Raw genomic sequence first — 64227 nt, forward strand, 5'->3', positions numbered from 1 at the left:
GCGTGCGCCACCACATTCAGCTTCATGTCCTTATTACTCAGTGGGTCTTACCCCTTTTCTTTGTATTTCCTCCTTTCTCATCGGGTTTATCCTTTTCCCCTTCAAACTTCTTTCTTTTCTCTGTCCCTCTAGCTTTCTTTCTGTGTTTATTGACCCACGTTGGATCCTAAATAAGATGCCAAATGGATGTGATAGGTCCTCCATGTTGCTCCCTAGTGTAGAGGAGAGACTTTTAATATCTTTAAACTTCTATTTAATTAGAACCCCTCTCTCTCCTCTCTCTCCTTCTCTATGTATATGCACACATAGACACACACACACACACACACGTATATGGCTTCTTAAATTGTCACATTCTTACTTTTAACTACAATTTTTATTTGTGTGTATGTGCACATGCATGTGTGAGGGTGCCAGGGCCAGGAGAAGGTGCTGGGGATCCCCTGGAGCAGGAGTTGCAGGCAGTCGTGAGCCTTCTAACATGGGTCCTGGGAACCAGGCTCTGAGCTCTGCAGGAGTAGCGAATGCCCTCTGAAATCGGCGCTCCACATTTCCCAGCATGCAGCGCGGCGCTGTGGCTGTGAGCTCACCCCTAACTCTGGATTTGCCCATTCTACAGATCTATAATCTAAACCGTTTGCTTCATGTTCCCCCACTTCCTCTCACTCCACCCTAACCTCACCACAACCATATTGTTCTCTGCCACACTCTTTCTTGTGCCTATCCCACACCTAAGGGTTAGCCGGCAGTTTCTTTCTCTGCCCATTTCCTTTGCCGTGGCGGACTCCAAGCTGCCACTCATTCTTCCTTTCCTCTCAGGGATTCAAAAGGAATTTCCCGGTCAATTTATTTATCTTGAATTTGAACGTTTGAAATAGACAAAGTTTGCTACCTACCATCGAGGCAAAACTCGTCTCTTGCTCCAAAGGGAATTACGAGCCGGTTTCATTGTGATTCAGCTGTGAGTCACATGGCTTCGAGTTACCCCGATGACAAGGCTTCACTGTGGAGACGTTACATGAACTTTTGATAGTCACAGAACAAAAGGCAGTTTAAATGAAGGCATTTTCAAACACATTGCCGGGGACATCAGATAGATGGGTTACAGGAAAGTGGGCATATCTCTTCTGTGAGTCTCAGGCGCCATCCGATGCTGTGCTTAGCTATGGGGCTGGTTACTGGTCTGCTGAATTAATGCATTCCAAAGGTTTGACTTGTTAGTTGAAGGGATGTTAGTCAGATAAAGAGGTGAGTGACAAATGACCATGACAGGGATAAAAGATGGCCCAAGATGATTTGAATCTTGATCTGCAACATTCTGGCATGTGCAAGCATGTGAGTGTACTTGTGTGCATGTTCGCGCGTGCGCGCGCGCACACACACACACACACAAATATACACACAAACATACACATACACACAATACACGCACACACATACAGGCACACATACACACACATGCACATGCATGCACACAATACACACATACACGCACATACACATACACATACACATACACACTTGCACATGTGTGCACACACACATGCACACACACACACACACACACACACACACACACACACCATACCTCATAAGTTATAGTCCGTCTATAAAAATCTTCATCACAGGAGAGGTTTTGTGAGGTGTGTGTGGACAGGGGCTTCATTCCACCTTACCCTAAGGAGAAACAAGTAAATACGAGGTCTGATAAATAGCTCCATTCAAATATGGGTTTTCTCTCCCAGATAATAATTTTTGAGCAGGCACATTTATATCCACAATATATTGAAATATGATAGGTTTTGACTCATTTCTCTGTTCACCTAGAACTTGAAACCAGGGTAGCAGAATGGTGAGTTTGAGGCTAGTCTGGGCTACACATTGAGATGACTCATAAAACGGAAGGAAGGAAGGAAGGAAGGAAGGAAGGAGAGGGGAAGAGGGAAGAGGGAAGAGAAAGCTCATTCATATCAGCCAGGAAACCCTCTAGCTGATTTATTCCTCTCCTCATACCTTAAGAAAGCTGTCTTTCCGGTCAGGCACAGGAAAGAAACTGGTTCATCTACAAAACTCACTGGAGAGAAGAGACTTATCTTGCCAGTGCTGCTGAGGGGGCGGGACCCGTCTGACCTTCAACCTGCATCCTGTCGGTTCTCAGTTAGCGATGTGTTTATTCAATACCGTTTGAACACTTATGTTCACAATCAGCTCTTCCTGGTCCAGGTCACTGTGGGGGCCATGACAGAACATTCTAGATGATCGTCTAAGATGTTCCTCCAATCCACGGAAAGAGAAGAGAGCTTCAAGAGCTAAGTCTGCTGCCATGGTCTCAAGAAATATTCATCTTGGGATGGGGAGTATAGTCAGAGATAAGAAAGGACCTGCAAACATGGGGGATTTCCAGTGAATTCAGACATTAAAGGGTGGGTAGGTGGAGGCAGGCAGGAAAATGGTGACTTATTTGAACCCCTCCCCCCTCAAGTCTCACTACTCCCGGATTGATCTAGAACCTATTCTGCAGCCCATTGGCCTCCAATGCATGATCCTCCTGCCTCAGCGCCTGGAGAAAGCACACCACTTGCAAATACCTCTTCAGCCGTGGCCAACAAACCTCTGAGCAATCAGCACAGAGTGTAGCCATTGAGGCTCTGGCCTGCTGCAGCCTGCTCAGACCCCGTGTGTCTGTCCAGCCCTCACCCAGAACCTAACGCGTTTGTTCCGCTGAGCTCGCTCTCCATTGTCTAGCACACAGGAAGCAAACTGGAATCCTTTCTGACACTGCAGGTTCTCTGAGCTACACATCAGAATCCCTTGCCTCCTCTGGCTCTAGGCGTGGGGTTTTCCCCAGGGTGCACCCTCTCTCCTGGCTTTGAAGCCACGGTCGCCTACTATGAGCAACATAACCCTTATTTTGCAAGGCTAATGCTATCCTGTTCTGAGGTCTCTACACCACCAGCACTTCGTATGGCCCAAGGCCACATAGTCGAACACAGATTCACAGAGCACATAGAGAGACCCTTGCACTCCAGAGACCTCGGAGCCTCTGCTCAGTGGGTGGCATCCTCCAGTCTCCCTCTTTTGTCCTCGGGGCAGCTGTAGGACTCAACCAAGGCTCAGTCACCTGGGTGGATGGCGGTGCCCAACAGAAAGTGCTGACCTGCCCTTCTGTGGGGCTGTCTGCTTGGCGCTGGGTATAGCCCGTTGTTCGCCTTTGAGCAAAAGGGATGTCCTTGGGGCCTACGTTCTTCTGCGACGCTCCTATAATTCTGGCTTTGCTCATTTACAAGCTGTTCTGTCTCTGCGCCCATACTACCAGGGCTACCTGATAGTCACGTTCGGATTGAATTACAGAGGCGCCACGGTGATGCCGCTGGCCTCGGTGACGGAGTCAGCAAGGCTGAGTGACTTGGTAGAAATATCTCCCTACTGGACTCCCCTTTGGCCAGCTGCTTACCCTCCTGCTTGTTTTTATAATGAAAAAGGAAATTATTCCTGCTTCCAAGGATGGCGGCTCCAGAAACGGTAAGTAAGGGATCCAGGGGAGGCGGTGCTCTGAGGAGCTTCCCAGCTTCCCCACAGGGACCTGCCAACCCTGACCTGCTTGGGAGGCGATGTGCCCCCAAAGCATATTCTCCGGAAGCTTAGCATTTACTAATATTGTACTTAAAAAAATAAAAACAAGGTTAGTTTTTAATGGTGAGCGGCTCCATGTGGAATGTGAGTAAACACAACAGGTAGCCAGGAACGAGGCAGACATAGGCTCACTGTTGACGCTCACCAGCCTTGGTGGGGAGGGCTCTGTGGACCTCAGCCTTGGAGGAAGCAGATTCCTAGAGCACCCTGGTTGTGCACTTGGGACGATGACCTGGGGCTCACCTGGGAGCACCTTTTGTTAACTGCGCTCGCTCAGCCCTCTCCAGAAGGTCTCTATCTTACGAAGCAGAGCCCTGTGTGGGTTTGGCCCAAGACGGAGGGTTTGGCCCTCGTGGAGGCTGCCAGCCACTCCTCACTTGGCTGGGTGGCCCGGGTCCCCAGGGCTTGGATACTTTCATTTTCAATTAGGTCACGCTTGATGAGTCAGGGAAGGGCTGTGTCTGTGGGTCGCTACTAACTGAGTGCCGGCGCCCATTCCCAGGTGCTGCCTACATTTTAGGACACAGAAATTGAGTATCGGAAGGCCTTATGTCTATGACAGGTAAATCCTATGGCTAGAAAGAAATATCAAAACGTTGGACAGAGGACGGCCGTCTCATTCTCACGGCCATGGTTTTCTAAGGGGCAACACACGGTGACTTCTGTGTGACAAAAGGGCTTATCTCTAAAAGTGCCACTTGATTGGCTACAGAGAGGCCACCGACACCGCTGATACTTGAAAGGAATTAAAAATTCCGATTCCTGTCAGCTCTGGAAGCCACTCTGCTATTTACCGTGGTCTTGAGAAAGTTGTATTCTCGGTAGACAGATATTTGCGACAAACCCACAGGGGGTGGGCTTCGTGTCCCACTGAAAGGATTTAAAATGGGACAGAGGCACCCCTGGTGCCCACACTCTCCACAGGGGCCAACCCTGCTCACCCCTGGCTAAGCAGGTGGAGGTGGAACCGGAACCCAACATCAGAGGCCCTGAGATAGTCACCATGGGGGAAAACGACCCTCCAGCAGCCGAAGCCCCCTTCTCCTTCCGGTCACTCTTCGGCTTGGACGATTTGAAAATAAGTTCTGTGGCACCAGGTAAGTGGGCCTTTGGGATGCAGGCCCTTTGCAGAAAGGGCGAGTGTGGCCAAGCGTCTGGGTCTGGGGGGATCCCCTTGCAGTCTCTCACTCTCCTACTCAGTCTCTTTCTCTCTTCCCCTCTACTTTCTCTACAGTACTGGGGATCGAACTGGGCCTTGCACATACTAGATAGGCACTCAGTGATTTTGCTATGACCCTCACCCTTCTTGGGCATCTTTCCATCACTAGCTGGACACCTCTCTTTCCTTATCTCGAAGAACTATGTAGTTAGAGGGTACTAAGGAGGAACCTCTTTGGTTCAGGCACTTGCTACGTCTCAGCAGGCAGTGTGTGAGCGTACGGATGCGTTTGTGTTTAAGCTCTCTTCTTGGGGAGGTCCTCAGGAGTTCTGGTTCACTCAGAAGAAGGTCAAATCCTGGCCAGGAAAACTCTGAGCCCTCTAGAAGTCCTTACAAACAGTGGCCACGGCCCTTCCAGAAAATTCAGGCACGCTGTACATCACCAAAGATTAAATGCCTGGCTAGAACGAGTGGTCCAGCTACCCAAAGAAGAAAAGCTGATTTTATGAGTCACATCTATTCAGTAAGCGTTCCCCGCCTGACGTATTTTGCTATGTGCTCTTTGTGCTGAGAGCTATCTGTCGCTTGCTGGTCCTGAGAGCAGGGCTCAGGAGCAATGGGAAGAATGACCCCTGTGTCTGGGTGAGGGTGGGAACTTGGAAGAGTTCAGGCTGTAGTTCTCTTCTGCGTATCCCGGATCCCTGAAGGATTCTTTTGAAGCTATCTGGGCTGCTGATAGAGTTTGAAGGACAAGGAAGAGGGAGTGAGTTTAGGAATTGAAAAGACGGGGTTGGGGATTTAGCTCAGTGGTAGAGTGCTTGCCTAGCAAGCGCAAGGCCCTGGGCTCGGTCCCCAGCTCCGGGAAAAAAAAAAAAAGAAAAGACCCCCCCCCCTGGGTCTAGCCCATGTGTGCTGCGGGAATGTTCTTTCGTTGGCTGTTCAGACTCCTTCCTGTTTGCCACGTTCGCCCATGTCATCCTCCACAGGGTGTGTGGAGACAGGACTCTGTGTGCAACCATGACAACATTTAGGATACATTTCTGGAAGCGACATTCCTGGGTCGAGAAATGTATCTGCTTTTGAGCTGTGTAGATACATCTCCGACCTCACACAAACAGGAAGCAAACAAGACCGGCTCCCCATCAGGTGCTGTGGAAGGAGCCGGCCATCCCTTCCACGGCGAGCACCACTGGCTGTGGTGATAGCAAAGTCATGGTGATGTTAGGATGAACTTAAGTCCATTTTTGTTTGTTTGTTCGTTTCCAGGGGGGCTGGGAGGTTTTCCTGCTTGTCAGTCCTTTGTGGAGCCTCTCTAGAGAGATACATTTTACACAACACCCCAAGTGTCCTAGCTCAGCTTCTACTGCTATGGCCAACACCATGGCCAGAAGCAACCTGGAGAGGAAAGGGTTAGATCAGCTTCGAAGCTTACAGTCTGTCCTCCGGTGGAAGTCAGGGCAGGAACTAAAGCACAGGCCATGGAGGAGCGAGGCTCCCTGGCTTGTTTAGCCAACGTTCTTATGCCATTCAGGGCCAACTGCCCTGGAGTGACACTACCCACAGTGAACTGGACCCTCCAATGTCCATCAAGGACAGGGATTTGTCACTCCCTGAACAGCAGGTGACCTCATCACCCTTGTCACTGCCACCCCCCTCCCCAGCGGGCATTGCCCCTAGTAGGCGGTTCCCACTAGAGCTGAAGAACCCAGAGTCTGGGGACCCCAGTCCTTGAGAGTGGCAAGCAGAGGTGTGGTTTGGAAGCAGACATTTACTGATCTGGGCATTGTGCTACTGGACAACCCCATACTGGGGCAGGGGGGAAGGCGGACAAGCCACCTATACGGCGGCCTCTGCTCACATGTGGCTAATGGTATGGAACAAAGACTAAGGGTGGCCCTCTAGGAGAGAGCTAGCTTGGGATGGTTTGAGAGAGCCCAGTGCCCTCCTTGTTTCAAGCACACAGTATGAAATCTCCACGTCCTCTTCCCCTTGGGACCTGGGACTTCCTTCAATTGTTCTCCCAGGGCTGCTGGGACAACATGACACAGTTGGGTGGCTCAGTCAACAGTCTTCTTGTCTTCCATTTTGGGAGCCAGAAGTCTGAGAGCCCCGATGTCCATAAGGTCCCACTGCCATGGATGTACACAGGAAATTCCATGACTGTGCAGATACAGGCCTTTGGCCAATAGCCTTTGGGGTTCCTTGAATTGAGGACACATCACTCTGCTCTCTGCCTTCATTTTCCCATGGATGTATGTTCCCTTTGTCTCTTATCTTTCTTCTATGCATGTCTGTGTTAAAACTTCCCCCTCCCCGAGGACACCGTCCTACAAGATTAACAGCCGCCCTACGGACCTCATCTTAACTTCTCTTCTCTGTGGTCTCCAAGTAAGATCCCATTCTTGGTTGTTGAGGGTTAGGGTGTCAAGGGCTCCCGGTCAGGATACTTTTCAGCCCACAGCAAGGGGACAGAGAGCTGGGTGAGAGAGACTGACCTAGACAACATGGTCATTCACCGAATAAAGTAAGCTGTCTTTGGGCCAGCATTTTCTGGGCACAGAGGGAACGCAGCACACAAGGCTAGACTTTAAGTTTTCCACCACTCAGAATGGACGCTCCCCAGCTCCCCCACACCCCTATCCCTTTGGTTTGCAGATGGAGATGCAGTGGCCGCCCAGATCTTGTCCCTTCTGCCCTTGAAGTTTTTTCCGATCATCGTCATTGGGATCATAGCCTTGATACTGGCGTTGGCCATCGGCCTGGGCAGTGAGTACCATCTATTATTTAGTAGGCGCTCGATTACCTGGTCTGGCATTTAAACATGCATGAGACCTCCCCCTGCCCCCACGCCCTTGTTGGTACTTGTTGCTGCCTGGCCTTAATTACTGGTGGCCGGTGTCCTTTTGGTTTGATGGCTATGGGATTTATCATCCTGCATGAATGTCAACCCAGTGTGGGAATAGGCAGGGGCCGCTGGCTGTGCTCCAGGCTCTGCCACCCGGGTACCCGGCTGGTTAGAATTACTCAAAGGTAGCAGGTGAAACAGGACTCTGGGATGGGAAGGGGGAGGCTTGGGTGGAGCAGACAAAGCCTTCCATTCAAGTCGTACCACACGCATTGGCTATTTTTACAGGGAGGTATGTAGGGCTTTGGAGAAAGTGGGTCATGGGGAGGAAGGGGCTCTCTCAAGAGCCCATAGTTTCTCGTTTTCTCCTTCAAATAACTGCAGCACAGGGCAGCTTATTTTGCCTTCTGCTCAGCTGTGTGTTCCACAGTTCATTGGCTCCAGATCCAGAGTGAACAGAAGCGAGATGGTTGAGCGGTTGAGCGGTTGAGCGGTTGAACGGTTGAGCAGTCTCATTTGGAGCTCCTGCTGATCCAGCTTAAGGCACTGACTCCAGCCGTGCAGTTTCATTCCCATCTTTGAATCCCTGAGAGTCCGAATGGCCCCTGTCTTGTGATTCCTGGAGGTAGCGATACTGTGGTTGTGGCAGCCCTGCCTCTCGGAGTTCAGGATAGGTGCTAGGCTGAAGGAAACAGGCTGCTGTCTGGGATGTAGTTTCAATGCAGGTTTCATTATTGATGGGCAAGTTCAAGGCCACACGGCAAAGGTACACAGCTGTCGGGGCTGAGCACCGAAGGGGTCACTTGCTGGCATTCTACTGTCCCCTCCCTTTTTCCTAGTCCACTTCGACTGCTCTGGGAAGTACAGGTGCCATTCATCTTTCAAGTGTATTGAACTAACAGCCCGATGTGACGGGGTCCCCAATTGCAAGGACGGGGAGGATGAGTACCGTTGCGGTGAGTCACGTCCCGTTCACGGAAGGAAGTCACAGAGGGTGAACACAAGCAGACGCCAGGCATAGCCAGCATCATGCCCTGTCCCCAGCTGGGACGTGGCTAACTTGGGTTCTTGCATAGAACTGTTACATGTTTACACGCTGAGCTGACGGTGGGTGGGTGGGTGGGTCCCAGGGTGCAAGCCATGGGAACTGCAGCAGCATCTTGGGGGGGAAGGGCTGCAGGTGGGGACAGGTCAGGTTAGAAGAGAGGGATCGTGGAACAAGGAGCTGCAGCCTCTGCCCGGCCTCAGACCGTACTGGTAATCATTGCCCTCCCCCTTCCCCCCATGCCTGACCAGTGCGGGTGAGCGGCCAAAGAGCAGCGCTCCAAGTGTTCACGGCTGCTGCATGGAGGACCATGTGTTCGGATGACTGGAAAAGCCACTATGCCAAGATTGCCTGTGCCCAGCTGGGGTTTCCCAGGTGAGTCAAGGCCCAATGGCTAGGACATCAGAGCAAAGGCAGCTTGCCACGGGACAGTCTAGAGCTCTCTAGATGCACTGACGAGTTATACTCCGTTCTTATAGCAACCTCGTGGGGAGACAGACTCACCAGCTGGGTGACTCCACGTCACAGAGTGTCACATTTGAAGGGAGTTCTCAGGGCTAGATAAGAGACCTTCAATGCAAACGCTGTTAGACATTTAGAGCTAGGGCTAGAGAGGGCTGGGGCTCCATTGGTAAGAGGTCTACCCTAGCGAGGCCAAGGCCGTGGATTCTGTTCCAGCACTGTATCCACCAGGCATGGAGACGCATGTAATTTGTAATTCCTGTACTGGGGAGGTAGAGGCAGGAACAAAGGGAGCTTCAGTTCGAGCTGAAGAGTGAGTTCCTGCCCCCCCGCCCCCAAAAAAGAAAGAAAGATCGGTAACAGAAAGCAAACAGTTCATGTGCCCAGAGCTTCTGAGTGGAAAAGTAAACACTCTGGTTGGTGCTTTGCAACTTAGAGAGCAGATATTGGTTGACTGGCACCTGGCCATGCTGGACTTATCCTTGTCCCCACACATACACATCCTCACGAGCCCCAAGGATATAATTATTCAAGACACCCTTAGCCCCGGGAGACCATTGTAGACAGCGTCTTTCCGGCTTCAGTGTTGGGAGTCAGCTGCTGACTTTCCACACGGCAGCAGCACGCTTTTGCTCAACCGTGGGTCCCCTCTCCACGGCCATCTTGACTCCTGACCCCTGCCTTGCTTCCCTGGAGGCCGTCGATACTGTAGGTCACAGTTTACCACAGACAGGTTCTCGAGTTCCTACACTCGTCTGAGGAACTGAGCAAGGTCGACGGTCGCAAACTCAGAAGTGTACCCTAGTTTGTTTTGTAACCCAGGAAGCAGGGCCCTCAAAACTCCATGGCTATACACGCCTTCTGTCCGGGATCTAAGCCAACGGGATCCTAGATGCCCCGCAGCTGAGGTGTCCCCAGGCCTGACTCCTCTGTACGGCCATGCCTGCCTGGGTTCTGAAACCGGCTGCAACTGGATCTCAGTGACAGCTGCATAGGTTACCAAGAGACAATGTTGGGAATTCTGTAGCTTTACTCCTTAAAGAAGAGGAGGTTCAAACAGCATAAAACCCACGCATCATATGCACGCACGCATGCACAAGTCAGTTGGCTCAAATCTCAGTGTGGATTCAGGCCAGTCTTGTGAGGTTTGCTGCAATTCCTTCCTTAGAACAGATATTAAGCATCTGCCTAAAAAGGCTCTGTGGTCATTAGGGTATAGGCGTGACCCTGGCTATGGCGGCAGTCGCTGCAGCTCTAAGGTGACCTGTGGGCTCCGCTTGTGACACCGAGACTCCCTCTGCCCCAGCTCATTGCCCTGCCCATCTCCCCACGACCCCAACAAAAGCAGGCTCCTTCACACCAAGGCAGCCGACTGCAGCCTCCCCCTGGGGGGAAATGCCTGGCTAGTATCTTTTTTTTTTTTTTTTTTTTTTTCAGAGCTGGGGACCGAACCCAGGGCCTTGCGCTTCCTAGGCAAGCGCTCACCACTGAGCTAAATCCCCAACCCGCCTGGCTAGTATCTTGATGCCATTTTCTTCAAACCTGTGCTTGGCTGAGCACTGCACCGTACTCACTTGAGTCCCGGTGGCATTAACAGCATTTGGGTGCAATCCTGGGTGACAAACTGCTGGGTTAGTGAGAAGGTGGCCACCTGCAGAACACTCTGCTCCCCACCGTCCTTGGGGACTCCTTAAACTCTGTATCCCTTCTCCCTCGCTCCTCTACTGCTGGGTTTGTGCTCAGCCATTTTACTTCATTCTAATTTCTTTAAACCTCTCTTCCGTACCATGGCTGTACATACCTGTTTCCCAGCATTGAGCTCATTTGTTTGGTCCTTGAGCCACTGCCTTCTATGACAGTGCTAGGCAAAGTGGAACAGGCTCTCAAACATCCCCTTCCCCCTTCCCCTCAGGAGCTAGACATCTAGCTGGCTCCCCTCGAGGCGGCCAAATCACGAGCATCCGAGTGAGGTGGGTGGAGACCACCTAACTGGCAGGTCTTTCTTTGTGGCTGGAGCTGGGTGGGCAGAGAGGCCAGGGTGTGGACTGTGGGTCAGCAAGCGGATCTCCAGGCCACAGTTAAACTGGAACGCCTAGCTAAGGTGAGTGCATTGTATGAGAAAAAAAATGAAGACTCTGGTGATTTGCGGAGGGCCAAATGAGGTCCCCAAAGCTTGTAACTTGTCGAGTGGGGGGCGGGTGGGTGGCCGATGTCTCTGTCACCATGACTGTTGGGTCTGGGTTTCCAATGTGCCTGCAGCTATGTGAGCTCAGACCACCTCAGAGTGGATGCACTTGAGGAGCAGTTCCAGGGCGACTTCGTGTCCATCAATCACCTCTTGCCAGATGACAAGGTGACCGAGTTACACCACTCTGTGTACATGAGGTAAGCGGTCGGACAGATGGCTCTGCTGTCTACACTGGGGCCAGGCCACAGGCTGGGTTTGTGATGCTGAGGTGAATTCCGTGAGGGGAAAGAATGTCACCTCCACAAGCAAGGGTGGAGCTCACTGCTGTGGTTAGAGCTGGGGTGGATAAGCTGGGGGGCGGGGATGAATCCCAACCCTGGAGAGTCTGGGTCAGTGGAGGCAGGGAAGGGAGCACAGTAAAGGAACAGCAGTGACAGGTATGCCATTGATGTGTCTGCCTCGCAGCAGGGTGTCACATATGTGTGAGTATGTACGTGTGTGTGTGGGGGTGTATGTGTATGCAAGTGTATGTGTATGCATATGTGTGAGTATGTACATGTGTGTGTGTGCATGCATGTGTGGTGGGAGTGTGTGGGTGTATGTGTATGCAAATGTGTGTGTATGCATATGTGTGTGTAATGTGTATGTGTGGTGGGGTGTGTGTGTGTGTCTGAGTGTGTATGCGTGTGTATGCATGTGTGTGTGTAATATGGTATTGTGCATGTGTATGTATGAATATATGTATGTATATGTGACTACGTATGTGTGAGTACATATATGTATATGTGCATCTGTGAGTGTGTATGCGTGTGTGTATGTTTATGTATGTATATGTATATGCATGTATATGTGTATGTGTATGCATGTGTATATGCATGTGTGTGTGGGGTATATATATGCATGTTTGTGGTGTGGGTATATGTATGTGTATGTTTGTATATATGTATGTGTGTCTGTATATGTATGTTTGTATGTGCATGCATGTGTGTGCATATGTGTATATATGTATATGCATGTTTGTATGTGTACGTTTATATATGTTTGTGTGTATATATATGCATGCATGTGTGTACGTATGTGAGTGTGTCAATGTGAGTATATGTGTGTATGTGTGTGTATGTGTGTAAGTGTGTGTGATGTAAGCAAAGAAGCAGGGACGGGAAGAAGTTAAGACAGCATCCTTTGCAAACGGCTTTCACATTCACCAGTTGCTCCCCAAACCCTAGAACTCTGGGAGAAAAAAAACCTAGGTTCCCTTAGCAACAATCAGTTCTGAGAGAGCTCCCACCGAGGCTCAGGCTAAAGTAGGGAGCAAACACCACAGGTGCTCTGAAGCCAGGCTTTCTTCTGACACCCAGGCCCCAGGTTGGTGTGTGTGTGTGTGTGTGTGTGTGTGTGTGTGTGTGTGTGTGTGTGTAGAGAGAGAGAGACAGACAGACAGACAGACAGACAGACAGACAGACCTCTGCTCTGAAATTAGCACCAGGTTGGCCTGTCCATGAACTGTTCCTTTCCACTGCAGGGAAGGCTGCACCTCAGGCCATGTGGTCACCTTGAAGTGCTCAGGTAAGTGTCTGAATATGGAGGGGGCCACACGGAAGACTGGACTGGTGGAGTCATAGCCCCACTGGGGGCTGCTCAAGACCCCTTCTCCTGGATGCTAGCGTGGGGCTAGGTACCAGGAGGTCATTGCCATCAGGGACACTGTTTATGGGTAGCTCTCTGCACTAACCGCTGTTCCCACTGCCTCCCACAAACTCCACTCACCCCCGAGTCTTCTGTTTGCCTGACGCTCTCATTACCCCAGCTCCAGCTTTGGCAGGATTGTGAGCGCTGGGTAGGGGACAGGAATTTTGCTAGGTAGGAGGTTTGGGGTGCTGACAACATTTCCTCCAGCAAACGTCACAGAATTTACCCATAAACCTTTGTTCCTCTGTAGCCTGTGGGATGAGAACTGGCTACAGTCCCCGCATTGTAGGTGGAAACGTGTCCTCGCTCACTCAGTGGCCCTGGCAGGTCAGCCTCCAGTTCCAGGGGTACCACCTATGTGGGGGCTCCGTCATCACCCCTCTGTGGATTGTCACCGCTGCGCACTGTGTTTACGAGTGAGTGCCCGGGCCGGCTACTGCGGCTTCTGCTCTCCCCAGAGCCTTGTCTAATCCTGGGTCAGCTAGAGAAGGGGTGGTCCGGAAGTGAGGGCAAGTCAGAAAGCCACGTGCAGGGGTGCAGCCCACCTTCCTTACAGTGGACTTGTCTCTGTGTCTGAGGGTGACATGAGCTGGGCTAGCACAGAAACGGTAGAAAAAGGATGTAGGAGCTCAAGGCAGAATGAGATCCATTGAAGTAAGAGTCGTAGCCCTTCCTGTAGCTCACTACCTTGTCCATGGGTACCGTGGGTGGGAGTGCAGGGTACCCAGAGAACACTGAGCCCTCATGACGCTGTGTCTGTTAGGTGTTTAGATGGCAAGGAAGTCACAGAAAGCATCTTAGAGCAAGTGGCCGATTCTCTTTCTATCTCCCGGTTTGTCCAATGGAGAAAGGCCTCTGCGGAGAGCCAAGCTTAGCCCAGCTCTCAAATGCTTGTCTCTTGGGTGTCGCAAAGAGACTGGCCTGTCTGGGATGTACATGGGTGTGGCCTGCGTTCCTACAGGACTTGGGAGTGTGGTCTATGTGGGACACAGATGTGTAGGGCATTGGGTCATCTCCACCCGGTTTCCCTGGGCTCTTGGGACAGCAGAGCTCAACAGGGCTGGGTCTCTCCTGAGATTCTCTGTCTATGATTTCCAGCCTGTACCACCCCAAGTCCTGGACTGTCCAGGTGGGTCTCGTGTCCCTGATGGACAGTCCTGTGCCCTCCCACTTGGTGGAGAAAATCATCTACCACAGCAAGTACAAACCAAAGCGACTGGGCAATGACATCGCCCTCATGAAGCTGTCCGAGCCACTCACCTTTGACGGTACGTTCAGGCCTCCACGCCGGGCATTTGCTTCTAGCTTGTTTTAAGACCTTGCCTGTTGAAGCATTGCTATAATGGCTGCTTTCCCATCCCTTGCTTGGAAATTTCAAAATCTGATTCAGCTGGGTGCCGACATAGGTGCATTGCATTTGCTCATTAAAGGTGTGCGTGCGTGTGTGCGTGTGTGCGTGTGTGCGTGTGTGCGTGTGTGCGTGTGTGCGTGTGTGCGTGTGTGCGTGTGTGCGTGTGTGCGTGTGTGCGTGTGTGCGTGCATGTGTCTGAGTGCTTGAGTGCGCACGCAAGCACATGCACATACGTGCACATATGTATGCATGCACATAGCGGTCAGAGGTCAATCTTGAATGTTATTCCTCGGGGACCATCCACCACCTGTTTTTGTGTGTGTGTTTTGGGGGGGGGGGAAGGGCACAGGGTCTCTTCCTGATCTAGAGTTTCCTAATAGTCTAACTGGCCAAGAACCAGAGTTGCCCCAGGGACCCTTCTGTCCCTACGTCCTCAGGACTGGGTAACAGACTCAATGCCACTCCAGCTGGCCTTTTACGTGGGTGTCACGGGCCAAGCTCAGGTGTTCATGCTTGTGCAGGCGTTCACTTCGCCAGCCAAGCCACCTGCCCGAGTTAGGTGTTTTCAATCTGAGCATGTTAGGAGACGGAGCCCTTGCTCAAGATTTCAGCCTGATTTCTTCAGACTTGGCTTATCGATCTCGGCTGTCCCTCTAGTGCCAATTTAATCTCACAGCCTCCCAGTTCTGCTCTGGTCTCCTTCTGGTGCGAGCTGCAGATAGAAAGAACTCTAGGCCAGTAGGCCAGGCCACCTGGTGCCTCTAGGTGGTGGAAGAGAGTCGCCTGTCCTCAGGGACCCAGAGTCGAGAGCATTTTGCTGTCCTGGCTTTTGCTGCTTGGAGCCTCTTGTAGGGCATCCCCCATGGAAAGAGTAGAGTCCCAAGCAGGGGTAGCTTGAAGACTTGCAAAGAACCTGCCTCTTTCTTACCATCTGGAAGGTTCTAGGCATCCTCAGCTCCCTGGGCATTCTAGAGCCGACCTCTCTCTCCTCTCCTCTCCTATTCTTATCTGTGAGTTCCAAGCTCAGCCCTCTGACCATTAATAGAGCCCTGCTAGAACTCTCAAAATTCACAAAATGCAAAGCAGGAGGAATGTGGCTTAAATAAAAGTCCTGACCATCCCAAGGATAAGCACCCTGGAGGGGCAGGAAGGGCCGCTTCCAAGGTAGACTCCCATTCTTGGCAGCAAATCTGTGTGGTTTCAAGAGAAACTGAGAGAAAAGTTGCTTGGGTCGGGTGGGGGCTGCCGTCGATATTTGATTCTAGAAGAGGAAGTGTCCGCAGTGTACTTGGCTAAAGAGTTAAATAGTTCATAGTTAAATATGTCTCTACCCTTCTCCAGTTTTTCGTTATCAGGATGGGGAAAGGGGGGGAGGGGTGCGTCTCAAGTGCTGCTCCCATGGAAGCCATGGGCATACGCAGCTGCTTGACTTTGCTAGGGTATCAGTGGCACAGCCTAGATACAGACCGGCTGTCACCACAAACACCAGAGGCAGCGGTGTGATGTTCTGTGAAACCCAGTAAAGACTTAAGTCTGGTCCCGGAGAGATCAACTGTGTGGCCACCGGTGAACCAATGTACATTTGAGCAAGAAAAATCTTGTCATAAATCCACCAGTCACCCTTATTTATGTCTCCTGTGGTTCTAGCAACTGTGGAATGAGGTCCACATAGGCTACAAGCTGGAACTGTCTACTGTCCAACTGTCCGGCTTTTGACAGCCGTGTTTTGTTGCTGGGCTCTGGATTCATGCCACAGTCTAGGGCCAGAGTTGGGAGATGAGTGGGCGTGGCTTCTGCTCCTAGCAGGCTCAGCGACCAAGGCTCAACCGCTCTCTAGGGGGGTGGGTTCAGAGACCTGAACATAAAGTCAGTTGATTTCTGGGACAGTGGCTTCAGGGACCTCACATCATTGTGCTCCTTCTAACAGAGACCATCCAGCCCATCTGCCTGCCCAACTCTGAAGAGAACTTTCCAGATGGGAAATTGTGCTGGACCTCAGGATGGGGAGCCACAGAGGACGGAGGTCAGTGGTCCGAAGGACCCCTCGGGATGTTTGGAGGTCCCAGCTCAGGGTTAGGGCCCTGACTGTTCACAACAGCAGTACGCTGGGTAGCCATGGGCCACCACAGTGTCGTTCCTCTTTGGACAGTGTGGAGTTTTGAGGCTCCATGGAGGAATGAGCTATGGGGGAGAAGTGGAGTTTTGAGGCTTCATGGAGGAATGAGCTATGGGGGAGAAGTGTGGGTACTTCTCCATGGCGAGGCCTCCTCCCATCCCTCCCTCCTGCTCCTTCTCATTCTCCTGAAGCAAGTGTCCGAAGCCCACCTTGATGAGCCTTCAGGCTTGTGCCAGCAGGCAGGTACAAGATGGAGAACTCTTGTCTGAGAGAGTCGGCACCGTGTGTTATTTTCTCCTACGAGCATGCAATAAAAGGCATTACCCAGGAACCTCCACCGCTTTGGTAGCGGTAATACTGTCAGGGATGGTCATGTCCTTACTTGCTAGGGACATCTGTGTCCCTTGCATCAAGGAACAGGGCTGACACGGTCTCTCCAGCAATGGCTTTCCCCTGTGCATTTTCTAGGCACAGGCTAGCCTGCTGTCACTAGAAAACTACCATGGTCTAGATGCCCCCCCCCCCAAAAAAAAACTCGACAGGGCAGACTTGAGTCCTCTCTTATTTCTGAAGTCTGAAGTCTCAGGTGGGGTCTGTCCCAGCATCTGTCCAGTGTCTGTTGGCTCTAGCTTTTCCCAGTGTTCCTTGCCTGGCTCTTACGTCTATCCAGTCCCAATGTCTAGGTGGTTGTTTGATTTTTTTTATTTTTTTCTATTTGTTTTGTTTTTTTCCCCCCTAATGTGAGTTCTGGGTATTGAACCTGCCACATTACAGGTTGATCCGTCTCCTCATTCCCTTGACCCCTGACCCCATGGTATCAGCTGTCGGATTTAGAGCCTGCTTCAAACGCAAGATGACCCAGCCTCCAGATAGGACTTGATCCAGAGTTTAGCAGCTTCTGCTCCAAACAAGGTCACCCATCTTAGTTACAGGCAGGCAAATAAGAAGGGGGTTATAATTCAATCCACGAGGGAAGCTCCGGGTCTCCCTTTGGAGACATACTCATGCGGGGTCTCACTACAGCCCAGGCTGACCTGGAACTTACACTGTAGATCAGGCTGGCCACAAACTTCACAGTAAGCCTCCTGCCTCAGCCTCTCTAACTCCAGGAGTCAATGCCCCGTTTGTTCATTACCTTCTGGTCATAGGTCAGAAGTCACCATCCTGCCTCAGGGGTCACTAGTGCTATAGGCTGGGTCCTCAGTTGGCTCTGGGGATGATGACAGCTGTTGTCCCTTTGTTCTTATACTCCTGGACTTGTGGCCTCCTCTTCATCTTCAAGGCCAACAGGCTGATCTGAATCTAAGTTTCTCTGATGCCACCTACTTCATGTTGTTGATATGTCCTTATAATCTTAATGAATTTACCCAGCAACCTTTGGGCTATCTCACAGTCGTACCCTTGACCACCTGTGAGGATCCCTAGCTAATGGCACGGTCACAGGTCCAGGGCCCACACCTGCATTTGGAGGGTATGTTACTGCTGACCACATCCAGTTCTGTCCAGATGTGGGCGGCCTTTGGGGCTTCAGTTTCCCTTTTGTAATGTGGATTGACCGGCGTGGGTCGAGGGCTTGGCTGCCTGTGGGACAGCACACCGAGCAGGGGACGCTCTGAGCGCCATGGCTTCCGGGATAGACTACTGTCTCAGCTACAGTAGACCTGGCCTTTGCTGTGACTTCTCCACATCAGGTGGCCTGTCCCACGTCCCCTGCTCTCTCTCTCTGCTCTCTAAGCTGGACTCCCTCTCACGGCGCATTTCTCACATTACTTCGAGGCAGGTGACGCCTCCCCTGTCCTGAACCACGCGGACGTCCCTTTAATTTCAAACAAGATCTGCAACCACAGGGATGTGTATGGCGGTATCATTTCACCCTCCATGCTCTGTGCGGGCTATCTGAAAGGCGGTGTGGACAGCTGCCAGGTAAGCGACTTCCGGTAACCCTTGGGGCCACAGCAACAGGCAAGGGTCCAGTTTAGTGGCCCAGCCCATGGGACAGGCCCCTGCCAGCTTCCCCATGACGGAACAGAAAGCAAATTTACATGGCACAGGGAAGGAATTTGCTTAAGATATCCCTTGGCTTTCTTGGTGGCCCAGCCTGTGTTTACCCAGTCTTTCAGGGCACATGGGGGTGTGGCTTCTCCTCATCCCCTCTAGCCCGATTCTGAGTGTGAAAGGGGGCTGTGAGCTGGTGGAGCTGGGCTTGTAAAAGCCACGGTGAATGAGACTCAGTACTTCCTGTGGACACAGAGTTCGGTCTGGGAGTTCGGTCTGGCTCATGCAGACCCCCTCTCTTTCAGTTCCGTGGGCTACACAGGCCACCGTTGACCTTCACAGTTTAGCGTTTGGGATCTGAAGGGAGACATAGGTGGAGGGAAACTTTCCCACACAGTCAAGGAGCCACGTCTTGAGAGTAACAGAGACCGTTCTAGAAGTATACGGGGAGAGGTGTGCACATGGTTCACCTATAATATGACATGGGAAGTGCCACCAGGACAGTGTAGCTGCTCCAGCCTCTTTGACCTTTGACTCCTTCTGTCCTGCAGGGAGACAGCGGGGGACCCCTGGTGTGCCAGGAGAGGAGACTGTGGAAGTTAGTGGGTGCGACAAGCTTTGGAATTGGCTGTGCTGAGGTGAACAAGCCTGGAGTCTACACACGAATCACCTCCTTCCTGGACTGGATTCACGAACAGTTGGAGGTGGGTGGAGTGGCCCGGTTGGAGGTGGGTGTGACTCTCCACCAGCTCCCGTGTTCCCTGCACCCAGTGTGACCACAGCTCTGCCACGGGGAGCCAGGAGGAGGTGGAAAGGATGTTGACTCTGCAGTGATTTGGAGGTTCTGGGTATCGGCCCCAGAACACGGCTAATCCCACAGGTGTGATCCAGGCATACAGGGGAGGGGCTGGAGGAAGGGCCCTGCTTGACTCAACAGGGACAAAGGTGACCAGTGGATGAGCTGGGAAGTTGATCCCCTGCTGAGAACCAGGACTGCTTTGCTTCAGGGAGGGGAAGCAGGACAGGCCTGTAGAGGCTCCTGGTCAGAGAGAGGAACCCTGAGCCACCACAGAACTGAGAGTCACCGGGCAACAGGCAAAGAGATGTTCTGATAGACACAGGCCTTGCAATGAGAGTCAGATGTCACAACCCCCGTCTCTCCTGAGAGGGGAAGGGCAGTAGGGAAGCAAGGCCCAGCCACACACCAGGCACCAGGCAAACATTTACTGACTTTATCTCAGACGGGTTTTACATCATCCCCTAGTTCACTTTCAAAGATATTTTCTCCTGACATGATAGGAGTGAAATTTATGTAATGTGGACAAACATTTGAAAGACAACAATCCCATGGCCTTTGACGCACTTACACGTGCAGTCACGCCCTCTGCTCAGTTCTAAAAGTCTCCTAACATCGCAAGGGAAACCCATATCCCATCCTGCCCTCCGGCTTTCAGAGACCACTGTGGGGGTCCAAAACCTTTATAAGTTGTGTGTGTGTGTGTGTGTGTGCACGTGCGCGCATGTGTTTATGTATGCGTGTGTATGTTTCTGTGTCTGTGCATATGTGGGAGCAGTGTGTCTGTATGTGCATGTCTGTGTGTATGTGGTATGTGTGTGTGCACGTGTGTATATATGTGTATGTATGTGTGCATGTGTGCATATGTGTATGCATGTGTATGCATGTGTGTTTATATATGTGTTATGTGTGCATGTATGTGTGTGTTTATGTGTGTCTGTGTGCATGTGTTCACATATGTGTATATGTGTGTTATGTGTGAATGTATGTGTATGTTTATGTGTGTCTGTGTGCATGTGTTCACATATGTGTATATGTGTGTTATGTGTGCATGTATGCATGTGCATGTGCATGTGTGTGTATATGTGTTCATGTCTGTGTATATGTGGGAGCAGTGTGTCTGTATGTGCATGTCTGTGTGTATGTGGTATGTCTGTGTGCATGTGTGTTTATATATGTGTTATGTGTGCATGTATGTGTGTATATGTATGTCTGTGTGCATGTGTTTGCGTGTGTATATGTGTGTTATGTGTGCATGTATGCGTGTGCATGTGCATGTGTATGTGTGTGCATGTGAGTACAGTGCCTTCAAAGGTTAGAAGGAGACGTAGGATTTGGAACTGGAGCTACTGTATTACTGGATTATTGTAAACTACCCGTGTGGCATCTGTGGATCAAACCCAGGTCCACTGCAGTATAGAGTGGCATGTGCTCTTCAGCACTGGGCGGCCTCAAGGACCTTTTTAAAGGGTTCTTGTCATTTGAAGCAGTTGACTAAATAAGAAAAGAAACCGTCAAGAACTCCCTTAGCCTTCCTCAGGGGTTAATTTCTGTTTCTTTCCTTTTTAAATGTTAGTTTTATTTTATGCGTATGGGTGTTTTGCCTGCATATGTGTCTGTGCTCCGTGTGTGTGCTTGATGCCTGGGGCCGTTAGAAGAGGGCACCAGATCTCCTGAGACTGGAGTTACAGACCGTTGTGAGCTGCCACGTGGGTGCTGCAAATCAAACCCAGGTCCTCTACAGGAACAGCCAGTGCTCTTAACCTCCGAGCCATCTCTTCAACCTGCAGAAGGGGAGGCTGCATGTGTCAGTGTGTCAAATGCCGTGGGGTTGATGTCTTTTAAAAAGCTCGTCCATGTTATATAAATTATTATTGCTAAGTATAGAAATTATACTCTTTTTTTCATCATTGGTTTAATGCAAGGTCTTCTTTTTGTTTTCTTCACTTTTAGTACTGAGGACTGAATGCAAGGCCTTGTGGGTACTTGATGGGACTCTACCATTGAGCTACACCCAAGCTGTCTGCTTCTTCATCTAAATGAGGAAGGACACTGAATGGGACTCCTGTGCTGGGGTAGGGTAGGGATGAGGTGGTGGCAGGTGAGGCCCGGGCATGGTCAGATCTCAGCCACACTAGTCATAGCTGTGTCTTTCCACAGCCTTGCGTCCATCTTCGGTGCATGATGGAGCTCGTGGGGCTGGCCTAGTGTAGGCCTGGCTGCCAGTCAGAGGCCGGTAGAAAGCTCCCGGCTGGAACAGTCCGTTGGTTCTATTATGCATTTAGTACCACAAGCTCCTCTTCAGATCGGGATTTAGCTAACTCTTGTCTTCCCCTTGTGCGAAGGGGCATTTGAGCAGGTGATGTCCTTACACAGAGGCCACTGAAGGCACTGTGCAGATGGGCCATGTGCACCTGGGAGGTGTGGCAAGGGATGGAGGAACCTCAGAAAGCAAGCTTGCCTTCCTGTGGTTATCTCGTGGGACACAGGTCCCGCCTGACTGTTCTGGAACTCTAGACCACCACAAAGCCAAGAGACTGCTCCTTGGATACCTCACGTTGTCCAGGAATATGAGGCAGTCAGAGACTCAGGCTGGGCATCCATGACAGGAACAGGGTCCTAGCCAGTGTGCTCTCTATGTTGTACTCCAAGATGAGTTCTACAACATTCCTCATGATAGATAGGAATTCGGATATGTGAGGGTTCCCAAGCTGGTAAGGACTCATGGGCACAGCCATACCCAGATCAGAACCTCAATGACTGGAGTCCCAGGACCCTCTTCCAGTCTCAGTTGGGGGTCTGGGGTAAGGACCAGGTGACCTTAATGTTTTGAACATCATTTGAGAAAGGCTGGTGTATCAAGACTCACTGGCAAGCAGGAAAGGACCCGGCTGTTTTCTGAAGTGTCTTGTTGTCTGAGGGGCTTCACTATGGTGGCTGGCTGGGCTTTTGACAATCTCTCAGGGCATCTTAGTCATCAGCTGCCTCTGGTCACTGAGGACCTGCAGGAGATGTCACCTAAATCACTTTCCAAATAGCTCAAGGAAGATCCGGAAGCCCCCCACCCCCACCCCTCCACTCTGTAGGAAGATTGCCAGGTTTGACTTGTCCCATGGGAGGTCCTTCCAAAAGTCCTCTCCCTTTGTGGCACTGTCCCATGTCAGGCCCCAGGCGTCCCCACGCCATCATTCTCATCCTACCAACCAAGTTTCCCTAGGCAGTTAGGGCTTAAAACAAAAATTGTTCTGTTCCAACTAAGTCCCCAGGAGCATGCCGCTGAGAACCAGCACCCGCGTGTAGCAGTCTGTGGGACAATCTTGGGCAGAGATGAAACGTGCAAAGGGCTTTCTGAGTGGGTGCCATCCAGAGCTGGCAGACTCTTCCCTCCGAAACACAACCCTCCTTAGTAACCACTGAGGACACCTGGTGGGAAATCTGTCACCATGTCCAAGACATGGTTTGCAAGGGAAAACCAGTGATCTCTGTTTTCACTTCTAGAGAGATCTGAAGACTTGAAGAAGAGGGAACAAGCCGGCACCTGAGCTCCTGAGGGGTGGACACTGCACGAGCCTTCCCTGGACTCCGGAGTGGACATGTTGGATGCGAGTACCAGCTCTTACCACCCTGCCCATGGCGGTGAAGCATATCCATCCACTGGGTTGAGAACCCTTCCAACCCTGACACCTGGAGTTGCTTGCTGCTAAAGCCCCTGGCCCCTGGGCTTTGAGGCTGAAACAACCTTGGACTCATGTACACAAGCGGCACCTTTCCCGGTCACCCCCCACCTGCCCTAGATTTTCTCCTCAGAGTTGCTGCCAACACTGGCAAGCTTTCATGCACACCCATTGAACACCAGTTGGTACAGGAACTGCTGGTGTGGATTGTTGAAGATGCAGTCACCCATTCATTCTAGCTCCGGGCTCCAGATCTCAACCCAACTGCCTACTTCCAGGAGCTGGTTTCGGGAGTGGGGAACTTAGTCTCTGACTGATTCAGCCTGAGGTTTTTTTTTTTTTTTTTTTTTTTTTTTTTTTTTTTTTGGCTCCGCTGTTTTCTCACAGGATTTGGTGCTTGACGAATTTCTCACTTCTGAAAGGCGTCCCTTTGCTTAGCTTGGCCTGTCCTTGGGCTTGAGTGAATGCGTGGCCATGGGCCACGGACACTGAAATCACAGGCTCACCTCAAAAGCCGACCAGGCTACACATGTCGGGAGTTTGCATTTTCCTGTTAGGTTTCCCAGCATATCAGAAGTGTACCATATTGTACTGTGGGACTCATAAACAGAGTAAGGACACAGGCCAGGTGAAGACAAGACTGGACACTGAAAGCAAGTTGAATAGAGGGGTTCTAAGTAACAGGGTCTGCCCCACTTGTCCTCCATGAACTCGGCTAATGGACCACAGCCAATGGTGTCCACAGCCCCTCTTACATGGCTTACAGTCCTGAGGTCCCTGTATTACCCAGTAACAGAGGAGGGTTTCGTGAGACACAGGCATTGGTCGTTTAAGCTTGTCACAGATGAAGTCTTCAGAGTATGAATCAGTTGCTTTGTGGCTGCAACAGAAAATGGTGTGTGTGTGTGCATGTGTGCATGTGTGTGTATGTGGTATGTGTGTAGTATGTGTAGTGTGGGTGGGGCACATCACCAAGACAAACTGCCACATAATCATTGAGCTTTGACCCAACTCTGTCCAAATTAGAGCCCCCCTCTATGGATGTAATTTATCTATTAGTCATGGGAAGAAATGACAAACACAACTGGAAATAAAGCACAGAAGTTATAAACACATATGACCACTCCCACTGACATATCACAGTTCATCACCCAAAGCAGTGAGGGCAGGAACTCAAGCGGGGCAGGATCCTGGAGGCAGGAGCTGGTGCAGAGGCCACGAAGGGATGCTGCTTACTGGCTTGCTCTCCCTGGCTTGCTCAGCCTGCCTTCTTATAGAACCCAAGACCACCAGCCCAGGGATGACCCCGCCCACAATGGGCTGGGTCCTCCCTCATCCATCACTAATTAAAAAAATGCCCTACAGCTGGGTCTTATGGAGGCATTTCCACAACTAAGGCTCCCTCCTCTTTGATGACTCTAGCTTGTGTCAAGTTGACATAAAACTAGACGGCACAGTAAGAGGGCAGATGTCGCAAGCTCAGAGAAGTCAAGCCAATCATTTGCAGCCTCTCCCACTTCAGGCAGAGAACAGTCAGGCGGGACCTACTATGGCCTCCTAGTCCCTCTCACTTTTCCTTGCAGCCAGAGGCAATCAAGGGCTCCCCATGCATTGACCCAAGGTGATCTTAAGCTACAAACTCACCCTCCTATCCAGAGCCTTCTCGCTCCATTCCTAACACTCAGATTAGGCCACTGGTGTGGTGTGAGCCAAGCCCCTTCCTCCCGAAATCTCTAAGAGTCAGAAACTCCAAATCCCGACGCTGAAGGCTCTCTCTTTTCAGAACCCTGCCCGTTGCCACAACTGTCTTAGTAAGGCTCCTACCTACAAACCCGTTATGTCTCCCTTTATATCTGTAACCATTACAAAGTAAAATAGGGGTCATTTGAACACAACCATTGCTCTACCAAGATTCCACCCGATAAATGAAGCAGCTATCAGCTGACTGGTGGGTGGGTAGCGCGTTCAGTGTGGAGACACTGGACAAACCCATGACTTATGTCCTGAGGGGAGAGAGGAAAGGCATGAGATTCCCCCCCCCCCAGTATCCAAAACAGTAACTAAAGGCTCAACCAGTAGCGTGTTTCTGGAATTTTCCATTTACTATCTTTGGACCGTACACAGTTGATTTCTTTTTTTTTTTTTTTTTTTTTTTTTTTTTTCCGGAGCTGGGGCCCAAACCCGGGGCCTTGCGCTTCCTAGGAAAGCGCTCTACCCCTGAGCTAAATCCCCAACCCCCCATACAGTTGACTTCTTGTAACGAAACTTTGAGAGGAGAAGCCTTCCATGGTGGCTGAGGATGTACGCCTTTCTGCGTGGCTTTGCCAAACTCTGACACTACTGACAGTTTCCGTGTGATAGCGAGGAGCTTTCCTAAGTAACCATCCCACTTGAGAGAGCCGGACTGAGGTTGGAGAAGGAAGATTCGAGCCTGCTAGGACCTCACCCTTCCCTGTTCACAGTTGTTCTGATGCTTGCAGACTGTCTTGGATAAGACAGAGAGCAGCGGGGCTAATCAGCACAGACTGGGTGCCTGGTCTAACCCCTGCACACTTCGATAGACTTACCTCTGTGTTGTGCTTGGCTGTGACAACCCGGCTGCTCCTTGGGGTTCTTGTCAGAGCCTTCTTTTGCCCCTCTCCAGGCCTGCTTCCCCTCTTCAGGTCCGTTTCCCCTCCCCTTTCCTGCTTCCCTTCCCTTAGCCTCCCTACATGCCCCAGTCCATCCTGTCACAAGGCTGGCTTCATCTTCCTACTCCTCTACAAGCCTTAGGTCCCTTCCCTTTCTTTTTTTTTTCTTTTTTTTTTTTTTTTGTTTTTTTTTTCGGGGCTGGGGGCCGAACCCCGGGCCTTGCGCTTCCTTGGCAAGCGCTCTACCACTGAGCTAAATCCCCAACCCAGGTCCCTTCCCTTTCACCTGGTACTCAAAATTCTAAAGAAGAGACCAGCCTCAAAGATCAATATGCTCACTGCTAAATTGTATTTTGTTAGGATTATAGAATCTAAGACATCTATGTACAATATAAAGCATGAACTACCTTTCCATAGTCTTTACCAAGAGGCGTGGGCACTTCTGTGAAGTTTGGTTTGCAACCAAGCACCATGTCCTTCAGAAGGGAGTGCAGGAGCTCCTCTCGGGAGCTTGGACTCCACTGCAGGGCTCAGGCCAGAGGGAAAGGGTACTAGAAGTTAAGACTACATCCAAGATGTTCGCAGCCTTTTTGCTTCCCTCCTCCCTGTAAACATCAGTTGCATCTCTGGACGCTCCAAAGCAGAGCTCTAGGGAGAGCCTTCTCCATCCACCAAGGTGCTGGTCCTCGAATAAACCTGATTGCATCCCATAAGCTCTCATCTCCCAAATGTTGGCTTTCGAGTTGGAGATGACTAGGTGTTATTTTCTGTAACACCGAGAAATAAGACTGGCGTGTGGTCCCTCTTCTGTGAGGAGGGGTCTAGGGTGTCTGAAAGGACTCACTTTCTCAAGACCACATGCTGGCCCAGCACTGTACGGACTAAGAATGGCTCCTCTTAGCCTGTACCAGTGGGAACGAAAGCGAGGTGGGACCAGACCCTTTGGCACTTTGTTACCCATTCAGAGCCATCAGAGACACCTGTGGTCTGAGGTCCTGGCTAGTTTCTCCCTCTAGGGCAATGTTAGGTCTTCCCAGAGAGAGCTGAGGGCTCAAGACAGAGGTCAGCAGGGTAGCCATGTTCTTCTCTTTCCAGCTGTTGATGTTAAGCGTCGTTCTCTGTTTCTCTCTCCCCTATTCCCCTAAGACAAGGTCTCTCACTGAATCTGCAGTTTGCTGTTTGCTGACCAGAAAGTCCTAGCTGCCCTCCCCAGCACTGGAGGAACAGTTGTGTGTGTCCATGTTCAACGTTGCTGTTCATTTTAAACACGGGATCTGGGGATTTAGGCCCCCATGTTTGCACGACAGGCATTCTGACCCACTAAGCCATCTGCCAAGCCCCTGTGGCTTAAACCTTAATCGGCACCATTACAAGGATGTCTCACTGTGTCCCATCCTTACCCACATGCTGTACGATGAAGCTTTAGTAGGCTTGCTGCAGGCACGGGTCACAGCCTACGTCCACGCAGGGCCCATAGAGAGCTCAGCAGGCAGAGGCGTGGTCCATCTATCCGGAAGTCCCTTCCTCTAGAGGGGCTGGTTCCTGGTTTAGCTACCTCCTCTGTGTGCTTAGAGAGACTAGATTGTCCCTGAAGTTCACAGATGTCCTCTGGGTTAGTTACTTCTCTTTTGCTGTGACAAAAATGCCATGGCCAAGTGAGAGTTTGCCTTGGATCACGGTTCCGGAGGGATAAGAGTCCATCGTGCAAGAAAGGCATGGTGGGAAACAGCAGGCATGGCAGCTAGAGCAGAAACTGAGCACTGACATCTTTGAAAGCAAGGACAAGCGGAGAGAGGAAACTTCCAAGGACATTTGATCTCAAAGCCTGTCCTCAATGACCTATCTCCTCCAGCAAGATTGTACCATTCAGAATAATGTCACCTGAATAACGCCACCACTGGGGACCAAGGGCTCAAATGCCCGAGACTATGATGGGCATCTCATTCAAACCACTACACTCCTTCTTTCTTTATGGCCTTCATAAGATATGCATGCATGCGTATAAATTGGCAGGTGTGTGTTTGTTTGTATATGAGTGTACACACGGACAATAATCCTTCTTGGCAATGTCATCATTTGTGTGAGAGCCCGTTTGTCACTCTAGACTGAAGGCTTGTTGGGAATGAAGCTGGTCCATGGATGCCTGTGTCCCTGGCACTGAGCCTGGGATCTACACAACGCTCACACGTTCTGGCTGGATGAGCAAACAATGGCTGTAAGAACAAGCCACCACCACAGACCACCTGAAGACAGTTCATAGAGTATGATCACAGAGGAGGAGCGATTGTTTACAACTCAGTTATCACAGAAAGGAAGGTACAGGACAGGGCAGGTGACCCCCATCTCTTCTCCCAACCCAGTCCCTCTGCCTTCTTTCTCCTCCTCTGATAGAATCACAGGCAAGCTAGGGTCCCATCTCAGGGGCGGGACCTGGATTCTTGGCTTTTTCCACTTGGTTTCTTGTCTTTTTCCTTCCTCTCCTTTGCACCTTGGTGCTAATGGAGGCTCCCTCACAAGAGCTGAACTTGTGTCTTTTATGTGCATTTTGTCATCTCCCTTCTACCAAGTGTCACTAGGGAAGGATGCAGCCTCTGGGCCTACTACCGTCCCTCTCCTTGCTCTCACGAGCACCAGGAGTATCCTAGAAGGCATGGTCAGTGTCCAGGAGCTACTCTTTTGGTGGATCTGAGTCCAGTTCTTAGTACGTGTGCTGGGATGCTCACAACCGTCTAACTCCAGATCCAGGATGATCTGATGCCACTGGTCTGCATGGACACCTGCCCTGGCATGCACATAGACACTCAAATATGCCTTCATTAATAAAATCAGTCTTCAAAACATTTAAGGTTGATTTCTTCATTTCCTTGTTCTTGCGATGATAAAATATCCCAGCAGAAAGATCTGAAGCCAGAAAAAGGGGTTTGTTCCATCCGATAATTCTAGGCTACAGTCCATTATTGTTGGGAAGATCAGAAGACAGAAACTGGAAGCAGCTAGTCACAACACGTAATCAAGGGCAGGGATATGCTTACTTATGCTCAGTCCCATCTCTGTACTTACACAGTTCAGGATCAGCTACCTAGGGGATGGTCCCGCCCATAGTGGGCAGATCTTCCCACCTCAACACAATCCAAACAAACACAGGTATAACCACGTGATCTAGACACTCTCCCACTGATTCCAGATTATGTTAGGTTGATGATGCTAAGTTGAGTGGTGAGGTCTAGTTGCTGGAGTTTCTCATCAGTTCTCAAGTCCACGGTGAAAAGCTGGAGAGCATGTCACTTAGTTTGAGGTCCTGCATGATTTTAGTCTTGGAAGACTGCCTGTGCTTATCTTAAAAGTTTGCTTTTTTAAAAAATATGTAGTTCTATGAAATATATTGTGCTCTTTTTTTTTTTTGAGGTGTGAGGTGTAACTGAAACACCTGCCCCACTGCACCCCCCAATTCCCCCAGGGCCACAGCCCACACTCCCCTTGCTCCACCAGCAATGTCTCCTCTAGCGGATATCTATTCCTTTGTCCCGAGCATATGTGTGAGGTCTGTTCTGAGTCCTCAGCTGTTCCTTATTGACCCACGAGTCTGCCCATCCACTACTGCTGCACTGGCCCCAGTACAGACCCCACCAACAGCAGCCAACCTAACCATCAAGACCTCTTCCCATGCCTTCTATTTTTAAGATTGTTTTGGCTCTTCTGTGGCCAGCATCTCTCCAAGTAGATCCCAAAATAAGCTTATTCATGGCTACCCAAACCCCACAGGAACTGAATCCATCTGGGGAGAGCTGATGTCTCTCCTGTCCAGAGCCTTGGTTTTTTGTTTGTTTTGTTATTGTTTTGTTATTTTTGTTTCGCAGCAGGTCTTGTCTATAGTTCATGTTTTTCTTTTTGTGTCTTGAATGTTTCTGCACATTCTCTGGCACTGTGTAGAAGAGCAGTTTAGTTGGCTTTTGTGACCTGGCTAAACTCTCATCTTTAGCTCTTTTTAGATTTCGTGGAATTTGATCTTATTTTTGGTTCTAGAGATCAAACCCAGGACCTCGAGGGCACATACTAATTATGTGGTACTCTACGCTGGAGCTGTACCCTTACCTCCTGGAGACCTTATATGGGTGTGGTCATGACATCTGCGGACGAATGTATTTATTCTCGTGTGTATATTTCTTTTACTTACATAACTACTGTCTCTACCACTATACTGCATAGGTATAAGCACCCCCTGTTTATTCTCAATCTTAGGATGAAAGCATCCAGTCTTTTGCCAGTAAATATGACATCACAGCAGACATTTTGTGGATGCTCTTTCTCAAGGTGAGGTCATTGGCTTCCATAGCTACGATCTAGGAGATTTTTAAAGTCAAGTTAAAGTTAGTTGGTTTTCCTACTTAAGTCAATATGGTCATTTTTAGAGTTATAGCAACCTTGCATAAATTAGAAGAAATCCTAATTGACTTCACATATAGTTTTTTAAATATACATTGTTGACTTAGGTTCCTTTTATTGAAGAGGTTTGTGTCTAAGTTTATGACTGTCGCTGTTCTGTTGCTTTACTTGTGTGTGTTGGTTTTGTCTGGCCTAGGTGGGTAATTGGATGAAAATGATCTCATAAACGAGTTAACAAGTATTCACCATTCTCTTGTTTCCCAGAGAAATCGTGTGAAATTAGTGTTAATTTTCAAAAACTGGACCTAGACATCCAACTAGGAATTTAAATTTTCTGAGGATCACAGGGAGCAAATTTTTATCTTAATTGAATTTGGCAGTTTGTAATTTTTGAAGAATTGGTCTGTGCCTTTTTTGATGACTATATCATGAGCAAAACAAGTCTTTTATTTTTTCTGATCCCTTTGATGGCTGTTGGGTCTGTAGTAATGTCTGTTGCTATGTTTGTGGTATTATTGTTGGTGTCTTATCTTTAAATATTGTCAGTTTTAATATAGGCTTCTCAATATTATTGATCTATTGTTATTGTTGTTGTTATTATTATATATTTTTTTAAAGATAGAGTCTCATTTTATAGCTCTGGCTGTCCTGGAACTCACTCTGTAGATCAGATTGGCCTCAAAGTAACAGAGATCTGGCTGCCACTGCCTTCCAAGTGCTAGGATTAGAGGTCTGCACTACCATGCCTGGCCCTATTGATCATTTATCAGTATATCAGTTTGTTATTGGTTGCTACTGTCCTCCTTTCTAGTGTACATTAATGCTGTCACATGATCTCACGCCTGCTTCAGCTAAGCCCTACAACTTCTAAAATGAATTGTTTTCATTTTCATTTAGTTCTGTGGGTTTTTTTAAAAGTTCCTTTGGAAACACCCTTTTTACTTCATAGGTTGTTTAGAAATGGAGTGCTTAGTTTCCACCTGTTTAAAGCCCCCTCCTCCTCCGGTTCTTTGGTGGTAATTTCTGATTTGATCCCACTACAGTCTGGGCTATTTGACTTATTTTTATTTTGTCAATGTGTGTTTTGTGGTCTCATCTCTGTAGGGTCTGTCTTGGGAGAGCTGATTTTAGCTGAGGTCGTTTGGAGTGTCTTATGCAGACCAGTTAGATTCCACTGGGCAGTCAGACCTTCTATTTTTCTGATGATCCCCTACCCAGTCATTTTGCTGCTATCAGTTGCTGGTTGGAGCCCAAAGTCCTCAGTGTAATATACGTCCATTTCCCCTGCTCTATTTGGTGTAATCAAGCCCCTCCTAACACCAACTTTAGTGTAGATTGTAGAAGGAACAGCCAAGTCTCTGGAGGTCTGGCCTCAGAAACTAACTCTCTTCCTCTCACGATTTTGGAAATTTCTCTTTTCATGATTCTCACTTCGTAGAAAAATAGAAAAAGACCAAATGTGTCATAGAAAGCTACAGAGGAACCCTCCAAACCTCCCATTAGAACACATCACAACCACAGTGTCCTCTTTGGGACACACTCATGCATGGTCAGGCTGGACCAGCTCTGACGCCCCAGAGACGACGCCTCCTTCTTAAAAGCTCATGGTCAGGACTTACATCCGTTTGGGGGCTTTGATTCGTGTCTTGCTTGTCTGGATGATGGCTGGTGATATGGGAGGCAGAGGAGCATGGGGGAAGAGGACAAGGCTTGCGATTTAGAGGTCTCCATGTTACCACTGATAGGCACAGATATCTTCGGTCCCCTCATTGGCCAGTGTGGAGTGAGGCTCTAGGATTGATGGGGTGGAGCAAGGAGGACTCACTGGGCGGGAATGGGTGGCTCCATTCCACAGCACCCATTATCTGCATGACAGGTCCATGTTTGACTTCAGGGAAGGTGTGCGGAAATGGTTTCAGTGCAAGCACATCAGTGGGGTGTGGGCCCCAAGGAGCCCCTACAAAGTCAAACACTAGCCCCATATCTTACCCTCTGACTCACCTGCCAGGAGAGGAGGGCGACTTCTCCCACTTTGATCTGGGGAGAGCAAAACTATTGAATGGCGCTTGTTGAATACCACCTTTTCAATGATGGAAGTTAAGTCTTCTCTCGCAGGGGTTAATTGGGACGCAGAACCCAGAGCGGTCCACGGACCCTGCCTTCTTATACCGGTCATGCTTAACGCCTCAGCTCGGTCTTTTCCTTTTCTCTCAGGTTGTTTAAAACTTCGGGGCCCAGTTCCTTTGGAGGGAACAGTGTGGTATAATTCTTCATGTATGATGATGGTCTTTAACGATCTGCAAGTGATGGCTCCAACACAGGAGGATGCGAACTCGCGATGCCCACACGGCGAGGCCCGCGTCACCTGTAGTCCACATCTGCTCTCAGGAGACCTGGCTCAGCCTGTGCTTCTGAGGGTCTGGGTCTGCTCAGAACTAGTACTCATGGCCTCAGACGGACCTCCTGTCTTTCTTCGCCAGCCTCCAGACTGCCCTGGTTCCTGTAGCTGTCCCAACGAAGTCTGAGGATGTGTCTGCGCCCCGGTTTCTTGTTTTATATGGAAACATCACACCTACCCTGTCTCCACACGAACGCCATCATCTGCAAAGACCCATTTCCAAATGAGGGCGCAGCGTCAGCTGCCGGAGGTCGAGGCTTTAGTACAGTGCAGGAGAGACACCTGAGAATGGCCTCACAGCCTTGCTCCAGGGCCCTTTATTGTATTTGGGGAACTCTGGATCCAAATCAGCTCCAATGGGAGGCTCAAGACCTCTGAAAGCTGCTGTAGGTCCCTTACTAAGACATCTCCTTTTTTTTTTCTTCTGGAGCTGAGGACTGAAACCAGGGTCTTGCGCTTGCTAGGCAAGTGCTCTACCACTGAGCTAAATCCCCAACCCAAGACATCTCCTCTTTATATATAAATCTTAGTTTGTTAATTAATTTTAAAGTTCAGAAGTAAAAACCATATAATTTATGATATATAATACAATCCTTTGAAACATGTGTGTACAGTTAGACCTGGTGGCGCTTGAGAGGGTGAGTCGGAAGGATCACAAGTTCAAGGCCAGGGTATGCTACAAGTGTAGACCCTGCTGGGTGGGGGTCTCTGCAAACACCAGGGCCGGCAGAGTAATGACTGGTCAGTGTAGGGCAAGAAGAAAATCCAGTTCAACGAGGCTTAGTTAGCTGGCGTTGTTTCAAACTTTTAGAGTCTCACCCCCAGGGAGTTTATTTTTGACGTATTTAAGCACAGTACTATTTTGGAAAAAAGTTTCCCTGTGACAATAGTCACAAGAACGCTTACGGGATGAGCACATCAAAACTCTTTGCAAAGTACAAGTCTTCCGCAAATCTCCTTTGACCTCCTCCATAAGAATGGGTTCCATTGATTGAGAAACAATGTTCAAAATAAAATTGTAGGGGTTGGGGATTTAGCTCAGTGGTAGAGCGCTTGCCTAGCAAGTGCAAGGCCCTGGGTTTGGTCTCCAGCTCCGAAAAAAAGGAAAGAAAAATAAAATAAAATAAAATAAAATTGTAGGGAAGATCTTGAATGGGGGCGTAATTTGGGTGAGGCCCAGGGGGGAATCAGGTGAGGCTGGGGGGGGGGATTCAGGTAAGTCCTGGGGGGGGATTCAGGTGAGGTTTGGGATGTGGGGATTCGGGTGAGGCCTGGGGCCGGGGGGTGGAGGGGATTCGGGTGAGGCCTGACCCTACAGATAACACGGATCGCCAGGTTATTAACTATACCTATTCCCCGCTTTCCAAGTGGAAATGGGTATACATCCCTTCAGTTAAACAGACAAGCCTGGGTGCTTAGCATTCTTGGGTTTCCCGAGCATTTATCTGTGGGGCACAAGGACCTTGCGCCCTCTACACTGCTGCCTCGAAAAATTAGAAAACAAAATGTGTACCTCATGAGCCAGGTAAGCCCTACTGTTCATCCACACATTAGTCTATTTACTTTGAATTGTGTTCGTGTGTGTGTGTGTGTGTGTGTGTGTGTGCTCATGCACATGTGTCACGGTGCCTGTGTAGCTCAAAGGACAGCTTGCAGGAGCCAGTTCTCTCCTTCCACCAGGTGGGTTCAGGAGCTGGAACTTAGGTCGTCACGTCAGGTTTGGTGACTGGCACCTTTACCCACTGAGACCATCCCACTGCGCCAAGCCAAGTTGATAAACCTAGGAATCGCATTGAGTCTTTTAAAACACTAGTCACGGTACTGCCCCAAAGAGCTCTCAAACTTAATTTCCTCTCGCTCTGAGCAACATGACCTCCATTCCATATGCTCTCCTGGCCATCCAAACCACCATCCCACGCTCTGCTCCCTGAGTTCAGCCTTTTCACCGTTTCACAGATAAGCCAGGCGGTGCAGGGTCCGTGCGTCTGCATCCACGGAGTCCTTTCACGGAGCGCGATGACGAGATCGTTTCAGGGTGTGGTTGTCTGGAGACCTTCCTAGAGGAAGGGCGCTCCACCTCTGGCAGGGGTGGCAAGGTTTCTGGGGGTGTGCGAATCCTAGTTCGCACTCACTCTGACACCCCCGCCTGTGGCTCTGAGTCTCACCTCCTCCTCACTTCAGCGCGCGCAGCATGCAGTGCCCCATTCGCATACTGACTTCCTTTCCCTTTGGACACGTACCCCATAGTGGGTACCTGGGTCACAAGCTTCTAGGGGCTTGAGTGTCCATGATGTTTATATAGTGGAGACAGTGGTTTGCATCTCCACCTGACTACTCTCCATTTTTTTTCAAGTAGGAAAACGCAACCCCAGAGCTGGCGAGATACTGCACAGGTTCCCTGACCCCGGGTGGTACGTCAGTCAGCCCTGCATTCTCCCCTGGGTCCCACCGCCATGTTAAAAGCCTGGTTGTTGTTGGGTTGTTTTTTTTTTTTTTTTTTTTTTTTGATTTTGTCCATCCTTTTTATCTTGGGTTTTTTCCTCCATCTTTATTAAATTGGGCATTTCTTATTTACATTTCAATTGTTATTCCCTTTCCCGGTTTCCAGGCCTACATTCCCCTAGCCCCTCCCCCTCCCCTTCTGTAAGGGTGTTCCCCTCCCCATCCTCCCCCATTACCGCCCTCCCCACAACAATCCCGTTCACTGGGGGTTCAGTTTTGGCAGGACCAAGGGCTTCCCCTTCCACTGGTGCTCTTACTAGGCTATTCATTGCTACCTATGCGGTTGGAGCCCGGGGTCAGTCCATGTACAGTCTTTGGGTTAGTGGCTTAGTCCCTGGAGGCTCTGGTTTTTATTTATCAGGTCCACTGTTGTCTTCCATTGGAAGTCACGGAGCTGACTGTGCTCTGGACAAACGGAACCCTAACCTGCTGTCCCTGCAAGATCAGCTTCAGCCACTCCAGTGTCTACCTCAAGGGGGATCCAGATGCTTAGGGATCCCCACTAGCTGTTCTCAAAAGAAGCCAGACTTGAAAAAAAAACAAAACAAAAAATGACCCAAGTCTCTATGCAGGGGGTGGTTCAGCAGGTATCCCCCAGATCCACCCCAGCGAATGGCGCTGGCTCTCGCCGGCCTTCTTCAGCAAATCACAGCCAGGCAGAAGCATGGAGGGCTTCTATGTCCTTCCCATGTTTCCATTCCCTCCTTCCTCTGGGAGGCAGTGTGCTGAGGCTGCACCCTTCCCTTCCGTCTGTGTTTGCATGCCTTTGGTCTGGGTGCTGTTCTAGAGTGGGGGCAGTATCTGACATGTTTGAGTATCTGATCTTACACGGACTCTCTTCATTTGACTGTGTTCCAAAGATGTCTCCTTGTGGTCTGTTCCTCCCTGTCTAGGCAAGGGACTCAATACGTTCTGCGTGCGGAGTAAGCGATATTATACACGAGTGAGATTTCTGTATACTTCAAGCTTTCCCCCTTTCTTTTGTTAAGGAGCACCTAGGAGCCTCTTCTCCCTCTCTCCCTCTTCCTAGCACAAGCAGCTAGCAGAGCCCTTCTTGCTTCCCCATGTGTGGGGATGTTTATCTGGGGTCTACATAAACCACAAGCCAGTTGAACCAGTGGGCTGTGCTCCCAAGCCCCACCTCCTATTTCTCCTGTCACACAGTTTCCACCCTGCTTTCTAAGCCCTCTCACGGTGAACCAAGAAGCCTCGCATCCCTTGCGCGTGATGAACTCAGCCCTCTCTCAGAAGCCCCCCCACTTCTGCCCCCCAGGCCCTCTCCTATGATCCTGCTTAAGCAGGAATCGAGGGGAAAAGAGGGTGGGTGATTCTTGTGCTCTGATCCATGTTCTCCCCTCCAGGGCCTCTGGGGTTTACTTAAGTAAGGCTCTCTTCCAGACTGGCATGCAGGATGCTTAATCTATCACCAAAGGAAAAGCACTTCTGCTGTGATTCGTTCATTCATTCATTCATTTATTTATTTTCATGCATTCATTCTTTTCATTCATTCATTTTCATTCATTCATCATTTTCATTCATTCATTCATTTTCATTCATTCATTTTCATTCATTCATTTGTTCATTCATTTGTTCGTTCATTCATTCATTTTCATTCATTCATTCATTCATTCATTCATTCATTCATGTGTTCATAGCTACTGTTGACGCCCATTGAAGCTGTGGTCTTAGAGCTGGGCCGCTCCCAGAATAAAACAAAGTTTCTGCTCTCACGAACCTTCCAGTCCAGATGAGGGTTATAAACAATGAGCAGAGATACAGAATGGCTGCGTAGATCACCAGATCAATAACGAAGGCAGAGGTGGAGGGTGAGTCAGAGCCCTGGGTGTAGGCATCCTCTAGGAGACTATGACCCAGGAGGCAGAATGCCTTTTGGGGACATTGAGGCAGAGGCTGGAGGACAGGGAGCAGCAGGTGCCAGGCAGGGCGAGCCTGCTGTGTCTGTTTTCCACTTAGCTCTTATGCACGATTGGTTTTCCTTCCTTTCTCCCTTTCCCATTCTTTTCTTTTCTTTTTTTTCCAGAACTGAGGACCGAACCCAGGGCCTAGCAAGCGCTCTACCACTGAGCTAAATCCCCAACCCCTTTCCCTTTCTTTCTAAAAGGCCCCCACTGCAAATAGGGTAATAGTCTATGGCACCCAGAACATGTCTGGTCTCATCTCGAATAGAAAAATAAAGAAGGAATCACTTAGGTAGGCTGGTCAAGATGCATGTGCGGACCTTGATGAGGACTCTGAGCTCTTGCAGGTTTTCAGGGCCCCAAGTTGTCAGTGGGGCAGACTCCCATTGAGTATGTCTCCTCAGTAAGGGACGGAAGAGAGCCTTGGTCACACAGGCATGTGTCAGGATGGAGCAGATGCTGGAAAGATACATCTGACAGATTCATCCCAGCAGAGGAGAGGAACGCACCATCAGGGGACCCATTATTTTCCCTGTTATCTTGTCGAGCCACGCACTTCCCGCCACCAGGTGACCCAGATCCTCCAAGTAGATGACGTCACGCATGTGCCCACTTTGGAAGGACAGGGCCAGCAGATGGGGGGTCACCAGCTTTGGATCACGTGTTGAACATTGTTGATGCAACCTGCCCTTTCTGTGGCCTCTTGGTATGAATCATCTTTGAGCAAACATCGTTAACCCAGCCTGGAGGGTTTTACTAATACCACTCGGCACCAGATCAAGGTCATGTCAGGGGAGATACCCACGCTACCCGTGTATCTTACAAGAGGGACTAGCCTTCCATATCAGCACACTCTCAGTCCGTGACTGCACCCCAGAAACACCTTGCAATCTTACTCAGCGTGGACCCCTCCTTTGGCAAATGCTCTCACGCTCTAATCAAATAGACCTGTGGTATAAAGTCAAGAACTCGGAAGCTCATCCATCACTCGTGGTCTTCCCTGGAAGCTGCCATGGAGCACAAGGTGATCTGTGTCCTCGCCATGGTCCTCATGCTGGCTCTCAGCAGCCTTGCCCAGAACCAGGAAGGTAAGACAAACCCTCTTGTTTCCTGCTGGCCACGGCTGACAGACACTGGTCCCCAGAGGCTATTGTGACCTGGTGCTTACTTCCAAATTTTCTCTATGCAGACAGTAGGCTGGGCCCTTGAAGGCCATTGCCCTGTTTATAAGAACACAAGAACTTGGATGGCTGGAGCAGCAGGCGGGGCCCTAGGACTTCTGAGGGACAGGGAGAATGAAGCTTCTACATCTGGGCTCTATCTTCCCTTGTTGATGCAAATGCTACACTGATCTTAGAGCCTCATCTGCAGATGTGACATCCAGCCATCCTCTCCCTGGCAGGCAGCCCTGCCCAAGTACTTGAGCTGGGACTGGGCCTTCAAGAGATGTCTCTAGATCCTGGGTCCTTGGATCCTTAGGGTGCGCCCAGTTCTGGGAACCAAACCCCTTCTGGAGCCCTATGTTATCTGCCTAGCCATCATCCCTCCTTGGGGTGGAGGGTCTTGTGACCTATGACCTTGTCTCAGCTGCCTCGTGGGCATCAACAAAAGGCTCGAGGCAGTGGCTGTGCGTGAGCTGTGCTCTTCCCGGCTGTGAAGAGCTTGGCTCTCAGATACAGTGTTGAGGAAGCAGGAACAGGGACGTGTCCAAGCTAAGGTGCATCAGAGAAGCTAATACCTTCCAGCATCTTCAAGGCCCCTTGAGTGGGAGGAGGTAGTGGGGGGGGGAGCAGGGAGGTTGGAGGAACCATGTACCTGCCTAGGCCCCTCCGCTCCAGCCTGTGACAGAGGACATGAGCCAGTCTGGGAAGCTGATGGAGAAATGAATGGTTTTGGAATCGAAGGGGAAGGGAAAGGGGTACATCCACCAGCTGCTCTGTGCTCTCTCCAGTCTCTCCTTATCCCCCAGTCCCTGCCACCATGCAGCCTCTCTTGCTTTCCTCTGCCCCATTCCCTGGAACGGGGCTCAACCCTTGTTTCTGGGTCACATGGTGTCTTTGACCTTTTTTCCATACAGCTTTATCTGTAAATAGATAGACATATCCTACAGAATGCCCTGAAGGGAACTTGCTTTCAAGAATTTCCTCAAGTGACCAGCAATGAACAGGCAGGACAGAGATCTTTTTTTTTTTTTTTTCTTTTCTTTTTTTTTTTTTGAGCTGGGGACCAACCCAGGGCCTTGCGCTTGCTAGGCAAGTGCTCTACCACTGAGCTAAATCCCCAACCCCAGGACAGAGATCTTTTAAGTCCTGCTTGGAAACGGAGTCGGAGGCCACAGGACGGCAGAAACATCCCTTCCTCTCTTGGCTGCTGATTCTCCATGGCTTAAAGGGCTCCTTATGACCCCTGACTGTCCCGTGTTGTGGCCAGTGGTCACCTTAGCTTTCTAATGGAGTCACAGCTTAGAGGCCAGCACCCCCTCCGAGGCCACCAGCAAGCGGATGACAGACAGGTCCTGATCTTATCTTGAAAGATAAGATTCCATTCTTCAATAACATTTTAGGTGATCCTCATGTCAGGAAAGAGCTCTGGGGGCAGCCCCTGATCAACCCCCGCCCAGGCCTCTGACCCTGATACGTTCTTGGGACACCATTGTAAAGGCTCAGCCTCCTCTAAAGGGAGCTCTTTTCTCCCCTCAGTCTTGAAGTCCTCAGCCCGTCTCCAGGGCTCCTGCCAGCCGCAAGCATAAGTTCCACACAGTGGGATGATTGTACCACGCGTGGCTCATGTCCCTCATGGGTCTGTTAGCCTCTGAGTTCAGGTGCAAGGGGTGGAGAGTCAAGCCTGAAAAGTCTGACAAGGGGTCCCCTTTGACTTGGCTGTCTGTCATATCTGAAACAAAAACACAACCTCTGGGAATGCTCATCAGCTTCCTGGAAGAAAAGGAAGAGGGCTGCAAGACCTCTGTTTTCGCCTCCGTTTCTTGTCGCTTGGCACAGTGTCCTTGGCTTTTGCCACGTCAGTACCTCCACCATATGCACTGCTCAGTAAGTAGTTATTTATTAGGCCAGTTTACTGACCAAGTGCGGAAACTAAGGAGCAAACAGTTCATCACCCAGCAGAGGCAGCTGTGGAAGCCCGAGCCCTTCAACTGCCCCAGTGTCTTTGCATCTACAAACGAGGACTGTATCCCCCTGCGTATTCAAACCTGGCTCCCAGCGGGCGGTGTCCTGTTCCCTCAGAGATGGAAGCAGTGTGACAACCTCAGGAACCTAGCCCATGACTCACTTCTGCCTTTTGTCCTCACTTTAGAAGCATGTGCCGTGATGCCCCGGGACAGAAAAAATTGTGGCTTCCCCGGTGTCACCGCCCAGCAGTGCAAGGAAAAGGGTTGCTGTTTCGATGACAGTATCCGGGGGATCCCATGGTGCTTCCAACCTCTGGTCATTGAGAGCCAGCAAGAAGGTACGGTCATCTGTCAGCGTCGTCGGGGAGGAGGAGTTAGTAGAAAGACCCACATGAGACTGTGGGGCCAGTCGGTATCACTGGTTGGTGGTCCCTGGATGCCTGCGACATAGCTAAATCTGGGTCTGGGGGTGAAAGGTCAGTGCTGAGAGACTGGCCAGGAAGGGGCTCCTTTTTACTTGGCTATTTGTCCGAATCCAGTCATGGGGATGCTCACTGGAGCAGTGAGGGGTTGGCAAGGGAAGCCACTCTCTGCGTGCGTGTGTGTAAGTGTATGCATGTATGCAGATGCGTGTGCACACGTGTATGCATGTGTGAGAGGGCCAGATGTCAACATCATGTCCCATTACTCGGGAGCCACCCACCTTCCTTTCTGGGTCATTCACTGGGATGAGTAGATAGGGGCTCTCCCGTCTTCATCTCCACAGTACAACTTCTTGGGTGGAGCCAGAGATTGAACTCAGGTCCCCAAAGCTTGCAAGGCAGGTACTTGGCCCACGGAGCCATTTCCCCAGTCCCGAGAGTCTGTGCTTTGCAGAGAATTTTCCCATTGCTACTTTGAGCCAAAGCTTTCTGCGATTGCTTAAAGAGCAAGACAATGCTTATTCTCACGAGTACCCTTGTACGAAACACTGAGAGGCCACCAAGGAGCCAATTCCTATGCAATCGCACTAGGGTCTTTATTTAAGTTCATGCTCAGGCCGGCCGCCATCATGGATGCAGCGGGATGGGAGGGTGAAGCCCCGAGCCCAGTTTCAAGCAAGTATTTATAGAGGAAAGCAAACGAGCAAAGGGGTTTCCAGCCTGGCACACATCTCATGGGGGAATTTGTTGCCCTTTCAAATGATTAGCTCGTGCTGGGAGCCAAACCATAAACTTAACTTCTGCTTCCCTCTCGATCAGCACTGGTTGTCAGGGAGTGACCTGGAAACCAGTGCTAGGTTCAGGCCTGTTGGTTAACGTGAGTTCAACCTTAGGTCAGGTTCTCTCAGACGGAGCCTGGACCCAAGATGGAGTCTGTCTGGTCTCTCACTAGCCCTTTGTCTGTTTTTCTCTCTTTAGAAGAATGTCCCTTCTAAGGTCCATCCGAGAGAACTGGTTACATCAAGACTCGGCACCCCCTCCCCCAAACCTGGACCCTGGAGCCACCTGGCCCACCTGCTTCATACACACCTGTTCGGTGGCTGGATCTGGCCTGGTGACACAGTTCAACCTCTCGGACTTTTAATCCTCAAATTCGGCCTGATTATTAAAAGATATGAATGCTATTCTGTGTTCTTCGTTCCTTTAAAAAAAAAAAATACAAACCACCTTCTTTTCTCTGATGATCCAAGGGCAGTGTTTTGGTCACTGACTCCTTGTCATGGATCAACCCTTAAATGGAGCTGAGGGTGGGCTCGGGGCTTCACCCTCCCATCCTGCTGCTCCAGGAGGAGGTGGCAGTGGGTAGCTGGGGGGGTGGTATGTCCTATAGCCGATGCTGTTCTGCTGGCTGTCACTGGTGCTGAGAGCAAGGGCAGAGGTCTCAGAGTCATGCCGGGGAGCCTCATAGGCTAAAAGCTGTGGTACCAACTGTCCTCAGACATCCGGGGAGGACGGACGGACCAAGAGCTGAGACCCATCTTCCAATGATGCTAGAGCTGTTGTCTGCAGGAGGACCATTAAAGACACAATGATGAAAGGCAGAAAAAAAAAAAAGAGATTCATTTAGTGTGGCCACACTGGGAAGGGAACAAGGAGGTCCAGTGGCCTTCCATTCCTGCTCCGCCTCTGGGGTCCTGACTCGGAGTTTAAGCTTAAACATAGGGCAAGGAGTATGCACAGCTAAGCGATCTGGTCAAACAAGGTTCTATCCACCACCCAGGCTCGGCTCCAGTCTCCCGGGTAAGGTGGTCTGTAAATCTCTTCCACAGAGACAAGTTCCTCCCTTTGCTGGGACCGTGCTTCTACCTTTCCTTCCCCAATATGAGGACCCTGGGGACTTGTAATTTCCTGGGGGTGTATGTTTCAATCTGATAACCGAATGAAAGGATATGGGTGCTCCTTTGCAATAGCCTCACTCCCTCCAGGACAGCCCTACCAATGCCTTAACTGCCCCTAACAGAAACCAGCTTAGGATTCGAGCCCAGAGTCACACACGTCTGAATGAGTTAATCATAAAAAGAGGGTATGGGAGGTCACGCATTAAACCTGGCCGTGGCAAACGAATGAACTGGAAAAATAGAATAAAAGCCAAGGATGCAGAGGTTCAAGGTCTCCTCTTTACCTTAGTTCTAATGCAGCCCAAGTAAAGGGACCATAGGGCCGTCTGGAGCTGCCGTCCACACAGCCAGCTTGGTATGACCACAGTAGATGGGGAGTATCATTCAGATGGGAATCACAGTGGGAATCACAGATGCTATCGCTCTAAGAGCTTTCAAAGGGTGAGGAAAGGGGCCTCTTGGGGTCAGCCAGCCCCGTGCCAGGGCTGGGTGTCTGGATCCCTCTTGCCATATGACTGCTAGGTGCTTATGTGCATGGTTCTCAGCAGGAAGAAAGGAGGCTTGGACCCTTGGGTCCCTCTCTTTTTGTATTAGTCAAATGAGTTGAAGAGAAATGAGAGCACCCAGGAGCTAATCCCCCATAAAGGGAAGCACCTGGGACAGAAGGAGCCTCTCCTCCCATAACAAGTGTACACACATGTCCCTCGGTGTCCCTGGGAGACAGGCTGTAGGAACTTCCAAGGATGACAAAGTCTGTGACCTCAATACCCTCTGTGTGAAGGGGTGTGGTAACCTGCACAGAACCAACATTGTCCTACTACATGGTTGAAACTCAAAATACCAGCAACAGTGGAAGCACAGATCTAAACAGCGGTGTCACCACATCGTTTAAGAAACGAAGGCAAGAAAATGGGTCTGTGCATACTCAGAAGCAGAGCTCATGGATCCTGGCACTCGACGGCCCCTGTGCTCTGCAATTTCGTACTCTGTGCCATGCCCATGTGCTGCAAGGGTCAGAGGGATACCCCTTGCCTCTCCAGTAGGTCTGGAGGCTATTTAATCATACGGTCTACTTTATTTATCTCATGGCCTTAAGAAAATACCCAAGAAAAAGCCACCGAAGGAAGGAGATGCTTGTTTCGGCTTGCAGTTTCTGGGGACACAGTTCATCCCTGTGGGGAAAGCACAGTGCTGAGGGGGTCACATTGCAGCTACAGTCAGGAAGCAGCGAGAGCTGTGTGTGGCCGCCCACCCTGCTTTCTTCTTTTCATTCAGTCTAGGACTAGCCTGGAGAGTTAGTTTTGGTTTTATTGCTGCTAAGAACCACTGCGTTACGTGGGACAGCATTTAAGTGGGGCTGGCTTACAGTTTCAGAGGTTCAGCCCATTACCATCATGGCAGGAAGTAGGGCCGCACATAGGCTGACATGGTCCTGAGAAGGAGCCAAGAGTTCTACATCTTGATCTGAAAGCTGCCAGGAGAAGGCAGACCCTTCTGCACTTGGGCCCTAGGAACCCTCAAAGCCTGCCTGCAACGGTGACACACTTCCTCCAACAAAGCCACACTTCCTCCAACAAGGACAAACCTCCTCCAACAAGGCCACACTTCCTAGTAGTGCCACTTCCCATGGGCCAAGCATATTCACACCACCATGATAGGTCTTCCCCACATCAGTTAACCTAATCTAGAAACTTCTTCATGGCCCTACCCCGAGATTTGTTTCCGTGACGATTCTAAATCCCGTCAAGTTAACCATTACTTTTCTTTGTCGTTGTTGCTGCATGCATAAGGCAATTGACAGAAGGAAAAGTGTATACTTTTACTTATACTTCCAAAGGCCATCATAGCAGAGAGGCATAGGTACAAGCTGCAGGCATGGTGTCAGGAGCTCCCACGGTGCAAGGAAAAAACAGAGCAAACTGGAAGTGGTATTAAGACTTTTAATTTCAACTGACGCACTTCATTCAGCAAGGCTGCACCCACATCCTAAGCCTCCCCAAACAAGAAGACTCCTACAAGAAACCAAGAGTTCAAATACCCCAAAGGGGGGGATATTCTCATTCAACCCACCACAGCTCCTGCCGTTGGTGAGAGGCAAACTGTGTTTGGTAGGATCCCATACGCCTCAGGTTGGGAATCTATATTGCTTCCTCAGGCCACAGTCTTGGGACAAAGACCTGAGGGTCTACATCCTGCCCCTATGTCCCACGTTTTGCTGAGCCACACATGAAGTGACAGGCCCAGTGTCCTCTGGGATCTGGCTAGCAGGAAGGCCTCGTGCTATCTTCTCCTAGCAATTCCTCAGTGGCTAGAAGGGGGTGTCCCATGGCATCTTGCAGCTGGTCTGTTCCTGGTACTCGCCTCCCATGCCTCCCCCTTTCTTCCTCACAGAGCTGTCGCTCATGGAGAATGAGGGAACGTACTCCCTTCCCAAACCCTTCCAGCTAGAGGTGGTCCTCATCCAAGGGGGCTTCTGCAGGAAGGCTATGGGGAGGGAACTTAGGAATCTTTCTTCTGGTTGAAGGAACAATGAGTGTCCTCTGGCTTCCTGGACAGCCCTCCAAGGTTGGCCTGTGGCTGCGATATGTTGCAGGCAGCCATTGTCTGATAAGAAGAGCCCAGAGCTAGGGCCCAGATAGATACCCCTGAGCTGCTGACTCGACCGCTCCATCCCCCACTCTCAGACTTTGTGTTAAGTAAAGTCAATGTTTCTAGAGCGTAAAGCACGGCATGCTGGGATTTTTACGGGAACTCAGCACACTCTGAAGGACTGTGTCTTCCTTTGGCAAGGGCACTCCCTGAGACGAGCAGATTTGGCCAGTCACATGGCCAGCGTACCTGGCAGATCAAGGGGACTAAAGACAGATGGGAATTCTTTTGTTTGGTCTTGATTTTGGGGACAGGGTTTCTCCATGTAGCCCTGACTGGCTCCGTAGACCAGGCTGGATTTGAACTCAGAGATCTACCTGCCTCTGCCTCCCGAGTGCTGGGATGGGAACGGCAGGTGCCACCGCCACCAGGCCAGCGCATCCCTTTGCTTGCTACGTTCAATCAGCTGAAGAGTCTGATTTGGTAGTACAGATGTGTGGTGAGCGGGGTGAACATTCAGGGGTTCCTTCCAGATTGTTAAGCCCGTGCAGAAAAGGAAGCTGAAACTAACTTAAGACCCATCGCACCTCCAAAGGGCAATCGCACTGCAAGCTGAGTAGCCAAGGGCCTTGGATGCGACTCCTTAGGATACTACACGCTCCATACAGACCCTCATCTGCTCAGCTGTGATGCACTGGCTTTGTCCTGCTTTACCTGATCTGCCTGCTGTGGGCGTCAGTAGTAAAAGTGGTACCTTCCTTCCATGACTGACGAGAGGTTCTTCACTCCCAAGAAACAGTGCTTGGATTTTGCTTTTGAACTTCCCATCCCACTTACAAGCAGCATTCACTGACGCCATTAATGCCTCGCCACAGGCCAGTATCCCGTCTGAGGGAGGGATGAATATATGCTGGACAGCTTTTGGATTTTAGTGCAAGCCACGAGTAATATAAATGCTTCCCCCCCCCTTTTTCTAAATGATTTTATTTGTGTGTACGTACACCCTGGATAGTTTTTTAAATTTAGTGCAAGCCGCGAACAATACACTTTTTTTCTAAATTATGCATGCAATATGAACACTTTTGCTTCTCTTTCTAAATGGTGTGTGTGTGACTTGCGAGTGTGACTCGCGCGTGTTACTTGTGTATAGGGGCCTGAGGAGGCAGCTAGAGTTAACAGGCAGTTATGCACTCACTCCTATGGATCCTAGGGATTGGATTTGGATCTTCTGCAAGAGCAGCAGCTCCCTTTATGACCTACCTGGCTTTCCAGCCCCAGCTGAACTTTCCTTAACACATATGGACCCCTAGGGTGCTTTGTGCCTATGCTCGTTACCGTACAAACACACACATTGATGCTATTTTAAAATTCCATCTCTGCAAAATTGCTCTTTGGGCTCATTGTCTTGTCGGAGGGGTATAAATCAGCTCTCCTCACGTTGTTGATGTAACTTCCATCCTGCTGGGACCACTGCTGTACTGTCTGCTTAATTAAAGCACACTGTCCCACCTCCCATACATTTAAAAGAAAATCCATGACTTTCAAACACTGTGAATCATCATATTGAGTTTCCGAAGGTGGAGCTCCTCTGGCTGGCATATTCAGGGACGCACCCCTGAGTGCAGAGAGGTATGGCTGTGTACACAGGCCACCTCCTCAGGGATGCCGATTTTGAACAGCAGTTAGTACCACGGGGCGCTGTTTAAGCTATTAACGGTGAAAGTTAATAGTGTGTTGTGCAATCGCCACGTCACCCGGTCATTAATCTCTGCAGTCGGATCGATCCTGGGGCCCACCCATCCTTTGTGGACAGAGCTCTGCCCTGTACTCGTGGCCCCTCAGCTTTTTTGGCTCCTGCTCCAATCAAGGCTTATGATTCAGAACCAGGGAGTTAGCTTGCCATCAATCAGCATGTGCAGAAATCGCAGACTTTAAAAACCAAGACCAGGGGTTGGGGATTTAGCTCAGTGGTAGAGTGCTTGCCTAGGAAGCGCAAGGCCCTGGGTTCGATCCCCAGCTCCAAAAAAAAAACCAAAAAAAAAAAAAAAAACCAAGACCAACACCATCAACGGGGGCTGGTCAAACGAGCCCCGTGGCGGAATGAGCCCAGACTTAGACATTTGCTCTTAATCAAAGGCCAAGAACCTGTCAGGTCTTCTTGACATCTTTGTTAGCACAATTGCATGTGGGAGACTGCTTACGGCACGGGGAAAAGTTTTGCGATTAAATTGCATTGGAAACAGCCACACAGTGAAGGAGAAGGAGACACTGGTCCTGGATGCAGGCAGCTTGTAGGGACGGGGCTTGGGCTTCAGCTTGTGGATCTGGGGCGTGGAGGACAAACTCAACCCACAATAACCCAGCCTGGTGGTTCAAACCTGCAATCACAGCTAGTCGGGAGGCTGAGGCAGGGGGATCGTGAGTTCAAGGCTGTCCTAGGAAACTTAGTGACTTGCAGCCCTTGGACCCTGTTCAATGTTCAATGCACATGGATCACCAAAAGTTGTCTGTTATTTGAGACTGGTTAAATCTCCTAGAACTGGGGTTGGGGATTTAGCTCAGTGGGAGGGCGCTTGCCTAGGAAGGGCAAGGCCCTGGGTTCAGCCCCCAGCTCCGAAAAAAAAAAACCAAAAACCAAAAAAAAAAAAAATCTCCTAGAACTGAAGATGCTTCCGGTGTAGAGAGCGGGCACCCAGAGGCGAGCGACTCCCCTGAGATGTTCCTTGTGGTTGGCATGGGAATTGATCATCTCAAGCTGTGCTATATGACAAGGAGAGGGGAGGAGTCACCGAGACAAAAATGATGGAAAGGGGCAGGCCTAATGGTCCAGGTCAGTAGTCACTGTTATTCTGGAAGTCAAGGCAGGGGGATCATGAGCCCAAGTCCTGCATGGGCTAGAGAGTGAGTTCAAGGACAAACCAAGCAATTTGTTGAGAGCTTGGCTCAAAATAAAACATAAAATGTAGGCCAGGGGTATGAGCAGTGGTAGCCTGCTTGCCTAGTACATGGATGGCCTTAGATTCAATCCCAGCACCAAGGAGTGGAAGACAGAAGAGGGAAGGAGGGGAGGAGGGAAGCATGGGAGAGGGAAGGAGGGAAGAAGGAAGAGAAGGAGAAAGAGGGGGAAAATGGAAAGGGCCAGAGTTCTGCCTTGCCTGTGGCAACCTTACACCTGGGAGCCACTGAGGTGGTGTTAGGGCCACGTGTACTCCACCTAACAGGCAGAGTAGAAATCCAGTGCTCTGTGGGTCCTGGTGATGACCAGGCATCCTTACCCTCAAGGCAGAAGTGAGTTGAGAGCAGGGCTCATGTTCCAACTTGGGCCCCTAACTTAAGTCTCCACTCTGGCACATAAGACCATAACCCTGGGGCAGGGAAGGACTCTGAGTATCTCATAGCTAATGGTCTGGTGTTCACTTCCAGGCCCTTTGGCTCCAGAAGAGAGCTTGGCTCTTCCCTTGGCTCCAGAAGAGAGCTGTTAACCTCTTCTTCCCCTGGTGCTCACCATACTATGGGGATTGTGCCTTTGCTTGGTCTATGAGTCCTTCTGGTGCAGAACAATGAATCCAGAGAACCCCAACCCCCATAAAATCCTGGACTTCTCTTCAGTGTTGAGCCAAGGGCCAAGGGCCAGAGCAGGAACTAGTGCTCAAGTCAAGTTGTGGCTTTGGACCATGTGTGCAGGGTCAATTTTAACATCAGAGAATGATAATGCTAACTTAAGAAAACATCCTTGACTCTGTGGAGGTGGAAAGGGGCCACGTGTTGAACTATTTATTTCTTTGGATCCTGGTGGGAAACAAGCTAAGGAGGAAGGAATCAATCGGGCAAGTGCCAGCCATGGAGTTTCCTGGAAGGTTTTGACAGCCATCAGTCAGATTGTGGACAGGGAAGGAATGGGATGTGGTTTGTTTTAACCCCTTTTCTCAGAGCTTAATGCCAAGCAGGACTTTTCTACGCAGCAGATTCAGTTAGGCAAAGCTATTACATTCTACTCATGTGCTGGGAGGGGTATGAAGCTCATCTGAGTTTGTAGGGAGCTTGCAAGGACACACTTGAACCCTGGTGGGGGTGGTATGAGTCCATTCAGTCTGAGAAGGGCCAAGATTTTATGCTACTTGCAAGCCCACAAGTCAGCGAGCTAGTGTCTGTGTTATCTGAGTCTTGTAAGCACCTAAGCTAGAGAAAAGGGTTTGATCCTTATTGTGAAGCAAACAGCATAAATAGCACAATACTTGGAATGTTCCCTTGGTCCTAAAACCACCACCTTATGATGACAGGACAGGCTCAGAGGTACACATTCCTTAGCCCTTTCCCATCTTCCATGTATAATGCGTTGTGTTATAGGAAGGAACCCTGCCCATAAGGTTCCTTTGCTCTGGGAGAGACATCTTATCTACCTCCCAAGATTATCTACTCCACAAACATCCTTCAAGATAGTCCAAAGATAGGACTGTACAGCTCTCTGGAGAGGGAGGAACCCCTTGCTAGAGTTACAGGGATTGTCAAACACCTTTCACCTAAAAGGCTACTGCAGAACAATAAGGGACAGGTGACTGATCTTCTGAGGAGACATGCCTTACCTGTGAGCAGGAGGAAGTGGAACTTGTGTTTGAGTCATCCAAAACTCCCAAATCCAACCGGGATTCATGAACTCCTTTAATACCGAGCATTGGTTTTAGGACTCACGCCATGGGAGGACAGCTCTTCATAGACAAGGCCTGAAACCATAAGCCAAGTAAACTCTGCCTTCTTTAAACTGCGTTCACCAGGTGTTTTGTCGCAGCAACATAGCAAGTCACAAACGCACTGGTCTGAACCCATAGGGATACGGGTCCTGAATAGCAAGGTGATCAAGTGAGAGGACCATAAAGACAAGAGAGAAACAACAAAAGCAATAGCTGGGGCCAGGAGACCTTGCCTAAACTAATGATGTATGCCAAGCAAGTTAATTAATACATATAGGATCATATATGCTATTGATGGGGAGGGGGGCCCAGGTCAGCCGAGAGCCAAGTCAGATAATGTAGGCAAAGACAACTCAGGATACCCCAGACATAGTTGTCTCAGGACTGATAATCACAACCCAGGCGGAAGAGCTGGGTCCCCAGAAGCTGCAAGCTTAACTCTTATGAGATGTTGGCTCCAGCTATAGACCAGCCTTGCTAAATCCACTCCTACACACAGACACAGGACACGGACACAGAGCTGAAATTCCCTTTGTCCTTGCATTAGGGCCTCTGAGAAAGCCCTGGGTCAGTCTGGCTACCCACCATATACAAGCCAGGTAAGAAAACCGTAGAGACTCGATCAAGCTGTATGTTGAAAGCTAACAGAGAGAGCCAAGCAGATAACTGAGCCAACCCAGTCTGAGAGGTGGGAGAAGAGCTCTGAGGAGCAATAGGGAGAAACTTCAGCCTGGATCCCCCAGTGACGTTCTTTGGAGGACAGATTTTCAAACAGCAACTTCTTCTGTACACCTAAAAACAATTTTGAGGGATGTTTTCACAGGGTGTAGTGCTCTGACTTGGCCCAGCCCTTTAAATCTCTGGTTCCATCGCTTCAGGTTTCCATTGCTTGAGAAAAATGTCAGCCATTTACCTTATGGTTTCTCAGCTACCTGAGGAATTTTCTTAATGTTTTCCCCATGGTGATAGTCTTCGTTTCTTTCTTTGTTTCTTTTCTTTTCTTTGTTTCTTCCTTTCTTTGTTTCTTCCTTTCTTTGTTTCTTTTCTTTCTTTGTTTGTTTCTTTCTTTCTTTGTTTCTTTCTTTGTTTCTTTCTTTCTTCCTTTCTTTCTTTCTTTCTTTCTTTCTTCCAATTTATCTTCCTTACAGTGTTTTGAGTTTCTGGGATTTTTGTCTTTATACCGCCAATCAAGTTTATTAAAAAGCTGACCAAAATCTCTCTAAGTATTCATAAATGGGACTTTTTCTCTTCCTTCCTCCCAGTTCTCTGGTTATGTGACACCATCTGATATTATCTCAGAAGCCACAGAAACCCTTCAACTTTCTCCAGCCCTTTACTCTTGGTGGCTTAAACGGTTAACATCACACTGGCTTTGAATAAACCAGTCACCTCTGCTGTATCTAGTAAAACTACACGGCAAATATTCCATTTTGGATGCATCGTTCTTGTATTTCTAGATTCTCTCATGTTTCTCACCCCTTTTCTTGCTGGGGATCTTTTTTGTTCTTGCCATTCCCTTGTCTGTTTTTCCCTTTCTGAATTTGTTTCTACCCAGCAGCTTTTCTAATGGTTGTTAGATGTGATTTCTTTGATATTTGTGTTACATGTCATGGTTTGAATCTGAAATGCCCCACCCCCTGACCCCTGCCCAGGCTCAAATGTTTGAACATTTAATCAACATCTGGTTTTGGGAGTTGCAGAACATATAAGGAATGAAGCCAACATGATGTAGAGGTAAGCTGCTAGGAGAGGGTGTGAGGCCATACCACCTTTTATTCTGGTCTGGATGCCATAGGAAGAGCTCTGTCACACACTCAGGTCCAGGGAGCCACCCTGCCATGCGTGCCTGCCTTCTTTGTTATCGTGGGCTGTGAACTCTTTCTCAAACTGTGAGCCAAAAAGAACATTTACTCTCAGAGTTCCTTCTGTCAATATTTTACCAATGCAGGAGGAAAAATTAACTAATACAAAAGACTTAGTATGGAGAGGTGTTTTATGACCAAACCTGACCCTGTGGGTCCCAGCCTTGTTCACTTGTCTGAGAACAATGTAGAGGGGTTTGTAGATGAGGTCAGACAAATCCTAGAAGGCCACAGGCAGACATTAATGGGATGTCCTGGCTAGAGTCTAGAATCCCAGCATATAGATAGAAACGACAGTAGCAGACATGCTCTTAAGAGTTGAGATGAGAAGAAACCTTAAGCTAGAGGCCATTCGTGTTCAAATTCTGCCAAAGAATTTGGACTCATTCTGCCCGTGTCCCAAACAATCTCGTGAACCCGAATACAAAAGTGTGAACTAATTTCCTTTGATGGAGGAAATTTCAAGACAGGGTAACATTCAGGCTGTGCTACGGTTGTTACTTGATGCTTTTACCCAAACATTACCCAAACGTATGGTGAAGATCTGGAGTGAAAGGCAAAGCAAAAAGATAAGAACAACATGAAGTTTGGTAAGGAAGGGAATGCGATAATTATTTAAATTTGTATCTGAAGCAAGGCTGGGGGGTAGGAGGGAGGAGCATCTAATTATCTAGGAGTTTAGTGCTGCTCCAAGAAAACCTCTCCCACTGGGCAATGGAACAATAGAAAAGCTGACCCAAGGACAGGCAAAATCCCACCCTTCAAGTGCTACAGGGTGTAAAATTGCAAACTCACTTGAAAGATTCTCCTTAGAAAGAAGAGTCATTGTAAAGAGAGGGGTCAACAGAAGAGACTTACCAGGGCCTGCTGGTCAAACAGCCATGCAGGAAACAGTCCGAAGGGTCAGCTGTGCAGGCACTGAGGGGTCAGGGGTGGGGTTGCGATAGCAGTGGTCCAAGGGACATGATCTAACGGCAGATCAATCACTGCTTTTATAAAGTGCAGCATGTAATAGTCACAGGACTGTGGAAGCTCCCTCGCTCCACGTGTCCAGAGGAAAGCCAGCGAGACTGGGCAAGAGTCCTTGAAGTGAGGGCCCCAGGGGGCTCATGAGTGAACTGGTAAAAGAGAATCTCCTACGTTGCCATGGAGATGTTAGTGATGTGAAATGTCTGCCAAGGGGCGCTGCAGACAGTGAGTGGAGTGGGCCAAGGGAAAGCCTTTGTGTGCTTTCTTTCCTTCCTTCTTTCTTTCTCTCTTTAAGATTTATTTATTTATTATATATGAGTACACTGTAGCTGTTCAGACACACCAGAAGAGGGCATCAGATCTCATTACAGATGGTTGTGAGCCACCATGTGGTTGCTGGGATTTGAACTCAGGACCTTTGGAAGAGCAGTCAGTGCTCTTAACCACTGAGCCATCTCTCCAGCCCCCTCTTTCTTTCTTTTTTATTGGATATTTCTTCATTTACATTTCAAATGTTATTCCCTTTCCCAGCCTCCTGTCCATAAGCTCCCTATCCTCTCCCCCTCCCCTTCTTCTATAAGGGTGTTCCCATCCCTATCCACCCCCACTTCCTGCTGCCCCCCCACGTTCCCTTATACTTGGGGTCCAACCATGGCAGGACCAAGAGCTTCTCCTTTCATTGGTGCCCCAACAAGGACATTCTCTGCTGCATATGCAGTTGGAGCCCTGGGTCAGTCCATGTATAGTCTTTGGGTAGTGGCTTAGTCCCTGGAAGCTCTGGTTGGTTGACCTTGTTGTTCTTATGGGGTAGCAAGCCCCTTCAGCTCTTTCAACCCTTTCTCTAATTCCTCCAACGGGGACCCCGTTCTCAGTTCCTATGTGTGCTTTAAGTGGTGGGTGTTTATGAATGGGGCTGCCCAAGCCTGTTAGGATCTCAGTGATGACCCCCAGTGCCCTTTGTGCCAGGAGTAGAGTTGCGGGATTGCGGATTTAATGTTAGGGCTTTTTTTTCTTTTTCTTTTTTTCTTTTTCTTTTTCTCTTTTTTTGGACCAATTTTTCTTCACTAGATCATTTCCCCCACTTTAGAACGGAAGTGTTGAGTCTGTAGCATTACGGAATGTTTTGTTTTAGTTTTTCGAACCGCAGATTGACCTCGAGTTTCAGTAGGTGCTTTGGACTCTTTTAGACAGTGTTGGGACCCCTAGGACTATGGGGACATTTGCAGTTAGACTGAATGCATTTTCCATTGTGTAGTGGCCATGGGCTTCTGCGAGGCCACAGGTGGAACACTGTGTCTTAAGTCTGGAATGTCCTTCACAGGCTCGTTTGATCGCTTGGTCCCAAGCTCATATCATTGTTTTGGGGGACACAGAACCTTTGGGACAAGTGACCTAGCTGGCAGAGGTAGGCTGCTAGGGGGCAGGCCTTGAAAATTAAGCCCATTTCTGGTTCTGTCCTAAGCCCATTTCCAGTTCTGTCCTGAGCTCTCAGAACACCATGTGAGGAGTTCCGCCATGATGGAGCCACACCCCCAAGCCCGCCTTGCTGTGATGGAGTGAAATAGTTCTGAAGCTCTGAGGCAAGAGAAACTTCCCACTAAAAATTATTAATTCATAAAAAGAAATGCATCAAGGAGCCGCACAAGAAAATAAACCTTCTCTCTCTCTTAAGTTGCTTTTATCGGGCATTTTGTCATAGCCATGAGAAAAATAACCAACACACACGTTACACAGTCTCCGTGTTACATGTGCCTGCGTTTTGTTAGCTTCTTTAGAAAAGCATGGAGCTTTGCTCAGTCAGGCCGAGCTTTGGTTGAACTCGGTCCCCTCACCTCTAAGATCCCAGGGCGTGATGTCATGTAGAGGTGGAATACTATGGGGGCTGACTAAGGTAAAATGTAAGAGACGCGAGGAATCCAGAGGGACAGCCCTGTAAGGTCACCGGAAAAGGATGCCTTCTTCCTGCGGAGGAGGGGCCGTAGGAAGAGCCCGCCCCTGCTGACACCTTGATCATAAGCTCTCAACCCCCGGGGAGCCAGAAAAGACACGCCTGCTATCAAAGCTGGGGTCTGTGGTCCTTTGTCTTGGCAACCATAGCAAGGTAACTCAGCTAATTTACTTGCAGAATTGACTTGATTCTTTCAAGACCCGCTTTGAAGTTCTGCTAGATTGGGCCTGGGGCACCTCCACTCTGGGATCAGTCAACCTGTTCCTATGGTGTGCCTCCGTGGCTGTAACCCATCCTTGGGTTCCTCATAGCCTTCTTCCTCAGGCAGGGTACATGATTTCCAGCCTCTTAAGAAACACTACAAAACTAGGAGCGCCCGGTTGGCTGCCTCACCTCAGGGTTCATATAGTCAGCTGAGCTTGGTCGTATAAGCCTTATGTTGCTAACACGCATGCTCAGACCCCTGGCAACCATCAATATGCGATTTGTCTCGCCTTCCGGTCAAGGCAGTTAAGGATTTGACAAAGGACTCAAGGGACTTACATTTATGGTCTGTGCCTTCATTTTCTTCCTTCTCCCACCCAGCTCCCCGGGTTCTGAGCCTGAAAGCTCCTAGTTCTCACATGTCTCTACAGCTTAACTGGAGAACTGTGCCAACAAACAAACAACCCAACAGGGGCAGCATGGTGGGAAGGGGTGCCTTGTTTCTCTCCTTTGGATTCCTGCCATTTGCCAGGGCTTTAGAGATCCTATAGGAGAGGGTGGCCTGGACCTCTTTCTATGTGTTCAGAAAAAGACGCCTGACTAGTACCTGAGGAACTCCAGTTTGCCTGACTAGATAAAGATCATCTCTCCCAAGATGTGCAGGGGGAACTGAGGGGTTGGGGATGGAGAATAGACATGAGAAAAATTACATCACGAAGGCACGCCTGGTCTGAGCGCATGCGCAGAAGCAGCAGCGTGAGGCTTGCCCATGCAAACCCTGGAGCTGTTGTGAACCCTGAGGTAGGATGCAGCCACGTGCTCCCGGTGTTGTAGTGGGGGTGCTGTGAGCCCCGTGGAAGTCGGGCTGGAGGACGAGAGGCATAGACACGGGAGAGCTGAGCTGCTCTGGAGTAGAGGGTTAGGATTTAGGGAGCAGCGGCTGTGGTAGCCCCAGAGAAAGTGCTAGAAATGAGAGCTACTGAACAGAAAAGACACCCGTGTTTTGGCCGTGGAGAGTTCAGGTTCTAAGCGAGAGGTGAAAGGGAAGTTCCTAGAATCCAGGAGAAGATACAGAAAATACAGAGTCGGGCAGCCCTGAGTCTGGATGTGACGCGCCGGGAGTGCAGAAGCCATTTACAATGGTACCAAGTTTTGGGCCAATGACCTTGGGAGTGGTTCCCTGACACCGGGTCAGTGGACCCCAGTGAGGCAAGCGCAATAGATGTGGCACAGCACAGAGCCTGCATTCCACAGCACCCACAGCTTTCGCATAAAGTGGAAACTGTAGCTTCGAGGTTCTCCTGAGCCTCGGTGATGGTTCCACAGATACGGTGGTCTTTGTTGCGCGGTACCCTTGGTTTCAAATGGAACAGGGCAGGGGGCGGTACTCATAATACAGATAGCCTGTTCATCAGGGTACAGACTTGTACAGGGGGAAGGGGTAATGCTCAACCGGAGCAGCAGAATAGGAGAAATGTCTCTTCGGGGTACCAGTTAGGTTAGGATGCCGGCCAGAGAGGAAGGAGGAATGAGAATGTTCGAGATAATGGGCTATTGGCAAACCTATCATTTTGATGGCTGTCCTAGTTTGCTGCTCCTTGCTATGATGGCCAAAAGGCACTTGGACAGAAAAGGGATTATTTATCCAACACATCCCTAGAAGTCAGGCATTGAGGGAGGTCAGACAGGACCACCAAGCAGGAACCTGGAGGCAGGAACCTGGAGGCAGGAACTGAAGCAGAGACCATGGAGAAAGGCTGCCTACTGGCTTTTCTCCTATGGCTTGCTCAGCCTGCTTTCTTACACAACCCAGGACCCTCTCTAGCCTAATGAGCCTGGCTTGGTATCAAGTTGATATCAAAACAGCAGCAGCAACAACAATAACAATAACAGCAGCAGCAGCAACAACAACAACAAAATACCTAATAACCACAGTGGTAAAGAACTGCTGGGATGTGCTACAGAGAAATGGACTCCTGCTGGGTTTGCAAGGATCCAGGTGAGGCATTGAGGATTTAGGTCTGCTCTCTAGAGCCTGGGCTGGGGCCAAGGCTTCTAAATTCAATATCTGAGTCGTGGACTCTGTAGCCTGTCCCCCACCGCTGGGTAGATCCCTTCAGCCCCAAAGAACACATAGTCCCTCTCCTTCTCTACTCTCACATTTCTCTTTTGAGTTGTCCTGATCCCCTGGCTTCTGTTCTCTGTGTCCAATTTTCAGAGTCCTCCTTCAAGGCATCTCATGGTGGGCATCTCAGTGCTAGGCACTGTCTGAGGGGATGAGAAATATCCCTGTGGGAGAAAGGGGTCCAGCATCAAGGAAGATGAAAGCCGTCTGTTCTGACAGCTCCCTTAGGTCCTGTCACCTGGCCTTTGTGTTCAACAGTCCTTGAGGCTGGCAGGGACTCAGGTGAGGCAGGGTGTGCCCTCCATCAGGGATGGAGGTGCCTCCTACAGTCCTGTGAGATTCTCCCCCTCCCCCACGAAGCTCCTGGATAGAATGGCCTTGTGATTTTCGTCGCCCTATAGCCTCACTCCAAATATTTAGAAACAAAACCAAAAAGCCAGAAGTCTTTACAGTAGCCATAAACCTTATCCAGAATATTACCACATGGCTAATCCCTTCCTGGGTGTGACCCTGTGGGCCGAGATCCAGCTGCACACGTGGCCCATTCCCCCAGTCAGTACCCTGGCCTGACCCTGCTTCCGGTTTAGGGAGCCCAGCCTGACCCAGCCCATGACTGGAGGCATTTTTCCCCATCCCTCCACCCCCCACCCCCCCCTCCTCTTGGCCTCCGCTTGAGCCATGTCAGCATTTCTGCACAAAGGATCCAGGAGGCTTGGGGCCACTGGTAGGGGACAGTTATCAGGGCCACTGAGCAAACAAACAGGAGCCAATAAAAGGCCAGCTGGTGGGAACTGGGCAATCTGCAGAACACCCAGGTCCAGTGGAGCAGACATGGGCCCTCGAGGTGCCCCTCTCTTGGTAGTGGTCCTTGTCTTGGGGCTGCATGCCCTGGCGGAAGGCGAGAAACCTTGTAAGTAAAAGTCCTTGGGAGACCCTGCAGCAGGTGAAAGGTGGGCTCTGTGTGAGTCCCCGTGAGTGATGGGCACTAGGTGGGGTTCTTCTCTATGTTCCCACAAAGGACAAAGGCAGGGTGACAACTTGCAAGGAGCTAGACAGCACCCTGCAGTCTGGGTGCTGCTGTGTGAAGCTCACCCAGAATCTCTTATTCAGAAGGGCTATGTCTACAAGTGTCCCCCTGGCTAGGAGGACAGGAGGGCCTGCTGCCTTGGGCCTATCTTGTGCCCTTGACCTCTGCATAAGTCCCCAGGGTCACCCTCTTTGCAGAAGGTTTGTCTTCCTTCCTTCCTTCCTTCTTTCCTTCCTTCCTTCCTTCCTTCCTTCCTTCCTTCCTTCCTTCCTTCCTTCCTTCTTTCCTTATTTAACAAATGAAATGGTTTCAGTAAAAGTCCCCGGTTTCCCCAGGAGGAAGCCATATTGCTCTAACATGGGCAAAATAAGACCTCATGGCACCCCTTGGGCAGTGGGATTTTGGAAGGGCTCTAAGCCCCCTGGGCGGGTTGGGACAAACTTCTGGCACCCTGGGCAGGGTTAACCACGATGGATCTATCCACAGCTCCCTGTCAGTGCTCCAGGATGACGCCCTCCAACAGAAAGAACTGTGGCTTCCCGGGCATCACCAGTGACCAGTGCTTTGATCTTGGATGCTGCTTTGACTCTAGTGTCGCTGGGGTCCCCTGGTGTTTCCACCCACTTCCAAACCAAGGTAAACTTTGGAGACCCGGGTCCCTCTGCCAGCTGTCGGCTTAGGACCTATCCCTGGGCAAGGTTTACAGCAGGTACTTGGAAGCCTGTCTGTCTGTCTGACTAGAGCTAGCCCAGGTTAACAAAAAGGAAGCCTTAAATGCCTCTTCTACCCCCCACCCCGACCCCCATCATCCCATATCCTGGATCTACATTTGCCTGAGCTTAAAAACGTAACCTCCAAAGCAGCTTGAGGGAAGTGGAGGCATCAGATACGATGGTATGGCCGCCCCTGCAAACAGACTTCAGACATTCGGAAGGGTGTTGAGGCTACCGGCAGCTTCTATTGGAACGGGTTTTAAGGCAGGGTAAACTGCGAATACAGTATGCCGATGAAGGCCAGCTGTGTGAGAGTGCACTGCAGGCACGAGCTTTGCCATTGGGGCACACTCATATAGGGAATACCTCCATCGTGCTCAGAGTGCTCTGAAGGAAAACCAGGTAGGCTGGTGGCTATGTCCAATGTCCCTTTCGGTATCAATGTCTTCTGGGCTTGGTACAGTGGGCTGCCCATATTCCACAGAGCTCAATACTGAGTCCAGAGAGGGCGACGTGGTTTTCCCCAAGTCCCAGTTCTGCAAATATTCTCGCCTGTGATCACCTCCCTCTATTAGTGCCCTCCTGTGGGGAGGACAGCCAGTCCCCTAGGCATTACTCTCCTGAGAGACGCCACCCGAAGGAGCTCCTTGGGACACACGGAGCCTGCAAATTCAATGTCCCTAAGAAGGCAGAACTGGTGGCCCTCGGTGAGTGTCCAGCCTGACGGAGTCTTGTATGTTGCTCTTCCCCTCAACCAGCGTCGGAACAATGTGTCATGGAAGTGTCAGCCCGCAAGAATTGTGGGTACCCGGGCATCAGCCCTGAGGAATGTGCCAGTCGACAGTGCTGCTTTTCCAACCTGGTCTTCCAAGTGCCCTGGTGTTTCTTCCCACAGTCTGTGGATGGTAATTGTTGCCAGTGGGCCTGCCTAGGGCCTGGCTGGAACCATTCCCACCCACTCCCATCTGCTGAGGGCCCCTCCATTGTGTGTGTGTGTGTGTGTGTGTGTGTGTGTATGTGATGTACTCTATGTATCTGTGTGTGCCTCTGTGTGTGTATGTATCTGTATGTATACCTCTGTGTGTGCTGTATGTGTGTGTATGTATGTGTGTATCTGTATGTGTACTTCTGTGTATGTGTGTGTGTACTGTGTGTGTACTTGTGTGTGTGGTGTGTGTGTGTGTGTGTGTGTGTGTGTGTGTGTGTATCTACATATGGAGGCCAGAGTTTGACATCAGGTGCTTCCCTTAGTCCTTCTTCACCGTTTTTTTGAGACAGGGTCTCTCATTGAATGCAGGGTTCACCGATTGGCTAGGCTGGCAGGCCAGTGAGCTCCGCTCCAATCTGCCCCCAACACTAGTGTTAAAGACATGCCCACAACACCTGTCTTTTTATGTGGGTTCCAGGATCCAAGCTCAGGGCCCCTCAGGCTCGTATGACAGGCGCTTTACTGCTTGAGCCATTCCCCTCCCCCCAGCGGTTTGTTATATGGCCACCCACACTGGTCAGCAGGCTCCTTTCAGGGGGGTTTCTAACGGTTTGGGGAGAACAGACCCCATCACTCCCGTTCCACTTTGCCCTGGCTCAGAACCTGTCTGTGATGAGCCGACCACACTTCTGAGCGCAGGCACTCACGGCTCCTGGGCGTGCTTACCAACCACCCTGCTTTTGCACCTCCAGATTGTCACTACTGAAGGGCACTGCTGCCGAGCCACCGGTCACCGGGAGCTGCAAGCCGGAAGAAGAAAGCCTCCACCAGACTGCGTCGATCTCTGGGGTTTCTTAAACTCTCTTGAGCCTCAGCAGTGGCTGGACACAGTGTCTTTCCAAGTAAAGAAAACCTTTGAAAAACCTGGCAAACTTCATTTTGGTTTCATTGAGGCAGACGCATGATGGCGGTGTGCATGTAGATGAATGTGTGCATATGCGCCGGAGTGTGTGTGTGTATGCTCGAGCTTAGGTGTGAATTCGAGGAGCGTACACAAGTGTGAATATGTACAAGTATGTCAACGCATGCATGTGCATATGTATCTGGGCAAGTGCGGGAATATGTGCGTGTGTGTGTGTGTGTGAACACATCATCAGTGTGTGCATGCATGTGTGTGCATGCATGTGTGTGCATGCATGTGTGTACATGCATGTGTGTGCATGCATGTGTGTGCATGCATGTGTGTGCATGCATGCGTGCCCAGGTGTGTGAATACCTGCGGGTGTGTGAACACATCAGTGTGCATGGGCATATACGAGCAACAGTGCACATAACACCCGTTCACCCCTCTGAGAGCCCCAAGCCACTGGTTACTTCTAGGCCACTCCAGGGACAACAGCCTTCTGCTTATGGGAATGTCAGAACCCACCATCTCTATGAGACCACACACGGAGTTGTCTTTAACGAGCTCAATGGACTCTGACCTCAGACCCTATGGGGCTAACACGTGGCTGCCGACCACAGTTCCCAAAGTCTTTCCTTTTTATTAACTGTTCTGCAGGTCACCCACTTTTGGCATGGGTCCCTGACCACCAATGGCCTTCTCTTCTTGATGGGGACAGGAGCGGTGAGGGTCTGGGCCTTGGGGGTCACCCTGAACGGTGTTTCTTGACCTGAGAGCATCCTTAAAACGTATTCGAATGGAGGTTACTAAAAGAGGAAGCTCTAGCAAGGACCGTTCTTCCCTGCATTGTCTAAGACAGTGGTTCTCGACCTGTGGGGTCGTGACCCTGTTGACAAACCTATAGGTCCAAGAATATTTACATCATGATTCACAACGGTAGCAAAATTACAGTTATGGGGTAGCAACGGCGATAACTTTATGGTTGGGGGTCACCACAACATGAGAGACTGTATTAAAGGGTCCTAACATTAAGAAGGTTGAGAACCACGGGCCTGAGGGCCATTAGCGGCTTCCAGTTAGAGGCCAGGGGTATGTGGTGATGGCGTAAGGCTGGCTTCCGGTACAGTTTCTATCTCCTTTCCGTTTCCCGGCCTAAGCTGCCTGGTTAGCATCACCCAGGGGCTTACACATGCTGCCTGGGGGAAATCCTAAGTTCCAGGCCTGGGGCTTGCTCCACTCCAACCTCACTTCCTTTTTGGGAAGGAGGGCTCCGTTTTCTGAGCCAGTCATACTCAGCCGTGTGGTCATCCAAAAACCATGGCTTGCTTTTCTAGGAGAAAACACCACCAAAAACAACCCCGGGAGGGAAAGGTTTCTTTGGTTCACACTACTTCCCTATCACAGGCCGCTGTGACAGGAAGTTAGGGCAGGAACTCAAACAGAAACTCCGGGGAGAGGAGCCGATGCAGAGGCCATGGAGGGGTGCTGCTAACAGGCTTGTTCCTCCTGGCTTGCCCAGCCTGCTTTCTTATAACACCCCAGGACCATCTGCCAGGGGTGGCAGCCCCCACGCTGAGCTCCCTCGGCGAGAAAATGCTTCACGGGCTTGCCCGCAGGTCAATCTGATAGAGACATCTTGTCAGTTGCGATTCCGTTTCCAAAATGACCCAGGCCTGTGTCAAGCGGACCAAACGCAGCAGAGCTGTCTTCCTCGCTGTGGGCTTTGCCAGTCACAGGCTTGGAGCCTGCTCAGGCTCTCGGATACTCTAACTCTTGCTGGCCCCACACTGACTTAGCCGACCCCGTGGCATCCCCTCCCTTCCCCAGAAGCCTCGAACGGTTTCTTGACCCAATCAGAAACTCGCCTTTCTTTTTCTTTTAGCCCCACTTCCCCCTGTTCTCATCCTCGGCTCCTTCCGATCTCCTTCCTCCTAAGATCCCTCGGTGACTTCTGCCTTCTCTCCCTGTCCTCCATGTCACGTCTGCCATCACAGATACCCATTGTGGGTGCCACTGTTCGAGGAAACTCTGAGAGGCTTGGCGGGAGGCTCTTGCAGCCGACGTTCTGATAAGAAGCAGATGAACAAGGGATTTGGGGGACGACCCCCGCCCCCATTCACCTGCGCAGGCTCTGTCTGTCTCGGACTTGCCCACGTCTCCCTGGTCACACACCCCCACCTCCTGCCATTCAGTACTGTTAGCTGTCACCATTTCTAGCCTCTCCCATTTCCCCATAATCCCGTGCCTGTGGAAACAGCTCTAGAAGCAGGCCAGACTGTCCACTCCACGGGACATCCTCTGCTTCTAGGTTAGTCATATGGATTGGGAAAAGAGACTTTCTTTGCTCCATAGCCCTGCTGGAAGGGAAGGGACCTGCCCTAACCCTACTGGGTTCTCCTGGAGGTTCAGACAGGACACAGTCCTCAGCCACAACTGCCAGGTTTTACCAAAAGGCCCACGACCTGTAGCCCCCATATATATATATTTTTGTCTCCATGCGCAGTAATTTGATATGCATTGAGTCCTGCCGGGTTGGTCCCGCCTGGCCATCATTGTTCTCTGGCGCCCTCTACTGGCTGAGTCGGGGAGAAGCCCACCTCTGTCTCTACTGCCAGGTGCCACCCACGGCCTGATGCCAACCACTGTCAGGTGCCAGCCCAGCGCCCTCTCATTAGTAGAACTCACAAGGATAACAGTCATACCATAGACTTTTATTTCACATTATTAGGTGTATTGGTGTGTGAGTCACGCTCCTTAAAATGTAAATAAGCAGTCAGGCAATGGTGGCACACAAGTCTAAATCAAGCGCTTGGGAGACAGAGGCCAAAGGATCTCGGAGTTGGAGGTCACCCTGGTTTGTAGAGCAAGTTCTAGGACAGCCAGGGGTACAGGGAGAAGCCCCGTCTTCAACAAAACAGAAGTAATAAAGCTTAAGGGCAGCAAGTTTGTCAAAGGCACACAATCGTATAAATATTATTTTAGTCAAGCACGGAGTATCGTTTTGCCCCACTCCCCCAAACCTCTTGATCCCCTTCACAGTTAGGGCCCTGCCCTACCGCCTGCTCCTCCATGAACCCAACGATCACCTTTCTATCCCCCCGGCTCCATTTCTCTTAGAGCTTCCTGTGTGTGTGCCCTGTGGTACAGCGTGACTGCTCTTTCTCACCAGACTGTCGCCTGTAAGGAAGCTTTGTTATTTAGCATTCCTGAGCAGCGTGGGGTGTTTGGATGGACTTTTGAGTTGTTTCCAGAGTTTACTTATAAATGAAGTTACCAGAAGCCCCCAGGCACACGATTTTTGGACATACTTTGGTAAGTGATTGGTCTCTAGGGTAAACACCTATAATTTCTCAGACAGTGTTTGTAAGAATCACCCCCATATCTCCTGCCCACCAGCAATGGGCGAGGTGACCGGATGCTCTCTGCGTCCAGCCCCCTTCATCTTAACTTACTTTTCTCAATCAGCAAATGGCATTGATCATCTCATAGGCTTACCTGTTTTGTTTTTTTCAATAGTTTTCTCTGGTAAAGCCTGTCTGGATAGTTCATTTATACTTTTAACATTAAAAGAATGATTTTTATCCGGTCACGCACATACCATGGCAGGTACATGGAGTTCAGGGGACAAATTATGGGCATTGGTTCTCACCTTCCACCATGTGAGTCCCGGGGATTGAACTCAGGTCCTCAGGCTTGACAGCAAGCACCTTTTTTTCCCACTGAGCCATCTTGCCAGCCCCAGCTTATACATTTTTAATCAGATGGGGCTTCTTTTGTTGGTTTTTTTTTTTTTTTTTGGTTTGTTTTTTTCTGTTCATGTTCTTACATCCTGTATCAGAAATGAGTGTGGTATTTTGTGGTGGGGTATTCAGCAGAGAAGACTGCTTTGATATGGGTTTAAGCCAATAAAAAGTATTAGACAATCAGTAACTAGACTGGGTGTTCAGGAGCCCAGTGTAGCCCTGAGCCTTTCTCAGCATGAGCTTTTAAGCACGAGCACACACACACATTATCAAAAAAAAAAAAAAAACCCACCAC

At 50.0% G+C, this 64227-nt stretch overlaps 3 protein-coding genes across 3 annotated transcripts; all 3 read left to right on the forward strand.

The window, feature by feature from the left end:
* Window positions 1–4587: 4587 nt before the first annotated feature.
* Window positions 4588–24061, forward strand: Tmprss3 (transmembrane serine protease 3). The gene is made up of 12 exons (XM_032888791.1): window positions 4588–4730; window positions 7448–7558; window positions 8477–8593; window positions 8934–9057; window positions 11404–11529; window positions 12855–12898; window positions 13272–13437; window positions 14120–14289; window positions 16300–16395; window positions 18269–18411; window positions 19035–19187; window positions 22778–24061. Exons 1-12 carry the CDS (start codon window positions 4637–4639, stop codon window positions 22793–22795), a joined length of 1362 nt encoding a protein of 453 aa, XP_032744682.1. The 5' UTR covers window positions 4588–4636; the 3' UTR covers window positions 22796–24061.
* Window positions 24062–37781: 13720 nt separating this feature from the next.
* On the forward strand, window positions 37782–41518 carry Tff1 (trefoil factor 1). The gene is made up of 3 exons (XM_032889147.1): window positions 37782–37873; window positions 40098–40250; window positions 41313–41518. Exons 1-3 carry the CDS (start codon window positions 37798–37800, stop codon window positions 41327–41329), a joined length of 246 nt encoding a protein of 81 aa, XP_032745038.1. The 5' UTR covers window positions 37782–37797; the 3' UTR covers window positions 41330–41518.
* Window positions 41519–57303: 15785 nt separating this feature from the next.
* On the forward strand, window positions 57304–60217 carry Tff2 (trefoil factor 2). The gene is made up of 4 exons (XM_032888777.1): window positions 57304–57527; window positions 58131–58280; window positions 59116–59262; window positions 60038–60217. The coding sequence occupies exons 1-4, from the start codon at window positions 57449–57451 to the stop codon at window positions 60049–60051; spliced, it is 390 nt and encodes a 129-aa protein (XP_032744668.1). The 5' UTR covers window positions 57304–57448; the 3' UTR covers window positions 60052–60217.
* Window positions 60218–64227: the final 4010 nt, after the last annotated feature.

This window comes from Rattus rattus, chromosome 18 (genome assembly GCF_011064425.1).
Source record: "Rattus rattus isolate New Zealand chromosome 18, Rrattus_CSIRO_v1, whole genome shotgun sequence".
NCBI lineage: Eukaryota > Metazoa > Chordata > Mammalia > Rodentia > Muridae > Rattus > Rattus rattus.

What these genes read in the sequence shown, in the direction of transcription:
- Tmprss3 (XM_032888791.1), top strand. Translation starts at nt 4,637, where the DNA reads ATGGGGGAAAACGACCCTCCAGCAGCCGAAGCCCCCTTCTCCTTCCGG. An exon ending in GGTCACCTTGAAGTGCTCAG is followed by an intron (nt 12,899 to 13,271) that starts GTAAGTGTCTGA and finishes GTTCCTCTGTAG; the next exon opens with CCTGTGGGATGAGAACTGGC. An exon ending in CGAGCCACTCACCTTTGACG is followed by an intron (nt 14,290 to 16,299) that starts GTACGTTCAGGC and finishes TCCTTCTAACAG; the next exon opens with AGACCATCCAGCCCATCTGC.
- Tff1 (XM_032889147.1), top strand. Translation starts at nt 37,798, where the DNA reads ATGGAGCACAAGGTGATCTGTGTCCTCGCCATGGTCCTCATGCTGGCT. An exon ending in CCTTGCCCAGAACCAGGAAG is followed by an intron (nt 37,874 to 40,097) that starts GTAAGACAAACC and finishes TCCTCACTTTAG; the next exon opens with AAGCATGTGCCGTGATGCCC.
- Tff2 (XM_032888777.1), top strand. Translation starts at nt 57,449, where the DNA reads ATGGGCCCTCGAGGTGCCCCTCTCTTGGTAGTGGTCCTTGTCTTGGGG. An exon ending in GGCGGAAGGCGAGAAACCTT is followed by an intron (nt 57,528 to 58,130) that starts GTAAGTAAAAGT and finishes ATCTATCCACAG; the next exon opens with CTCCCTGTCAGTGCTCCAGG. An exon ending in CCACCCACTTCCAAACCAAG is followed by an intron (nt 58,281 to 59,115) that starts GTAAACTTTGGA and finishes CCCCTCAACCAG; the next exon opens with CGTCGGAACAATGTGTCATG.